At 36.2% G+C, this 60,948-nt stretch overlaps 4 protein-coding genes across 9 annotated transcripts; all 4 read left to right on the forward strand.

Moving 5' to 3' along the window:
• Nucleotides 1-11,869: 11,869 nt before the first annotated feature.
• Nucleotides 11,870-23,450, forward strand: LOC142173266 (putative threonine aspartase). Of its 4 annotated transcripts, none has more exons than XM_075238290.1 (8): nt 11,980-12,023; nt 12,108-12,257; nt 12,347-12,536; nt 20,131-20,297; nt 21,428-21,591; nt 21,732-21,855; nt 21,962-22,066; nt 23,047-23,450. In XM_075238290.1, exons 2-8 carry the CDS (start codon nt 12,255-12,257, stop codon nt 23,134-23,136), a joined length of 843 nt encoding a protein of 280 aa, XP_075094391.1. In that variant the 5' UTR covers nt 11,980-12,023; nt 12,108-12,254; the 3' UTR covers nt 23,137-23,450. The 4 variants fall into 4 exon arrangements, with proteins under 4 accessions (XP_075094393.1, XP_075094391.1, XP_075094392.1 ...); XM_075238291.1 differs by having other exon boundaries at nt 22,035-22,066; XM_075238292.1 differs by lacking the exon at nt 20,131-20,297 and having other exon boundaries at nt 11,870-12,023; nt 12,347-12,377.
• A 13,015-nt stretch (nt 23,451-36,465) lies between these two features.
• LOC107773479 (phosphomannomutase-like) lies at nt 36,466-40,809 on the forward strand. The gene is made up of 12 exons (XM_075238294.1): nt 36,466-36,641; nt 36,814-36,899; nt 37,330-37,374; nt 37,477-37,543; nt 38,799-38,875; nt 39,456-39,491; nt 39,665-39,720; nt 39,788-39,887; nt 40,038-40,133; nt 40,228-40,317; nt 40,425-40,476; nt 40,595-40,809. Exons 2-12 carry the CDS (start codon nt 36,831-36,833, stop codon nt 40,663-40,665), a joined length of 759 nt encoding a protein of 252 aa, XP_075094395.1. The 5' UTR covers nt 36,466-36,641; nt 36,814-36,830; the 3' UTR covers nt 40,666-40,809.
• Nucleotides 40,810-43,179: 2,370 nt separating this feature from the next.
• On the forward strand, nt 43,180-51,423 carry LOC107772814 (putative threonine aspartase). Of its 3 annotated transcripts, none has more exons than XM_075238297.1 (11): nt 43,180-43,389; nt 43,479-43,529; nt 45,017-45,137; nt 45,307-45,391; nt 46,058-46,139; nt 46,811-46,955; nt 48,104-48,270; nt 49,401-49,564; nt 49,705-49,828; nt 50,008-50,039; nt 51,020-51,423. In XM_075238297.1, exons 1-11 carry the CDS (start codon nt 43,192-43,194, stop codon nt 51,063-51,065), a joined length of 1,215 nt encoding a protein of 404 aa, XP_075094398.1. In that variant the 5' UTR covers nt 43,180-43,191; the 3' UTR covers nt 51,066-51,423. The 3 variants fall into 3 exon arrangements, with proteins under 3 accessions (XP_075094398.1, XP_075094396.1, XP_075094397.1); XM_075238295.1 differs by having other exon boundaries at nt 43,183-43,389; nt 49,935-50,039; XM_075238296.1 differs by having other exon boundaries at nt 43,184-43,389; nt 46,829-46,955; nt 49,935-50,039.
• Nucleotides 51,424-53,291: 1,868 nt separating this feature from the next.
• LOC142173814 (NAC domain-containing protein 53-like) lies at nt 53,292-56,668 on the forward strand. Its single transcript, XM_075239568.1, has one exon. It carries the CDS (start codon nt 55,448-55,450, stop codon nt 56,444-56,446), a length of 999 nt encoding a protein of 332 aa, XP_075095669.1. The 5' UTR covers nt 53,292-55,447; the 3' UTR covers nt 56,447-56,668.
• Nucleotides 56,669-60,948: the final 4,280 nt, after the last annotated feature.

Raw genomic sequence — 60,948 nt, forward strand, 5'->3', positions numbered from 1 at the left:
GTGACTCCAGTTCTGGGATGGTATTTAGATATCACGATTATTATGGAATACTCACTTTATTTCAAACATTATTTCCGTATTTGTTTTTTTGTTATTAATTAATTTAAAATTTTGTTTTAAATGGCTAATTATATTCTAACGTTGGCTTGCCTAGCAAGTGAAATGTTAGGCGCCATCACGGTCCCGAAGGTGGGAAATTTTGGGCCGTGATAGTTGGTATCAGAGCACTAGGTTACGTAGGTCTCACGAGTCACGAGCAAGTTTAGTAAAGTCTGAAGGATCGGTACGGAGACGTATGTACTTATCTCTCAGAGGTTATGAAGTTTAGGAACAATATCCCTTCTTTCTTATTCTATCGTGCGGTTTTATTCTATCATCGATGATTGAACCATTCTATTCTTATTCGCTCGCAGATGGCGAAGACACGTAATACATCTACCGACTGACAGAGACCAGAGCCCCCGGTGGAAACTATGGTCAGGGGTAGAGGTTGAGGCCGAGGTCGTGCTAGAGGTCGAGGCCGAGGCGGAGGTAGAGCTCAGTCTAGAGCTCGAGCAGCAACACCTATTGTAGAACCTCAGGTGGATCTTCAGGAGGAGGTTCCAGTTCACACTATACCAGTTAGACCAGTTCAGATCCCGAAAGGATTTCTTAGCTACTCCAGTACTTTAGGACGCTCTAGTCCGTTTGGTGAGCCTAATGGAGGGTGTGGCCCAGAATGGTACGTTTTCAGTTGCACCAGCCGTTTCACATATTGGGGAAGGAGCACAAACTCCTACTACTCCAGCTCCGGAATAGATGGCTCCCCACAATCAGGCTCCAGCAGCCCCGCCAGTTGGGGTAGTTCAGCCAGTTGTTGCGGCACAGAACGGTGATAGTCCTGCCATGTCTTTTGAGGCCTTATTGAGACTGGATAATTTTACCAAGCCCTTTCCAGTTCACTTCAGTGGTACACCTTCTGAGGACCCCTAGGATTATCTTGACTGCTGCCATGAGGTGTTGCGGAACATGGGTGTAGTTGAGACCAATTGGGTCGATTTTGCTGTATTTCAAATGACGGGTTCCGCCAAGAGGTGGTGGAGAGATTATACATTGAACAGACCAGTTGGATTGCCTGCACTTACCTGGGAGCAGTTCTCGCAGCTATTTTTGGAGAAGTTCCTTCCTATCACACTGAGAGAAGATTACCGCAGGCAATTTGAGCATCTGCAGCAGGGCAGTATGACTGTTACTCATTATGAGTCTCGTTTTGTGAATCTAACCCGTCATGCTCTTCTTTTACTTCCTACCGAGGGAGAGAGAGTGAGGAGGTTTATTGAGGGACTTGCTCACCCTATCAGGCTTCAGATGGCCAAGGAAACCGGAAGTGAGATTTCCTTTCAGGCGGCTGCTAATGTCGCGAGGAGGATCGAGATGGTTCTTGCACATGAGAGAGGGCAGAGGTATGATAATAGGCCTCGTCAGTTCGGTGGTTTTAGTGGTGCTTCTTCTGGAGGCAGGGTAATTTTGGTTGAGGTCATCCTCCCAAACCGTTTTATTCAGAACTTCAGGCATATCCCGGTGCTTCAGGGAGTCACGGTCGGTCCTATTATGCCTTACTCTGGGCACCCAGCATTTAGTGCACATTCAGCTCCTATTAGTGCACCATCACTCCAGAGTCACTACAGCAGTTATCCGGCCCGTTCGGTTCAGCTTCAGCTTCAGCAGCCACGACATCAGGATGGGTGTTATGAGTGTGGGAACATTGGTCACATCAAGAGGTATTGTCCTAGGTTGTCGAGTAACAGATCTCGGCAGGATTCTCGTGCCATCATACCGGCACCGGTTTCTTCACCGCCTGCTCAGCCAGCTAGAGATAGGGGTGAGGCAGCTAGAGGTGGAGGTCAGGCCATTAGAGGTGGAGGTCAGGCCGTTAGAGGTGGAGGCCAGGTAGTTAGAGGTCGTCCCAGAGACGCAGTTCAGAGTGGTGGGGGCCAGCCCCGATTTTATGCTTTTCCAGCTAGGCCTGAGGCCGAGTCATCCGATGCCGTGATCACAGGTATTATTCCAGTTTGCCATAGAGATGCTTCAGTTCTATTTAATCCATGATCTACTTATTCCTATGTGTCCTCCTATTTTGCTTCGTATTTGGTTGTGCCTCGTGATTCTCTGATTGCTTCTGTGTGTGTATCTACACCGGCAGGAGACTCTGTTGTAGTAGACCATGTCTATCGTTCATGTGTGATTACTATTGGTAGTCTTGAGACTAGTATGGATCTTCTACTTCTTGATATGGTAGATTTTGATGTCATCTTGGGTTTGGATTGTCTATCACCTTACCATGATATATTGGATTGTCATGCCAAGATGGTAACCCTAGCCATGCCGGGGTTACCTCGGTTAGAGTGGAAAGGAACTCTTGGTCATTCTGCCAGTAGTGTTATTTCTTATATGAAAGCTCGGCGTATGGTCGAGAAAGGGTGTCTAGCCTATTTGGCTTATATTCGCGATCCCAGTGCGGATGTTCCTTTTATAGACTCAGTACCAGTTGTTCGTGAATTTCCAGAAGTATTTCCTGTAGATTTGTCGGGGATACCACCCGACAGAGAATTGATTTCTGTATTGATTTAGCTCTGAGCACTCAGCCATTTCTATCCCACCATACCGTATGGCCCCGCTAGAGTTGAAAGAATTAAAGGAGCAGTTACATGACTTGCTTGATTAGGAATTCATTAGACCCAGTGTCTCGCCCTGGGGTGCACCAGTACTATTTGTAAAGAAAAAATATGGTCTAATGCGAATGTGTATAGATTATCGGCAGTTGAACAAGGCCACTATCAAAAAAAAATATTTGTTGCCAAGAGTTGATGACTTATTTGATCAGCTTCAGGGTGCCAAGGTATTTTCGAAGATCGATTTGAGGTCTGGTTACCATTAGTTGAAGATTAGGGCATCTGATGTCCCTAAGACAGCTTTTCGGACTCGATATAGGCATTATGAATTCCTAGTGATGTCATTTGGGTTGACAAATGCCCCGGCAGCATTTATGGATTTGATGAATCAGGTGTTCAAGCCCTATTTGGATTCTTTTGTGGTTGTATTCATTGATGATATCTTGATTTACTACAGCAGTCGAGAGGATCATGAGCAGCATCTTCGGAGTGTGCTTCAGACTTTGAAGAATAATCAGTTATATGCTAAATTTTCAAAATGTGAATTTTGGTTAGACTCAGTTGCCTTTTTAGGGCATGTTGTATCGACAGAAGGCATAAAGGTGGATCCTAAGAAGATTGAGGTTGTTCAGAATTGGCCTAGACCTACTTCAGTTACAGAGATCCGTAGTTTCTTGGGTTTGGCAGGTTATTATCATTGGTTAGTGGAAGGGTTTTCATCTATAGCAAGCCCATTAACCAGACTGACCCAGAAAGGTGTTCCATTCGGATGGTCATACGAGTGTGAGTTGAGCTTTCAAAAGCTCAAGATTGCTTTGACTACGGTACCGGTGTTGGTATTACCCACAGGTTCAGGATCTTATACAGTGTATTGTGATGCTTCTCGCATTGGGCTTGGTGCACTATTGATGCAAGATGGTAGGGTGATTGCATATGCGTCACGGCAGTTGAAAGTTCACGAGAAGAATTATCCTGTTCATGATTTAGAATTGACAGCCATTGCCCACGCACTGAAGATTTGGAGGCATTACCTCTACGGTGTCTCGTGTGAGGTATTTACTGATCATCATAGCCTTCAATATCTGTTCAAATAAAAAGATCTTAACTTGAGGCAGAGAAGATGGTTGGAGTTGTTGAAAGATTATGATATCACCATTTTGTATCACCCCGGAAAGGCCAATGTGGTAGCCGATGCTTTGAGTAGAAAGTCTGTGAGTATGGGCAGCCTTGCTTATATTCCGGTTGGTGAGAGACCGTTAGCTGTAGATGTCCAAACTTTGGCTAATAAGTTCGTGAGGTTAGATATTTTGGAACCCAGTTTAGCTTGCACAGTCACTCGGTCTTTTTTATATGAGTGCATCAGAAGGCGGCATTATGATGATGAAAATTTACTTATCCTCAAGGACACGGTGTGGCACGGTGATGCCAGACAGGTTGTTGTGGGGGAAGATGGAGTTTTGCGAATGCAGAGTAGTATTTGTGTGCCTAATGTGGATGGGCTTCGTGAATTAATTCTGGAAGAAGCCCACAGTTCCAGGTATTCTATTCATCCAAGTGCCGCCAAAATGTATCAAGATTTGCAGCAATATTATTGGTGGAGGATAATGAAGAAGGAAATAGTTGCATATGTAGCTCGGTGTCTGAATTGTCAGCAAGTTAAGTACGAGCATCAGAGACCTGGTGGTTTGCTTCAGAAGTTAGAAATTCCTGAGTGGAAGTGGGAGATAATCAGTATGGATTTTGTTGTTGGGCTCCCACGGACTCAGAGAAAATTTAACGCAATTTGGGTCATTGTGGACAGGTTGACCAAGTCAGCACATTGTATTCCGATGGCAGTTACCTATTCTTCAGAGCGGTTAGCTGAAATTTACATTCGTGAGATTGTCCGCCTTCACGGTGTGCCCATGTCTATTATTTCAGATCGAGGTACACAGTTTACCTCACACTTGTGGAGGGCTGTACAGCGTGAGTTAGGCACGCAGGTTGAGTTGAGTACATCATTTCATCCACAGACAGACGGACAGTTAGAGCGCACTATTCAGATATTAGAAGATATGCTATGCGCTTGTGTTATAGACTTTAGAGGTTCTTGGGATCAATTCTTACCACTTGCAGAGTTTGCTTATAATAATAGCTACCAGTCGAGCATTCATATGGCTCCATATGAGGCATTATACAGGAGGCGATGCCGATCGCCAGTTGGCTGGTTTGAACCGGGAGAGGCTCGGTTGTTGGGTACCGATTTGGTACAGGATGCCTTGGATAAGGTCAAAGTTATTCAAGATCGACTTCGCATAGCTCAGTCTAGGCAAAAGAGTTATGCCGACCGTAAAGTTTGTGATATTTCATTCATGGTTGGAGAAAGAATATTGCTCCGGGTTTCACCTATGAAAGGTGTAATAAGGTTGAGAAAGAAGGGCAAGTTGAGCCTTAGGTATATTGGACCCTTTGAAATTCTTGAAAGGGTGGGTGGAGTAGCCTACATGCTTGCATTACCACCTAGTTTATCAGCGGTTCATCCGGTGTTCCATGTGTCTATGCTCCAAAAATATCATGGTGATCCATCCCATGTGTTAGATTTCAGTTCAGTCCAATTGGACAAAGATTTGACTTATGAAGAGGAGCCAGTAGCTATTCTAGCTCGGCAAGTCCGACAGTTGAGGTCTAACAGTTACCCTTCAATTCGGGTGCAATGGAGAGGTCAGCCGACAGAAGCATCTACCTGGGAGTCTGAGTCGGACATGCGGAGTAAATATCCACACCTTTTCACCAGCTCAAGTGCTTTTTCTAACTCCGTTCGAGGACGAACGTTTGTTTTAGAGGTGGAGAATGTGATGACCCAAAAGGTTATCTTTAAATTTAATAATTATTTCTGTGATCTAAGACCTCGAAAAGCACTATTAATATTCATCGACTTGCGTGCACAGTCCGAATAATTTTCCGAAAAATTTTTATATGAAAAATTGATTAAAATGTAAAATAGAGCTTAAAACTCAACTAAGTTGACTTTGGTCAACATTTTGAGCAAACAAACTCAGATCAGTGTTTTGACAATCCGTTAGGTCCGTATCGTGATTTGGGACTTAGGCGTATGCCCGGAATTTAATTTGGAGGTCCCTAACTTGAAATATCGCCAATTGGCGAAAACAAGAAGCCTAAAGGCTTAAAGATTTTAAAGTTTGACCACAAATTGACTTTTATTGATATCGGGGTTGGATTCGAGTTTTGAAAATTTTCATAGGTTTGTTGTGTCATTTATGACTTGTCTGTCGAATTTGGTAAGAAACGGAGTTGATTTGACGTGATTCGGACGCTCGGTTGTGAAAATAGAAGTTTTAAAATTTTCTTAAAACTTTCATTTGATTTGGTGTCTGATTCGTAATTCTAGGTGTTAAATTGATATTTTGATCGTACGAGCGAGTTCGTATGAGGTTTTTGGACTTGTGTGCATGTTTGGTTTGGAGCCCCGAGGGCTCGAGTGAGTTTCAGATAGCATACGAACCATTTGAACTTTGAGAAAAATCTGGTTTTTAGCTTCTGCTGTCATCTGGTGCATTGTGCTTCGCGATCGCGAAGAGAAAAGTTGGACTGGCACATTTTGTGCTTCGTGTTCGCGACCGAGGGCACGAGTTTGCGAAGGGTCGAAGTGCAAAGCTTCGCGTTCGCGAAGAGGAAATGAGGCAGAAGCTGGGGCACTCAAATTTGTTCTTCGCGTTCGCATGAAATGGCTCGCGATCACGTAGGCCTACAGGGTTATGCTTCAAGATCGCAAAGAATTATCTGCGATTGAGAAGAGTTAAATGGACCAGGAAAAAATTGTTCTACGTGATCGCAAACATATTCCCGCGATCGCTGTGATGACCCAGAATGTCATCTTTAAATTTAATAATTAATTATGTATTCTAATACCTCGAAAAGTACTATTTATCATTCCTCGACTTACGTGCGTAATTCGTAAAATTTTATGAAAAGTTTTTATGTGAAAAATGGATTAAAATATGGATTAGAGCTTTAAAACTCAATTGAGTTGACTTTGGTCAACATTTTGAGCAAACGGACTCAGATCAGTATTTTGATAGTTTCGGTAGGTCCATATCGTGATTTGGGATTTGGGCGTATGCCCGGAATCAAATTCTGAGGTCTGTAGCCCGAGATATGGAATTTTGATGAAAAATTAAAATGTTTAAGTTCAAATTGTGACCGGATGTCTAACTATGTGAAAATGACCCCATAATAGAATTTTGATGATTCCAACAGCTCTGTATGGTGATTTTGGACTTAGAAGCGTGTTCAGAATTTTATTTGGTAGTCCGTAGTTAAATTAGGCTTGAAATGGCTAAAAATAAGAATTTAAGTTTGGAAGTTTGACCGAGGAGTTGACTTTTTGATACCGGAGTCGAAATCCAGTTCCGAAAATTTTCATAGCTCCGTTATGTCATTTATGACTGGTGTGTAAAATTTGAGGTCAATCGGAGTTGATTTGATAGGTTTCGACATCAAATGTAGGAGTTGGAAATTTTAAGTTTCATTAAGCTTGAATGGGAGCATAATTCGTGGTTTTAGCGTCGTTTTATGTGATTTGAGGTTTCAAATAAGTTCGTATGATATTTTAGGACTTGTTGGTATATTTAGTTGAGGTCCCGAGGGTCTCGGGTGAGTTTGAGATGGTTAACGGATCAAAAGTTGGACTTAAAACAGTTGCTGCAATTTTTCCTTTATGCTGGAAATTCTGGCCCAAAATCGAGGCCCAAGATCGAGGCCAAAAATCGAGCTCCCAAAAATCGAGCTCCCAAGATCGAGGCCGAGGATCGAGGCCGAGGATCGAAACCGAGGATCGAAGCCGAGGATCGAGGGCTGCCTGGGCAGAATTATAAAAGAGGGCATTCGTCCCATTCGCCATTTTTAACAAATTGGAGCTTGAGCATAGGTGATTTTTGATAGATTTTCAAGGAAAAGACATTAGGGTAAGTGATTCTAACTTGGATTTGGTCTATAACATAAATATATCATTGTTCTCATCATTTAATTAGTGTTTTGAGATTGAAATTTGGGAAATTTTTAGAAATCTCATAGAAACGAATTTTTGAGATTTCGGTATCGATTCGGAGTCGGATTTGAGTGAAACTGGTATGGCCGGACTCGTAATTTAATGGGTTATCGAATTTCGTAACTTTCGTCGGATTCCGATACGTGGGCCCTACAGACGAATTTTTAATTAATTTCGGGATTTTTATTAAAAATGTAGTATTTTCTTATAGAATTGATTTCTATAATTTTTAGTGATTGTATCGAATTATTTTGACTAGATTCGAGTCAGACATAGTTGAATAATCCTGAAAAAGGCTTTCTAGTGGATTAAATTGGAGCAAGACGAGGTAAGTATCTTGTCTAATCTTGTGAGGGAGAAATTTACCCCATAGGTGATTAAATTAAATAATTGTTACTAATTACGGGGGCTACGTACGCATGAGGTGACGAGAGTCCGTGCGTAGCTACTATTAATGCTAAAGTTCTGGTAGTTTAGGACTTAAATCATGAATTACTTGTGTAAATTATATTCTTTATTAATTAAAATATTTGATGTATATACTATGAATTGTTATGAAAGGTAAAAAAATATAAAATTTTCATATGCTTAATTTTTGTTTAGATTAATTAATTGTTGAAATAAATTGTTATCCTCTCGAATAAATTTTACAATAAATACTCTTATTCCAGAGGTACATAAGAAAATGTCCTCCTTTCTTGTGGATCGGGCCGAACGCCTCGACATGATAGATACATCTATGGATCGTGCCGCACGTCTCTCGGCAGTGTACACGACACTCTGGATCGGGCCGTACGATCTCGGCAGAAATCGTGCTTAATAATAATAATAATTACACGATACTTTGACAAATTCATTGAAATTGAATTGCAGCTTGTAAAGCTATTTGATAAATTGGAAATTCATTGAAATTGAATTGCAGCTTGTAAAGCTATTTGATAAATTGGAATTTTTATTGAAATTGAAGGATTTAATATATATATATATATATATATATATTGAGAATTGTTGCATTTTGAAGGAATTTAATTATTTCTGCTGGTTAAATAAATTATTGTTATATTCTGTGAATCATGCTGATTTAAATATTCTAGTTTTATTTTAATTATTATTATTGACCCATAGTGAGTGTCAAAGTCGACCATCTCGTCTCTACCACTTCGAGATTAGGCTTGATACTTACTGGGTACACGTTGTTTACGTACTCATACTACACTTGCTGTACTTTTTGTGCAGGATCTGAGACAGGTACTAGTGGAGGACCTATCATCACATATCCACGTCATCGCGAGGCATAGTGGTGAGCTGCCTTTCTGAGCTGTTCTACAGCTACCAGTGTCTCTTCTTATATTTACATTCTGTCTATTTCATTTCAGATAGTATTTAGAGTTTTGTATAATCTACTAGATGCTCATGCACTTGTGACACCGGGTCTTGGCACACACATTTATAGAATTTGGTATTTTATTATTTTCTTGGATTAAAAATTTAATCAATATACGTTTGATTTATCAGTTGGCTTGCCTAGCTGTAGTGTTGGGCGCCATCACGACCTATAGGTGAAATTGGGTCGTGACAATCGCGATGAGTAAAATCTGGGCAAACAGAACTTAAGTTCGCGAAATGGGATTTCGACCTATTTTCCACCATTTTTGATTTTGAGCTCAGGTAAGACGATTTTTGGACGATTTTTACGGAAAAGCATTAGGATAAGTGTTCCTTATCCTATATTGATTATATTTCATTATTTCATACTCATTTACATCATGAATTCGTGAATTTGTGGAAGAAAAATAAGATTTTTATAAAATCTTCCAAAAATGTAAAATAAAGATTTGAAAGTCAATCTGATGTCGAAATTCGATAATTTTTGTATGGTTGAACTCGTATTGGAACGGGTGTTCGGATTTCATGAGTTTTTCCGGGATTCGAGATGTGGGTCCCACTGTTGATTTTTAAAATGAATTTCGGATTTTTATCCGAAAAATTTATAAATTCATATGGAATTAATTCCTATGATTTGTATTGAGTATATTGAATTGTTTATGACTAGATTTGAGGATTTCAGACACGAATTCGTGAGGCAAAGCTTTATTGGATTCTTGAAATTTGGTTGCAAAGCGAGGTAAGTGTCGTGGTTAACCTTGACTTGAGGGAATAGAACCCCTGAATTATTTGCTATATGAATTTCATGTGCAACGATGTATAGGCAAGGTGACGAGTGCCTATACTTTGTCAATTTAATTATTTGCTTAATTATTTAAACATCTTAAATTGTTTAATACATAAATTAATTGTTATAATAATTGTTTCTCTCATATTTCTTGTCAAATATTAATTTTTGAATTTCTGCAATTATTGTTACATGTTTATTTTATTTATGTGTCTTAATTACTACTTGACCTTTAACATATTAAATATTAAACTGCCTCTTTTCTCCCTGATTTTCACAATTAATTGATAATTATCATTGTTGGTTTCATAAATAAATTATAATTATTGTATGCCTTGATACTTAATAGTTTCTTATTGAACGTGGTATTTATTGGAGTATTTCTATTACATTTAATAGTTTATATATATATATATATATATATATATATATATATATATATATATATATATCGGGTTGCACGCCGCAACAGATTTATTTAAAGTTTATATGGGGGAACGGGTTGCACGCCGCAACAGACTTATTTAAAAGTCTATATTCGGGGATCGGGTTGCACGCCGCAACACACTTGTATAAAGTTTATATTGCGGGAACGGTTTGCACGCCGCAATGGAAACAAGTTGAGGGATTGTGATTGCTGAGTTGATTTCAATCATTAATATTATTTACTGGTCTTACTAATATTTTCGTTATTATTATTGTTGTTATTACTACTATTGCGTACAGGTAATGTAAGTGACCCGTCTTAGCCTCGTCACTACTTCGCCGGGGGTTAGGCTCGGCACTTACCAGTACATAGAGTCGGTTGTACTGATACTACACTCTGTACTTCTTGTGCAGATTTCAGAGTTGGTTACAGAGGCGTACTGCAGATTTGCCCGGATACAACTACCAGTGGAGACTTGAGGTATAACTGTACAGCGTCCGCAGTTCTGAAGTCCCCTTCTATATTATCTCAGGTGTGTATTATATTTCAAACAGCTTGAATTTTATTCAGACCTTTATTTGTATTATTCTAGAAGCTCGTGCACCTATAACTCCAGTTCTGGGATAGTATTTAGATATCACGATTATTATGGAATACTCACTTTATTTCAAACTTTATTTCCACATTTATTTTCTTGTTATTAATTAATTTAAATTTTTGTTAAAAATGGCTAATTATATTTTAACGTTGGAAATGTTAGACGTCATCACGATCCCTAAGGTGAAAAATTTTGGGCCGTGACAAAAAAACCACCAAAAAAATCAATTATTGTGGACCGGATAGAGTATTATTTATGCTTATAACTAGAGAAGTGTCGAAAGTTGTTTTTGTTTGTTTTTTTGGTGGTGTTCTTTTACTACTATGCTTAATGGTGTAGGAAAGCATGACTCATGTGTTTATTATGAAAACATATAGATTTGTTCATTATATATGTTTTACTATATAGATATTTTTAGCTGTTCAATGAAGCAGTTCTTTTGAATATATATTTCTTTTAATTTAATCTCTTATTACATATTGTACCTATCAAAAAAAAACTTCATAACTTCATACAACATCATCATTATGTTTTCAACTGTCAAAGTTTTTCGAGTAAGTTTACCATTCATTATTGAGCTTGTATTGTTTTTCTTTACAATTTGTTATGCGCACTCATTTTAATGTAATTTTGTGCCACTTTAAAAAGTTTCTACTTAACTTGGTTAGTATACACTAAGAACTAGTATATATATATATATATATATATAAAGAACATTATGGTTAGAAACGCCGACTTATGGGCTTAGCAGAAGAATAAGGAAGGGAGGGTCTGGGTGGGTGGGGTTATTGTTTTTCTTTTTTTTTTTCCTCTTAAAAATAGTTTTTGTTTTTGTTTTTTTCCTTATAATTCATTTTATTAATTATTATTTTGGACCCAAATACCAAATGTCATCAGTTAATTCGTCAATTTGCCACATCATTGACGAGTGTATTACACTCTCTCTAGTTTTTTGCTGGTTATCAAAAAAGTGTCTAATTGGTTCAAATTTTGAGTAGATAAGGTGTCTAAAACGAAAACCCGGATAAGTTTAGGGGGTTGTGCATGATTTTAATTGGTTTGGCTTTCTTCAAACCACAACTAAAGCTATTCTAAATGACAGAAGAAATCAGAGGCCGAGCCACAAAGTACTGAATTTCTTCTTTTAGCATTTGCAAATACAATTATTTTATTTGTTTTTACTCTGTACCTATAATTAATTTATGGTGCAGGTATGCAGTAGTTACAGGGGCAAACAAAGGGATTGGATTCGCAATATGCAGGCAGCTTGCTTCCCAGGGAGTAGTTGTGGTTTTGACTGCTAGAAATGAGAAGAGAGGGGTTGAAGCTCTAGAGAAGCTCAAAGGGTTACACAATCAATGGTGATCTCTTTGATAACTTTTTAGTCATTTTATGTTACATATACATATATTCAAAGAAATAGTAACAAATTGGAGTAATAATTATGCAGGAAGAGGGTGGTATTAAGAAATCAATTGCAGGTATTGAGCGTATTGTTACAGATTATGAGTTGACAAATCAATGCCTAGAGACAAACTTCTATGGTGCAAAAAGAATGATTGAAGCATTTATTCCCCTCCTTCAGCTCTCTAATTCCCCAAGAATTGTTAGTGTCGCTTCTTTCTTGGGGAAGTTAAAAGGTAATGAAATCATAACTGTATATATCATAATATGTGTACCCTCTAAATTATGTTGAGGTTAACTTCTATATACCGATAGTAGAACGGGCAAATGAGTTGTTTGGTTTGTATTTGGGCACTGACTCATTAAATGAGTCATTGTCCAATTCTGCCTAAAGTTCACTTTGGTTAAGATGGACCGGTCACGATGGTTGTAACCCAACTCGCCCATATTGATGCAAATCTTTGCAATAACCTCAACTTTTAAATAAACATTATAAAATATTCTCACATATATAACAACAACAACAACAACCCAATATAATTCCACTAGTGGGGTCTGGGGAGAGTAATGTGTACGCAGACCTTACCCCTACCCTGGGGTAGAGAGGTTGTTTCCGATAGACCCTCGGCTCCCTCCCTCCAAGAACTCCCCAACCTTGCTCTTGGGGTGATTCGAACTCACAACCTCTTGGTTGGAAGTGGAGGGTACTTACCACTAGAGCAATCCACTCTTGTCCTCACATATATAACAATATTTTTTATTTATTTTTTTCGTAAATATCATTCTGCAATGGTTTATGATGATGAATTTTTTTTTCTTTTTTTCCTGTTGATTCTTGTCTTATGTTTTGAAATAAATGTCAACTCATGCCTAATAGTAAAAGTAATAAATCGTGGGCTAATTTGGGCTACTGAAAATAAATGGGCTTAGTTGGGTTGTGCCCAAACTTAGCCCATCATTAAAGTAGCTCATGCTCAACCCACTAAAACCTGACGGGTTGGACGGGTCAAATGGGTTTGGGTTACTTTTGCCGCCTCTACTCCAAACCGTTTTCTGCTATTCTACAGCTATTGTGTAACGAATGGGCTATAGGAATGCTAAGTGATGCTAAAAGCCTGACAGAAGAAAGGGTGGATGAAGTGTTGAATGAATTTCTTAAAGATTTTAGAGAGAAATCAATAGAAGCCAAAGGATGGCCAACTTACTTCTCAGCTTATAAAGTCTCGAAAGCATCCCTAATTGCTTACACAAGGGTTTTAGCTACGAAATATCCGAATTTTCGGATAAATTGTGTATGTCCTGGCTTTTGCAAAACAGATATGAACTGCAATACTGGGAGCTTAACTGCTGAAGAAGGTGCTGAAAGCTTGGTGAAGCTTGCCTTGTTGCCAAATGATGGACCCTCTGGTCTCTTCTTTTATAGAAAGGAAGTCACCTCTTTTTGAGCATTGCCTAATCCAACTATTGGTTTGGCGGGTTCGACGAAACTCAATATTTTGGCGTCTGACTCTTATACATGTACCGAAAACATGTATAGATAAAGTTAGACATAAGTTGCAATGTTTGAATTAAAAATAATGTCCATATTTTTGTATGTACCACTACTTTTTAAATTAAAGGATGCATTCCGCCTTCCTTATTTATTATTTTGTCAATTTTTTTGCATATGGCTCTTCAGTCTTTAATCGTATGTCTTAATATACTCTACTTGTACCCCCGCATACGATCTGAACTCATAATTTTTGGTGAATTTTAATAAATATAGATTTGAACTAAAAAGTTTTAATGTACTCGTCAAGTTCTAAACTCTGATTAACCTGGGATACGCCATCAGTTTTGAGTTTTTATTTTTTTGTATTTGGGGATTTCCATCAAATGAGTTTTGGGATGGTCCCAGTGTTCTCGTTCTCACAACGTGGGCTATAGATTCAACTAGAGATAATGCATACTTTGTTCTTTCCATAAAAGTTAAGAGCTGAGAGACTACTTTTAAGATATCTTTCATGACATGGAGTTAATTTGTTGAAATTGTCAAAAGTCCCATATCGGTGGATGACAATTTTGAATGGGAATTTCACTCTATAAAAGGAGGCTTAATGTTTAGGATTTAAACACACCTTTCATTTGCTTTTTTATCTTTTTAAGACATTTGTATCTTCTCTCTTTAGTATTATTTCACTTGTAATTTTAGAGTGGAATAAAATATTGATTGTGTCCAAGGAAGTAGGCATAATTGGCCGAACCTCGTAAATTCTGGTGTTCTTTTATTGTTGTCTTATTGTCTTGTTTATTATTTAGTGGTTGTCATAATTTTTGGTATAGTAGTTGTGACTCATTCACACTATATACATTTGGCTTCCGCAACAATTGGTATCAGAGCCAAGGTACTGTTTAAGTATGCTCTGTGGTTGCAGCATAGTCTGATCTTCCACATCAGAAAAGATCTATCTTGGTAACTGAGTCAAGGTTCTGTCTGAGTATGCTCTGTGGTTGCAGCTTAGTCTGATCTTCCACACCAGAAAGGAAATAATCTTGATTTGTGTCGTCAGCTACTAAATAATATTTGTGTCAAAATGGAAGACAATAAACTAGAAGAATCTACATCAAGTGTCAATAATACGCCATCGTTGGCATCTTCGCTTATGACAAGAATTGTGTCGAATGCGAAATTTACGGTAGAAATTTTTAACGGGTCAGGACATTTTGGGATGTGGCAAGGCGAGGTTCTAGATGTTCTTTTTTAACAAGGGCTAGATCTTGTCATTGAAGAAAAGAAGCCAGATGTTATTGGAGAAGAAGATTGGAAAATTATCAATCGTGTTGCTTGCGGTACCATTCGATCCTACCTTGCTAGAGAGCAGAAATATCCATACACAAAGGAAGCTTCTGCAAGTAAATTATGGAAAGCACTGGAGGATAAATTTTTGAAGAAAAACAGTCAAAATAAATTGTACATGAAGAAGAGACTTTTTCGCTTCACCTATGTTCTTGGTACGACAATGAATGAACATATCACCAGTTTCAATAAGTTGGTCACAGATTTGCAAAATATGGATGCAACTTTTGATGATGGTGACTTGGCCTTGATGTTGTTGGGGTCACTTCCTAATGAGTACGAGCACCTTGAAACTACTCTACTCCATGGAAATGACAAAATTTCTCTCAGAAAAGTCTGCTCGGCTTTGTACAGCTATGAATAAAGAAAGGGAGAAAAACAGAAGGGCGGAGAAGGAGAAGCACTAATTGTGAGGGGTCGTTTTCAAAATCAAACGAGGACTAAGAAGGGAAGATCCAAGTCGAGATCTAGACCCAGCAAAGATGAATGTGCCTTTTGTCGAGAAAAGGGGCACTGGAAGAAAGATTGTCCGAAGTTGAAGAATAAGGCCAGACATAACAATGGAAAGGCCATTATGGATTCAAATGTAGCTGATTGTGATGATTCAGACTTCTCATTAGTTATAACAGAGTTATCAACATCATCAGACATATGGTTGATGGACTCAGCTTGTATCTATCATATGTGTCCCAAAGAGGACTGGTTCGTGAATTTTCAAGGAGAATATGGAGTCATCCACACAACGGATAACAGCCCTTTTACCTCATATTGCATTGGTTCAATAAGATTAAGAAGCCATGATGGAATGATCAGAACATTAACAGATGTTCGATATGTACCGGGTTTGAAGAAGAATCTCATCTTTGTGGGAGCCCTAGAATCAAAAAGGTTCAAAATCATTGCAGAAAATGGAGTGATGAGAATATGCTCCGGTGCACTAGTGGTAATGAAGGCCAATCGGAAGAACAATAACATGTACCGCTATCGTGGTAGTACAGTTATTGGGATAGCAACAGTGACATCCAGTGATGACAAAGAGGCAGAAGCAACCAGGCTATGGCACATGCGCTTGGGACATGCTGGAGGGAAATCCTTGAAAGCTCTATCTAATCAAAGATTTTTAAAAGGCGTAAAGACTTGCAACTTGGAGTTTTGCGAGCATTGTGTCAAAGGGAAACAGACAAGGGTTAAATTTGGTACAGCGATCCATAATACTAAAGGCATTTTGGATTATGTACACTCTGATGTTTGGGGTTCTTCTAAAACACCTTCATTGGGTGGGAAGCACTATTTTGTAACCTTTGTTGATGATTTTTCCCGAAGAGTGTGGGTGTATACAATGAAGAGGAAAGATGAAGTGTTGGGAATTTTTCTCAAATGGAAGACGATGGTGGAGAATCAAACAGGCAGGAGGATCAAGTGTATTCGCACAGACAATGGAGGTGAATACAAAAATGATCATTTCAATAAGGTCTGTGAAAATGATGGCATCGTCCGACACTTCACTGTCAGACATACACCACAACAGAATGGAGTGGCAGAACGTATGAACCGGACTTTACTGGAGAAGGTACGGTGTATGTTGTCCAATGCTGGCTTGGGCAAAGAATTTTGGGCTGAGGCAATTACATATTCATGCCACCTAATTAATCGTCTACCATCTGCTGCTATTGATGGCAAGACACCATTTGAAAAATGGTATGGAAAACCTGCTGTAGATTATGACTTTTTGCACGTGTTTGGCTCAATTGCATACTATTATGTGAAAGAGTCAAAATTGGATCCGAGAGCAAAGAAAGCTATATTTATGGGGATTACTTCTGGAGTCAAAGGATACCGCTTATGGTGTCCAGAGACAAGGAATATTATATTCAGCAGAGATATTACCTTTGATGAATCTGCCATAACAGATAAGGTGATAGTTGAAGATGTCAAACAAACTGGTGGTGCATCAAAGGGAGTTTGAGGGAAAATTTATTTTTCCTACACAAGAAGCAGAGGAGGAAACTCATGAAGATTACCCTCTGGAAGAAGAGCCAGTAGAGAGGGAGATTCCAACTTAGGAATCTCGACAACAACTTGAATCAATAGCAACCAGCAGGCCAAAAAGGACAATAACGAAACCTGTTCGTCTCATAGAGACGGTTGCTTGCGCAACCTCAATTGTAGCTGATGGTATTCCTACCACTTATAAAGACGCAATCCAAAGTTCAGAAGAAGATAAGTGGAGGATTGCCATGAATGAAGAAATGCAGTCCCTTCATCAGAATCATACATGGAAATTGGCCAATCTCCCGAAGGGAAAGAAAACAATTGGGTGCAAATGGGTATTTGCAAAGAAAGAAGAATTTCCTAACCAAGAAGATGTTCGCTACAAAGCAAGATTGATGGCCAAAGGATATGCTCAGAAGGAGGGAATTGATTACAATGAAGTATTTTTTCCAGTTTTAAAACATTCCTCCATTAGAATTATGTTGGCTTTGGTAGCACAGTTGGATTTGGAACTAGTTCAGATGGATGTAAAAACTGCATTTTTACATGGAAACTTGGAGGAGAAAATCTACATGAATCAGCCAGAAGGATTCAAAGTTGCTGGAAAAGAAAATATGGTATGCAAACTTAAAAAATCGTTGTACGGATTGAAACAATCTTCTAGACAATGGTACAAGTGATTTGACAAGTTTATATTGCGGCAAGGGTACAAGAGAAGCAAATACGATCATTGTGTGTATTTGCGCAAACTTAATGATGGTTCCTTTGTATATCTTCTCATATATATTGATGATATGTTGATAACTTCCAAGAATTCGGAAGAAATTGATAAGTTGAAGATTCAACTGAAGGAGGAGTTCGAGATGAAGGATCTGGGTGAGGCAAAGAAAATTCTTGTCATGGAGATAATAAGAGATAGACGTTCAAAGAAACTCTGTTTATCTCAGAAAGAATATTTGAAGAGAGTACTACAGCGTTTTGGCATAGATAAGAAGACTAAGCCAATTAGTACGCCACTTGCTCCCCATTTTAAGCTAAGTACTACTATGTCGCCAAAGAATGAAACTGAACAGGAGTATATGTCAAGGGTACCATACGCAAATGCTGTTGGTAGCTTGATGTATGCAATGGTTTGTACGAGATCTGACATATCACAAGCCGTTGGAGTTATTAGCAGATATATGCATAATCCAGGAAAGGAGCATTGGCAAGCTGTGAAATGGATTCTACGGTATATTCATAGTACTGTAGATGTTGGGTTAGTTTTTGAGCAGGAAGGCAATCGGTCTGTAGTTGGATATTGTGACTCAGATTTTGCGGGTGATCTGGACAAACGAAGGTCAACTACTGGTTATGTGTTTACTTTTGCAAAGGCACCAGTTAGTTAGAAGTCTACTTTACAGTCAACAGTTGCTTTGTCTACAACAGAGGCAGAGTACATGGCTATTACAAAGGCTGTAAAGGAGGTAATTTGGCTTCAGGGGTTGCTAAAGGAGCGTGGTATTGAACAAAAAAATATTACAATTTTTTGTGATAGTCAAAGTGCTATTCAATTAGCGAAGAACCAAGTTTATCATGCAAGGACGAAGCACATTGATGTTCGGTATCATTTCCTACGAGAAATCATAGAAGAATGTGGAGTCACGATGAAGAAAATTCATACTACGGAGAACCCTGCTGATATGCTGACAAAAGTGGTGACTGCGATCAAGTTTCAACATTGTTTGGATTTGATCAACATTATTACACTAAAGATTGAAGATGAAGACACAACCAAAATTTGTTATTGAGAGAAAATTGAAGATGTGGAATTTTGCCAAGGTGAAGATTTGTTGAAATTGTCAAAAGTCCCACATCAGTGGAATTTTGAATGGAAATTTCACCCTATAAAAGGAGGCCTAATGTTTAGGATTTAAACACACATCTCATTTGCATTTTTATCTTCTTAAGGCATTTGTATCTTTTCTCTTTAGTATTATTTCACTTATAATTTTGGAGTGGAATAAAATATTGATTGTGTCCGAGGAAGTAGGCATAATTGGCTGAACCTCGTAAATTCTGGTGTTCTTTTATTGTTGTCTTATTGTCTTGTTTATTATTTAGTGGTTGTCATAATTTTTGGTATAATAGTTGTGACTCATTCACACTATATACATTTGGTTTCCGCAACATAATTCATAAGAAAGTACCCACAGATGACATAATTTCTAGATTTGGAATTACAGGGCCACCTAGGTGTTGTTGCTGCAAAGTCTTAAAGTACTATTTTTGTTTTTTTTTTTAACTTTATAATACAATTAATTTGTTCTATAAGTAAGTCCACAATGTAAATTAAAAAATTATAATATTTAAAGTAAAAAAGAAGAAGACAAAAGTTGATAATTTAGAGGGTAAAATGAGTATTTGGCAATCAAAAGTTTGAAAAATCTAGTTGAGTGATCTTTTGATTGCTATCGGCATAATTAAATGACTTTTCTGTTACAAACGAAAGAAAAATGACTTTAGTAGATAATTTCAAGTAGTTGGGTGACCATTTGAGTAATACACTCTATAATATCACATTCCAAAAAAAAAAAAAAAAATAATGGACGAGCCACAAAATAGATAAAGGAAATAAGAAAAGCTAGTACATTTAAGTAATTATATATGCTAGTTATAAAGAAAAAGACGGGAAAATATCATAAAGTAAGGAAAGTATATATGAGATCACGATCCTTCTCCACATATCCCATCCAATCAACAACTTCCACGTAAAACCCTAAAAGAAATAAGGAAATAAATCATGCATTGAAAAATACGCTATATATTCAATTCCACGCCCCAGATAGCTATAAATATAGAGTACCTCAAAACTCAACCATCAATTCATAGCTAGTAACTGTATCCGTTGTTGATCGATCATCAGTAACAACGTACGTACTAGGGTTTTCGCCAGTCTACTATTTCTTTCTTACTCATATATTCGTCAGATAACAATATATCGGAGGGTAGTGTGTACGCAGATACTCCAGAAGTGGATAACCAATCAAGAGGAAATGGAGCGAGAAATCCGATCTCAATGCTTGGTGCATTAGACGAAGACTTTATTTCTGACACAGTTGGAGTTATCTGTGTCGATACAGAAGGACATATAGCTTGTGGGTCCTCAAGTGGTGGTATAGCTTTGAAGGTGATATTCTGAAAATGCTCGAACATTTTCAATTATACATGTGAGCAATTCACGCTCTTGTCCCAAACCATCTTTTGATCAGGTGGTCAACTCTCTGTCTGTGTGGCTTGGTGGAGGGGGTGTAGGATCTTATGATTGATCTTGTCATCTTGCTGTATCGGTAGTAGTTTCTTCATCTGGGGACAGTGTTCAGAATTTGTTTTACTTTTTGTGAAAGGGAGAAGTGTGAATACTGTCACTATGCAGTTGAAAGGTTGTAATTGAATACAATGATATTTCTGGAATAGAATGGTTAGGTTAAAAATTGTATTGGCCCGTGTAATAGATAAATTTGCTCACGAAGTATTTGTCTCAACAAGATAAATATTTTCAACATCCGGGGCAACTTCTTTCTTTCTCCTTGTCCATCTCATTCCGCCTCTCCGTAGCTTTTATATGAGCTGCTGGGAACTCTTTTATAATTTAAAACGGACAACTAGTACTTGCACTGTTTAGCAAGGGCCAAACATTCATATAGGACTTGAGTAGTGTGTGCAGGAACAGCCGTTTGTTCCTCAAGATCCTTTGCTGTTTATCTATGTTTTCTCCTCTTCAAGGGGTGTATCTCTATAGCAACAGATGGTGATGGCGCGCACCAGCCATGGGATTTAGTTGGATAGTTGAAAAGCATTGTGTAGCTCAGTGTTTTGGTGGTTTTGAATATGTTCCTTATGATTTAAATCGAACAATTCATTCCCGTCATGCTTTACCTTTTTTATGCTTGGAAATGATTGTCATCCTACTACTTTCCCCTCCTCTATAATTCCTAAGTTCCTTTTTTTTCTTAACTTTTTACTTTGTTTCTGATTAACTGATTTGGAAGGCTTATTAGGGAAGTATTTTTTTAAGCAACCACCATGCTTGCAAAAGTGTCTTAACATTGTAGTATATTTTCGAACAGCTAACAGGAATATCTCCGTCTTCTTTGACCGTTGGATCTTATTTTCTTCAGTTTTTATTACCAAAGTTTTCATTTAATTCAAGTTTTTTTGTATGTCCAAGGCCAGTAGCCCATTTTGTTCCTACTCTGAAATTCTGTGGCAGATAAATTCATTGGATTACTGTTCTTACTTCCCTGGAGCTTATAACAGGTTGGTGGACGTGTGGGTCTAGCGGCAATGTATGGTTCTGGTTGTTGGGCGTCTTCAAAGGGACCTTTCGGCGCTCCTTTTATAGTTGGATGTTGTGTCAGTGGTTCTGGAGAGCACCTAATGAGAGGATTTGCTGCTCGGGAATGCTGTGTTTCGTCAGCACTGTGTGTTTGACACTGCTACTTCTGTTTTTCTCTATCTATTTCCCCTACTGAGAGCGATCCAGCAATAAGTTTGAGTTATGTTTTTTCCAGAAACCATTAAAGAATTATTAACCTGAAATCCGATCTGATTTATTGCGCAGGTCTCAAGCTGGGCCATCTTCTGCCTGTAAAAAAGTTTTACACTCTGTTGTTCAGGAGAATAGTCAGTGTGGCACTGAAAGTAGTGCTGGCTTCCTGCTAGTTCAAGCAGAATCTCCTAGAATGGTAACACCATTCTCAAGATTTTGTTATCTTTTTTTTTTTTCTGTTCTACCCTTGTTAAATCTAGGAACCTATCATTCCAATACCCTTAGCTATTAATTTTCCATAGATTGCGGGTGGTTTGGCTAAGATGGATGCTGTTGAGATTGCAGCTGTTTATTCATCGTCTTCTTTTGGAATAGGTTATTTTGGCAGCTCAATGGAGAGGCCCAAGGTATATTTTCATATTTTGTGTATTATATTTGGTGGTACTTATTTACTATTGAAACTAATGGTCAAGAATCAGTAGTTGAACATTTTGTGTTCTCTCTTCTTGTTCCTCTTCTTATTTTTCTTTGTTCAACTATAGAGAAATAAGTTAATTATGGTTTTAGAAGAGTGTGATTACCCTAAATATAGTTTGGCGTTCTTCTTCTTCTTTGTTCATCTCTAAAAGTTAGACGCATGTGTAAAAGACCAACTAAGAAATTTGTACCCAAGTTTAGGACAGAAAACTGTAGTACACAACAACAACATACCCAGTATTATCCCACACCGTGGGGTCTGGGGAGGGTAGTGTGTACGCAGACCTTACCCCTACCTTATGAGGATAGAAGAGAGGCTGTTTCCAATAGACTCTCGGCAACATAATTAAAAATATTTGAACAGCATATTTCTACTTTTATAAGTCAAGATTTGTAATTGATTCAAGGTAAACTACTTTCTAAAGAGAAGAAAACAAATATGTTCATTATCCACCGAGTTTCGAAGGCTGCGGTTGGTCCAAAGGATCGGCCCCAGACGGATTTCTCGGTCTATCAAAAAAAAAAAAAAAAAAAAATATGTTACCATTTCAAAAAGAAAAAAGAGAAGAAAACAAATAGAAGTTGATATGGAACATACCCTGTCTAGTTTCAACACTTCCTGGAGTCATGGTAGCTTTTGCTTTGTCAAAGTGCAGTAGTATCAAGTTTAGCAGCTAACATTTGAGCCTGATCAACAGGACAGATAGACTTATGCGTTCTAAAGAATTGGTACAATTTGTTTACTAAAGGGGCCATATTCCATGCTTATGACTAACTAAAATTCATCTGATGAAGAGAACCTTTCATTTATATGTATCTCATGTACTTCCAAGCATCACTCAGCGAACTTAGAGGAATCTTCGATGGTACATTGGTGTCCTTTTCATTTTGATTAAACCATGTTGTACAGGTTTCAGTGCTTAGGAGTACAAAGAAGCATGGTAAAACAGCAATAGGTGAGTTTGCAGCACGAGTCAGTCTTGCAGCCAAGAAAATGTAGGGTTGCAGCCGGAAAACAGTAAATGGCGACCTTCCTCTTCAATGGCATCATCATGTGGACATGCTATCGTATAATCTGAATCGCGAGGAGGACTAAAGTGCATTTTCCTTAATGTTGGGGAATTTATTTCATCTGGAGTTTTTTTGCATAAAATGTCGGGGAATTTGATTTGTATACTCTCAAAACCACATTTTAGACAGATAACCAAAGATGTAATTTACTTAAATTGCACTAGCTAGCTCCCTGAAATCCATTTATATGGATCTAATACACTTCTAAGCATCATTGAAGTTCGAGGAATCTTTGATTGTAAAGGTGTCCTTTTCATTTTGATTAAAACATGTTGTAAAGGTTTCAGTGCTCAGGAGTACAAAGCAGCATGGTAAAAGGGATAATAATATAATCGTATCATCACCAAAAAAGAATAACTTATTTTTGATATTAATATTACAAAACCATATTTTGCGAACTGACGTCGCCGTATTATTTAGACTTGTGAACTGTTGTTCTTTTCCTAGGAATTACTAGGGGTGTACAAAGAAAATCGATAAACTGCATCAAACCAATAATTCGAGTCAAACCGGAAAAAAAATCCGATGTGATTTGGTTTGGTATTGAAAAATAAAACTCGACCATAATTGGTTTGGTTTGGTTTTAATTAAAAAAAGTCAAATCGAAACCAAACCAACCCGATAACACATTTATATAATTTTTAAAAATATTTTATACATATAAATATTTATTATAATGTAATTTATAAATATTTCTTAAACTTTTTCATAATTTTATCTTTTAACGTATTATTTCAAGTTTAGACTTAACATTCTTGAATGGTAAATAAATTTTATAGCCCATAAATATAGTAACTCAAACAAAGTTCAAATCAATACTAATGCTAACAAAAGAAATTCAATTAAATACTAGGAATGACGATAGTGTTGGATAATTATTTTAGTTTTACATTGGTTTATAATGAAAATGCATAACTTAGTTTATCTTTTTCTTTAGTGCTTAGTGATGTAATTAATATTAGTACTTATTAGGTATACTTATTTTAGCATGACCTATATAGTATTTTATATTATGTTAATTTTTATTATGGCTTATTAATTAGCAATATTTATTTTATGTAATTTTATTATTTTATCTTTGTTGTTGAATATTTTTGTATAATGCTATGACTTATCTCATATTATTGTGTTAGTTTTTTGGAAAATATATTATATAGTTGTATTTTAGTAAGGACTTAAGAAATATTTGGAGCACAACTTACATATTTTATGCTATGAAGACTTTACCGGAAAAAAAATTCGAAAACCCGAAAAATCCGAGAAAAATCGAGATTGAAAAACCCGACTTTGTTGGTTTGGTTTGGTTTATAAATTTAAAAATCCGACACCATTGGTTTGGTTTGATAATTGAAAAATTCGAATCAAACCGACCTATGTCCACCCCTAGGAATTTCTCATACGTAACATAGCTAATTCACCTCCTTTCCGAATAACTATAATCACCTCCAATCCCAATTATTTCTATATCATATATTATAAATACAAACTTCTTTCTAGTCACTTTGTATTTATTCCCCAATAGTCACTCTGTACATAAGGTGGTCGCTAAGTTTGTTGGTCTTTCTTTTAGGCTCAGAATCAAAACCAAGTCTTTATTAATTTATAAGTAAAAATTGCATGGGGCGCACTATTTGGTTGCCCCTTTTAAACTTATACTCGTTTTATTTTTCCGTTTGCATCCGTACACATTTTTTTTTGTTAAAAGCGTTTTAAAAAGACGATTTTGCCCTTCTTTAATAAAAGACTATTGACAAAACTGTAGACTGCAAGGCAAAACTTCAGCATGTTTTGGTATGAAATTTTAGCAAATGAACTAAATAACTTCAACATGCATTAGAAAAACACTAATTAGAAAATTACATACTGCAAGACAAAAACTTAAGCATGTTTAGTTTGAAGTTTTAGCAAATGAACTAAAAACTTCAGCTTGTTTAGACTGAAATTTCGGATAAAACTCATGATAAAACTGTAGACTGCATGACAAAATTTCAGCATATTTTGGTATGAAGTTTTAGCAAATGAACTAAATAACTTCAGTATGCATTAGCAAAAACTCATTAGAAAATTATATACTGCAAGACAAAAATTTAAGCATGTTTAGTCTGAAATTTTAGCAAATGAACTAAATAACTTAAGCATGTTTATTCTAAAGTTTTAGCAAAATGAATTAAAAAACTTAAGCATGTTTAGTCTGAAGTTTTAGCAAATGAACTAAATAACTTCAGCATGCATTAGCAAAAACTCATTAGAAAATTACATATCGCAAGACAAAAAATTAAGTACGTTTAGTCTGAAGTTTTAACAAATGAACTAAATAAGTTAAGCATGTTTAGTCTGAAGTTTTAGCAAATGAACTAAAAAAATTAAGCATGTTTAGTCTGAAGTTTTAGTAAATGAACTAAATAACTTAAGCATGTTTAGTCTGAAGTTTTAGCAAATGAACTAAAAAACTTAAGCATGTTTAGTCTGAAGTTTTAGCAAATGAACTAAATAACTTCAGCATGTTTAGACTGAAGTTTCGGATAAAACTCATGACAAAACTGTAGACTGCAGGATAAATAATTTCAGCATGCATTAGCATGAAATTTTAGCTTCAATGTGAAACAACTTCATGCTATATTAGTATGATGTTTTAGCTTCAACATGAAATAATTTTATGCTACATTAGCATGGAGTTTTAGCTTTAAGGTGAGAGGAGAGGAGGAGATCTCACGTGATTAATGCGTGATGCAGGTTTTATATCTTTTGTCAGAGGTTTAATTGCCATATCACTACTAGAAATTCAGCAAAAACCGACCAAGGTCGACCGACCAACTTTGGTCGGTCAAAAAACCGACCAAAAAACTGACCAAAGTTGGTCGGTTTTTCAAAATATTTTATTTTTTAATTTTTTTTACGAAACCGACCAACTTTGGTCGGTTTTCTTTGACGCAAAAATGCGGGAAACTATTTTTGAGTCCCGCGAAATTTATTTTTCAACAAACCGATCAACTTTGGTCGGTAATTTTACTTTTTAATAAAACCAACCAACTTTGGTCGGTTATTTTCATGCGAAAATACAATTAAAGAGTATAAATGAAATAAAAGACAGTCTTAAAACAAAATGCACCAATGATCTAGTGGTAGAATAGTATCTTGCCATAGTACAGACCCTGATTCGATTCTCAGATGTTGAATCTTTTGATTACATAATTAAAATACCGACCAACTTTGGTCGGAAAAAACCAACCAACTTTGGTCTTTTTTTTTTTTGCAATTCACTTATAGAAACATAAGTAAGCACTTTTCAAAATTTCGCACATAGCGGAAGTTTAGTATATGGTACTACCTTGTTTTGTTTAAATCCATGCTCCTCCTTCCAATTCACAGAGTGATAATGTCTTAAATGTGCTATTAAGATTCTTTCAGAAAGTTGATTCGTATTTGGTGGTTCATTTGGCAATATTTAAAGCAAGAAAGAACGAAATATGAATATTCTTATTCAGTTTAAGCGTCCTAGCTAATGACCTGATGAATTTTAGACATAGAAGTTTCTCTTTACTTCCTTAGTATTTTTCTTTTTTGTAAAATAAAATAGAAATGAACAAGATTTCTTTTAGGAAACGTTTCTGAACTCGTAGTCCAATGAAGAGGAAAATTATATAGATGGGATTAAAATCTAATTCTCCATATATAGAAAAAGCAAAATAATTTTCATTTATTAAAAAATTTAATATATAAGCTTAAAGAGCGAAGCTTGCTTACGCCTCAAGAAAGTATTCCCTCGTTGCTTAACCTATACCTTGAAAATACTACCTTTTCGAAGTGACCCTACTAATAAACATTCCAATAAACTTACATACTAACAGAAAAAAGTTAGGAAACTAATGGACGAATCAGAAAATAAATAAGAAAACTACATTTTAAATTCCTAATTAAGCATGCTAAAAGAAAAGAAAAAACTGAAAATATGCCCTAAAGAATGGGGTTAATTTCACACGTCACCACTAAAATTTACAAGTTGTAATAAAGTCATGAAACTATTTTTTGAACTTTATTGTTTGTATTAGTAATATAAGTTACAAATTACATAATTAATTTTTTGTATCATTAAAGTAAACAATTGAACTATGCGTTAATTTCTTAAAAATTAGTCACCTTTTCATTTACGAAAACTAAAACTTGAAAAAAGTTCTTTCTTTGGTACGTGAATCTCAAGCAATAAAATATGAAAATGAAAAACCCTAACAACCTTTCATGAAGAGGAAAATATAGGAAATGAATTAAGGAAACAAAAGAAATGGAAGAAAGCAAGCCATTTATTAGTAGGAATGGGATTTCCATCAGCTTGATCTATAAATACCTACTAAAACCCTATTAGCAAATTAGAAACAACTCATCAGTATCACCATTTTAGGGTTTAACAACTATAGTTATTCATCACATAACAACTAAAGTTTTCAGCTATTTTGCTTCCGTTCTCTCTCAGTTTCTTTCTTTTTCTGTTTCATATCATATCCATCGTCCGATCCGTCAATATTTGATCAGCAGCACAATGGCAGAAAACTCTTCTTCTCATCGTTCGATGGGTCATCGCTTTCATCCGACGGGCAGGGAAGTGCTCAAGTATCTAGTAGGGTTTGTGAGAGACGAGCCACTTCCCTTTCAGAATGAACTCATGCAAGTGGCGGATCTCTACGCCGACAAGGAGCCATGGCAGATTTTCGAAGCTTATGATAGGGGAAACAACAACAACAACAACACTCGTTACTTCATAACTCCGCAAAAGAAAGAGAAACCTACGTGGAAAAGAGTTTCAAGAACTGTTGGGAAGGGCACTTGGAAGCTTCAAAACAAAGGTCGAGATGTGTTTGATGATAAAGGGAGACTCATGGGCTACGTGAAAAGTTTGAAGTACATCCCCGCTAATAAATCGTCAAACAACGTGAATGGCGAGTGGTTGATGACTGAGTACTCTTTGTTTGATCGTTATCTCGTTGCTAGGGAGACTAAGAACAAAGGTTTCGTAATTTGTAAGATCAAGAAGAAAGGCAATACAGCCCGAGCTAAAATACCCGATATTTTAGGACTAGTTCCATACAAGGTACCATATGACCATGATAGTATGATGTATAAAGTGTATTAAAAATGAGTAGTATTTTAAGTAATTTTAGATAATTCTTAATTATGTTGGTAATTGGTTGATTATTGATTAATGGAAGATTAATTAATTAATTAAAGAATTACTGATTAATAAATTAAGACTTGGATAAGTCCTAAAAGAGGCCCCAACGTTGCAGCCGATCTTTCCCAATTTAATGATTCTTAAGTCACACTTCAAGGTGTCAAAATATTGTGAACTAATGGCTTAGTCACCTTGCCAAAGTGGGGTCCACCCCTATAACAAAAATGCCTCCAAATATCACTTAAGTATATGGATTAAGAGATTCAGTAACGGATGGGATTTGGATATTCAACAATTTCATATGAATCTTAGTAACGTGACATTTTCTGATTCAACAAGAATTCAATCAAGAATTCAAGAATTCAAGTTCATAGCAACATGACATTTTTTTGGCAATTCTAAAGAAGTATGGTATAATCTTTCTCAAGAATATCATACGGATTTATCCCTACTCCGATCTTGCCGTCATGAATTTTGTCACAATTATCGCGTGCTAGAAGGGTTGTCCAGAGAACCGGCTCAGGTATGTTAAGGCTAAGCCCTTCCTTCATTCTGGCATGATCTCGTAATTACATATGTTTGATAACGAGGCATAAAGAGAAGTTCATACTCCCGAATTTTTATACATTATCCTAGTCTCATAAATTACAGTATTCTCCTTATCAGGACTTCATATTCAATTGAGTATTGTCTTCTTCCAGTCAAGAGAGCATAGAGCCTATATATACAGTATTACAGTATTTGCAATACCATTGAGCTATAATCGCTGGGCAGGCCCCTATTGGGCAACCTTTAATCAGATGGTAAGTTATTTACCGAGCCTACTATGGCCGAGCGCCTATGAGCGAGCCTATTTGGTCGAGATACAGAGCCTAGTATGGCCGAGCTCCTATGAGCGAGCCTACTACGGAAGAGCACTTATATATATATACCGATCCTTATAAGGCCAGACAACTATTTTACTTACTATATTGAGAGATTTGAGTCAGTATCAGTAGGTGAGCATATCTTCAGATTATCTTTGACTCCCAGTTACTTTTAGTTATTATATTATTACTTCAGTATATTGCCTTACATGCTCGGTACAGTATTTTGTACTGACATCCCTTTTCTGGGGGCGCTATATTTCATGCGTACACGTTCAGATAGATAGACAGGTAGACCTCTTCATTAGGTATTGCCCGAGTTCAGCTTGATCTGTAAGCTCTATGCCTTTCGGAGTTGTCGGGTCTAGGGATTTATGTACATCTTGTGTATATATGTATATATGCTATGAGTAGGTCGAGACCCTGTTCCGATCATAGTATATCCATCAGTAGAGGCTTGTAGACGTATCATGTTAGTTAGTGCAGTATGTTGGGCTTGTAAGCCTTTTATGTATATTTCGTTGGTTTGCCAGCTGTAGTAGTTATGACGGCTTTGTCAGCCCAGCTTTATATTGATGTTTAGTCAGCATTCGCAATTGTCTTGCAAGGTGGCCCATGGCCAAAGTATGACATTATATGTTCAAGGTCTCTTTGTTGTATGTTTGTATGCAAGGATAGGTGAGGCACCGAGAGCCGGTCTCGCCCCCAGGTACGGGGCATGACACCGTCCTTAATGTTCACATATTATATTATACATAGACCGTTCATAGTTTTCCACACACAATACACCTATACGTTTCCTAGACCATTCATAGGATTTCATACACAATACACCTATGTGTTTCATAGACCTTTCATAGGATTTATTTACACAATAAACATGTGCATTTCATAGACCGTTCATATGATTCACATATACCATACACTATGTCACCCCTAGAACTCGGGGAGTGCGACCAGCGCTCAACCAAGTGAACCCGGCCAAGCAAGCCTGTTAGATTTCCTTCTACCCAAACTCATCCATGAATAAAGAGGAGATGTACTCCATTAATCAAATACTGAAAAGATTTCATTAACAACTCCCATTTCATTTCCATTAGCAGCTTCATTTATAATTTCAAAAATATTACAAATTTATAGATATAATAAAAAAAATGTTTTCCAAGTACCAACATTTCTAGTTCAATTCCACACATCAAAAACCACCCACAACATGTCTACGAAGCCTCTAAGTACAACAGAAGAGTAATATGGAAATGCCGGCAACAAGGCCCCGGCTACACCTTAAAACACAATGTACAACTCAAATGACATCAGGCCCAGAATAGAGTAGGGCTCACCAAACTTTACTGAATAGAGAGTTACTGCTAACGAGGAACAAAGTTGCCCGCTAATGAACGACCTGCATCCATTAAAGATGCAGCGCCCCTGGAAAAAGGGACGCTAGTACATATGGAATAGTATTAGTATGTAAAGCTAACTGTCCTCTTTCAAATTAGAATGTCAATGTAAGAAAGAGAAAACCATGGAAACAACAATCAACAACCAATAATATTCAAATGCCAAGTTAAAACATAATAATTCCCAAAATATGTAGATAACATTGTGAAGTGATAATCAAAATATGATGATAATATTATTTTTGGTTGGGAGATCTTTAGCACCGATATACCGCTGTTCACAATACCAGTGTTCACAATACCAATGCTCACAATATTATTGTTGACAATACCAATATTCACAGTACCAATACCACAGTACTTTTAGCACGGAGTCCGATCACGACCCGATCGGCTAGGCCATCTCATTAGAGACATCAACCACAATCACTCTCAATACCAATACCACCGTACTTTTAGCACGGAAACCAATCATGACCCGATCGGCTAGGCCATCTCATTAGAGACTTCAACCACAATCAGAATTTCAATTACAAATTCTAGCACAATCACCACCATGTGTTCGTCATGGTGTCCGATCACGACCCGATCGTCTAGGCCATCTCACCACAATGTCGTGTGGATCGACATCATCCTTTTCTATCAATCATCTCATCCCAATTAAGGGGAATCGCTACATCTCTTAACCATAGAATTAGTTCATCTGGTGACAAGAAAAATGGAAACAATATTGAGGAGGTAGTTAATGATGAGAAGATGAGAGAAATTGAAGAATTTATCAAGTCCGTGCTGCAAGAAGATGTTCAAGTTGAAGACAATGGAATAAGATCGAGTGGTACTATAGCAAAGGATGATCAAGAGAATAATATTATCCAATACGTAGAGGGAGATCAAGTTAGAGACCTTATACTTAGTTTGTTGGGCTCCCCAGAGGATATTGTTAATGGCGTGGATGATGAGAATGTTCAATATTGCATAGATCAGGGAGATGAAGGCCAAGTCCATTTACTTGAAGAATATATTGATTCCGTTATGCAATCAGAAGATGTTCAAGCTGAAGACAATGGAATAATAATGTCGAATGATATTATAGCAAAGGATGATCAAGAGAATATGGAATACCAAGTCGAAGACCATCAACATGCTACTTTGTGGGCTTCCCCGGAAGATGTCGATCTCGATACTATCAATTTCTGTTAGTTAAAGGATATATTTGCTAGATAATATATGTAGTTTAATCCCAAGCTAGCTCTTAGATAAAGTTACAAACCTGTACTACAATACTATGATTTATCAATAAATAAAATTATTATTTATTTAAAATACTGACCGATTTCGGTCGGTATTTGAAAATTAAAAAAAAATTAATTAGTACCGACCGATTTCGGTCGGTAATTAAAGTTTGACAGTCAGTCAACACTTTAAATAAACTGACCGACTTTGGTCGGTACACGTTAGCGACCATTATTTTTCCGAATAATTAAAAGCGGTTGGAAATTAGTCGATTTTTATCAATTTTCGACCGATTTCGGTCAGTTTTGGTAGACGAATTCACACAGTTTCATTGTTTGTTATAAGAAGCATTACAAAACATAGTCGATTTTTTTTTCCACATTTTATAGATGCAATATTGAACGATTCCATGATGTGTGTGCCTAGCTATATATAAGAAAGCACTTTCATGTGAATGTGAAATCCATGAGCAGTTCAATCAGAGTCGGAATCAATATTTCGTTTATGGATTCAGAATTTTAGTGCGCTTAAGTTACTAGGTTCTAAATTAATAATCTGTGCATATTAATAAATTTTTTAAAACAAATACAATATTTGAACCAAAAAATTGAGTTCGGTCGAACACATATTCCGCATGCTAGCTCCACCCTGAGTTCAATTATGTACTTAATAAATGGCAATGTGAGGTTTGTATTCTAAGGTAAAATTATTGTCACAATATCAACCCTTTTGAATTATTTACTAATCCACATTTATTGTAAATAATCTCTTTTAATTACCTACTAAATAATATGATAAACAAAAATATGCATGGAGTTATGTATAATATCAAAGTAAACAAGAATTTTATTAGCCAATGTTTGTATTTTGCATTGTGATGACCCAAAAGGTCATCTTATGTTTTAGAACTCGAATCTATGATCTTAAGCCTTAAAAATCTCATTTTACCCTCCTCGATTTGCGTGCGCAGTCCGGGCAGGTTTCTAGAAAGCTTTTATGTTGAAAATTAATGAAAATAAGAATTTTTGCCTTAAAAATTAATTTTAGTTGACTTCGGTCAATATTTTTGGTAAACGGGCCCGTATCCATATTTTGATGGTCACAGTAGGTCCGTATCGAATTATGGGACCTGGGCGTATGTCCGAAATTGAATTCGGAGGTCCCTAGCTTGAGTTATGAATTTTTGATGAAACTTAAAAACCTGAAAATTATTTGTTTTTAAAATTAATTTATATTTGTCAATGTTAGTATCGGGTCCGTATTTTGATTCCGGAGCCCGGTACAGGTTAATTATGATATTTAAGACTTGTCTGTGAAATATGGTGAGAAACGGAGTTGATTTGACGTGATTCGGACGTCCAGTTGAGAAAATAGAAATTTAATAGTGTTCTTAAGAATTTCATTTGATTTGGTACTAAATTCGTAGTTCTAGGTATTATTTTGGCTATTTGATCGCGCGAGCAAGTTCGTATGATGCTTTTTGACTTGCGTGCATGTTTGGTTTGGAGCCCCGAGGGCTCGGGTGAGTTTTGGATAGGTTACAGAGTGATTTGGACTTAGAAAAAAATAGCTAGTGTGCTTCAGCTGTGTTGTAGGCCTCAGACCTCGCAAATGCGAGGTCATGGTTGGCATTTGCGATCATTGTTGAGGTCGCATTTGCAAACTTCTCATCGCAAATGCGAAGAGAAGCTGGGCCAGCCTGTGTTCGCAATTGCGAACTTTTCTTCGCATTTGCGAAGGGAGTCTGGGAGGGGTATAGATCGCAAATGCGATATTTTGTCCACATTTGCGAGGTCAGTGATCGCAATTGCGATACTTTTCTCGCATTTGCGAAGGGTAGTGGGATTGTGAAAGCTTCGCAATTGCAATAGTCCCTTCGCAATCGCGAGCTTCGCATTTGCGAAGCTCAGGTCGCAAATGCGACGTCTGCAGCTGAACAAAATAATTTTTGGACGGGAATTTTCATTCACTTCCTAAATTTTCAAGACCTAAAACACAAGAGGCGATTTTCCAAAGACCATCTCTTCCCCAAATCTTAGGTAAGTGATTCTAAACTGGTTTCTTTCAATCTTTCACTACATTTTACAAGATTTCAACCAAAAATCTAAGGTTTTCATGGTAGAATTAGGGGTTTTGGGTAGAGAGTAGGGATTTCGGAAATTTGGGGATTTAGACCTCAATTTGAGGTCGGATTCCAAAACCAATTATATATTCGGGCTCGGGGGTGAATGGGTAAATGGAATTTGGTCCGAACCTCGGTTTTGACCAAGCGAGCCCGGGGTCGATTTTCGACTTTTTGGAGAAAAATTTAGAAAATCTAAATTTATGCAATGTAATTGATTCCTTTAGCAAAATTTGATATTATTGAGTCATTTTTGAATAGATACGAGTGGTTTGGAGGTGAATTTCAAAGGAAAAGCTGTGATTGAGAATTAAGTGGCCTTCAGAGCAAAGTAAGTGTTGTGTCTAACTCTGACTTGAGGGAATTAGGAACCTTAGATTATTTGCTAAGTGAAATTCATGTGAGCGGCGTATATGTGAGGTGACGAGTACTTATGCGCCGCCAATTTTCTTGTTTTTCATGTTTCTCTATTTTTCTTATATTGTCTTATTCCTATGCCAAATTGCTAAGTGTTATACTGGTGCTGTTCAAATTATCGTTCTTATCATGTTTACGGAATTTTCTGGTAATAATTGAGTTTTTATTTCAAAGTTGAGATTGATATTATGGAACTAAATGTTGAAGTAAGGTTTGTACTTATTATTCTATCTCCATGTTGTTATTCATGCATTGCATTATGGTAAGGGAGAGTGTTAATGCACGAAGGGTGATGCCGTGCCATATTGTGAGTGCTAATGCACGAAGGGTGATGTCGTGCCATATTGTGAGTGTTAATGCACGAAGGGTGATGCCGTGCCATGATATGAGAGTAAAAGCACGAAGGGTGATGCCGTGCCGTTTCTATTAATTTTATGGTGAGATTGAGAGTAAAAGCACAAAGGGAAATGCCGTGCATTTTTCTTTACTGTATTCATTATTCCTATTGATTCATGGTATATTGACTGCTCCGGTGATCATTCTGTTGTAGTTCTTTATCTGTATTCCCCTTAGTATGTCTCCCCTCCCGACATTTTATATTTAGTTCTTCATTCTTGTTATTTACGTATACACTGTTAAATTGTATATGTTGATTGTAGGTGTCTTGCCTTAGACTCGTCACTACTTCGTCGAGGTTAGGCTCGACACTTACCAGTACATGGGGTCGGTTGTACTGATGCTGCACTCTGCACTTTATGTGCAGATTTTGATACCGGCTCAGGTTGATCGAGATTTGCTATTGACCCATTGTCCGGAGACTCAAGGTAGATCTGTCGGCGTTCACATACCTTAAAGTCTCTGTCTATCTTTTTATGTCCTACTGTTTTCTTTCATTTAGACAGTTATATTTTTTTCAGACTATTACTTGTAGTAAATTCTAGAATGCTCGTGAATTGTGACTCCAGATCCGGGTGGTAGTAATTAATACAATTTTATGATATGCCGCACTTAATATATTTCATCTTAGTTAATTAATGTTAATTACTGAATGGTAATAAGAAATTAGTTAATGATTCTCTAACGTTGGCTTGTCTAGCAAAGTAAAATGTTATGCGCCTTCACGGTCCCGTCGGTGGAAAATTTCGGGTGGTGACATGCACTCTACATTTTTTATTTATTACAATTTATAAATAAATTATTTATTTAAATAAAATTATTATTTATTAAAAATCCCGACCGAAATCGATCGGTAATTGAAGTTTGACAGTTAGTCAACACTTTGAATAAACCGACCTACTTCGGTCGGTACACGTTAGCGACCATTATTTTTCCGATTAATTACAAGCGGTCGAAAATTGGTCGATTTTTATCAATTTTCGACCGATTTCGGTCGGTTTTGGTGGACGAATTTACACAGTTTCTTTGTTTGTTATAAGAAGCATTACAAAACATAGTCGATTTTTTTTTCACATTTTATAGATACAATATTGAACGATTCCATGATGTGCGTGCCTAGCTATATATAAGAAAGCAATTCCATGTGAATGTGAAATCCATGAGCAGATCAATCAGAGTCGGAATCAAGATTTAAAGTTTATGGATTCAGAATTTTAGTGCGCTTAAGTTACTAGGTTCTAAATTAATAATTTGTACATATTAATAAATTTTTTAAAACAAATACAATATTTGAACCAAGAGTTCGGTCGAACACGTATTTCGCATGCTAGCTCCACCCTTAGTTCAATTATGTACTTAATAAATGGCAATGTGAGGTTTGTATTCTAGGGTAAAATTATTGTCACAATATCGACCCTTTTGAATTATTTACTAATCCACATTTATTGTAAATAATCTCTTTTAATTACCTACTAAATAAGATGACAAACAAAAATATGCATGGAGTTATGTATAATATCAAAGTAAACAAGAATTTTATTAGCCAATGTTTGTATTTTGCACACTACATTTTTTATTTACCCATTATCCTTATATTTTGTTATTTACCCTTAAACCTTAATCTATTCATTTATTTGCAAATAGCACAACAACCAGTGACTATTCAGCTCACCTATAAACTACTTTCTGCTTCCGCTCAACTTCCCAAGTTGTCAGTCACCGTTGCCGCCTAAGCGCTATAAAATCCTCGCCGGAGCCACTCCGTTTTCTTACCGGATTTCAATTTTCCGGTGAGGATAGAGAGAGCGAAAGAGATCGAGTGCTGAATTTTCTAAGGTAAGCCAAAAAGATTGATTCATTATACATTGCGATTTTGCATTTGCCAACTGTGATATACATATCTCTTACCGCATGGTTTGTATTGTTTCATTCATCTTTAGATCTTTTCGTTTTCCTTGTGTTTTTTTATTTGGAAAATGAAGTAGAAAAGTGAGATCTTTGGATGCAGTGAGAGTTGTAGACTAAATGGCTGTAAGGAAGGCTGGCTTAATTGCTTTGTTTGATGTGGATGGAACTCTTACAGCACCTCGCAAGGTATCATTGGCTCTTTGTAGTTTTCTCTTAAATTGTTCATTTGCAAGTAAAACTGTATGAGATGATACTGAATAGAGTAAGATGGATATGGAGGATCCATATAACTGATTCCATCCTATAGAGTAGAATGGATGTGGAGGATTCATATAACTGACCCCAAGTAATAGTGTAGTAGTAGTAGTAGTTGTTGTTGTTTTGTAACTTAAACTATGTTCTAATGTTTGCTTATCGTGATTGGAGATGAGATTTCTTGCTTGCATGTACAAATATTGTCTAGAATTCATTAGTGTTTCAGATGTCCCCCTCTCATGATGTTTCAGATGTGCTCCTTCTTTTTCTTTCTTTTTAAACCAATTTACTTCCTAGTCAAGTTTATCATCCCTTTAAAGATTTTGAATTTTCTTCTTTCGAATTTCCCTCACACTTTCAGGTAGTTACTCCAGAAATGTTGGAGTTCATGCGGGAACTCAGAAAGGTAGATGATCTTTGTAATATATTCCTTATTTTCCTCCTTGTGGAGAAGTCTTATTCTTTGTAGTTGTTATTTTAAAAAAATCCTTCAAGTTTGTCTTTACAGGTTGTCACTGTTGGAGTTGTTGGAGGTTCAGACCTTGTCAAGATATCAGAACAGCTTGGAAAGACAGGTTAGTTTAGCCAGATTTCAGTGAGAGATTTATAGTTAATGATTCACGGTTGATGACCTGAAAATTTGTGGATAGGATTGTAGTTGATGTGCTGCATCAGTTCAACTAGAGCTCATGTGTGTAGCTCTGAACCTAAAGTTCCTCCTAGCATTAGTGCAAGAGTAGAACCATGGTTGCATCAGCCTAAAGGCTAATGGAAGAACATTGAACGAATTTAGATTTGGAGATTTTGTTTTACTAGGTACCCTTTTTGTTATGGCTCCATCTAAGCTGATGAAATTGTTTTATCCTCCTAAATTTGGTTCCGTCCTTTGAGGTCCTTGTGTGTTCACATGAGAACTGTCCCATGGAAGTGTAGATATGTCATATGTAGTAAGTTGCTACCCCTTCATCCCCCAAATGACCAGAAAAGAAAGGAGAAACAGTCATGATGTGATCACCTCATCCTCTGGTTGTATAGTATCTTTCTTTCTCCAGAGGAAAATTTGAGCCTAAATACAAGGAAAGCAATCCATCTTTGACACACTTGGAACTGTTGGCACTCTGTGTATCTTACATGATTCAAACAGTCAAAATAAAACAAATGGCTAGCCACTGAAAAGAATGTGCCTGTCTCTTTGAGGGTGTCTTTGAGGACTCTCATGAAGGTCACCTGAAAGTTTAATATACATGGACCTTCAAATTGGAAAAAAAAAAAAGAAGAGAATAAAGAAAGAAATACACTCTTTGTGAAACCTTAGTTGTTGACGTTAAGCATTTTAGGTGTGCCATTAATCATAAAGCCCCTGCGCTCTCCAGCTTCTTTCCTTCCCCATTGCCCAAGTCTCTTTTGCTTACTCGTTCCATCCTAAAAGACTTCTCCCTCCCATTTATGTCATCCCAACATGCTGTCCATTTTCATTTAGATGTCATCTGTTCCTGTCAATACTTTATGCAGTTTTTAGTTTTATACTTCTTAAAATGCATTCCACTTTCAACCTAGTAAAAATCTCAAATATTTAGAAAGAGTATCCATTAAACTCATTTTTGTACCCACTTCTATGGTAAATATGCATATATTCGACGCTGTACCCTTAAGCTATTTGTCCAATTAATCTAGGAAAATGACAACAGGAAAATGGGTGTTTATTGTGCCTTTTAACTTCTTCTCATGATTATCTTGGATAACAAATATTGGAAAATACGGCTCTTGGATTGATGTGGTAGTTACCTACTTCTTCTGTGTATTGACTTCTCTTATACATTTTGTATGCAGTTACAAAAGATTATGATTATTGTTTCTCTGAAAATGGCCTTGTAGCACATAAGGATGGGAAGCTTATTGGAACACAGGTAATGGGAAAGATTTGGATTTAATCTTATAATTTTGCTTTCGATTGTGGTTTTGGTTAAAGTCGAAAGATATCTTTGGATACTATGACTTCTTTTTCTCTACGCCTGCACCATAGAAGCTTTAATGAGGAAGGGGACACTGATACCTATGCAGGTTATGTATATCATGTCATGTTTTGCCTTTGTTCGATACTTAAACTGAGATTTCATTTGCTCTTGGGAGTATTTGGCCTCAAATTTTAACCAAATCCTTTTGTGTCCAAACATAAGCTTGTTATTGAAACTTTTTAACATGAGAATAAAATGTAGTTGCAATTTGTCACTCAAGCCCAGTTTGCAACTTTTCACCCAAGTTATAGTTTAGTCCTGAACTGTTAGTTCCAGTTTGTATGTTTCTTCATAGAAATGAAAACTTTGTCTACCAACTGCCATTTACGTAGATAATAATATCAAGAGTTGAGGAATGACTTCAAGATATGTCCCTATGTTCCCATTTTGGAACACATTGCTATATTCTTTCTTTTAATTGCTCATTTGTGAAGCGATTTCTTCTTAAAGTGATGTGAACCCCTTTATGCAGAGCTTGAAGTCATTTCTTGGCGATGAGAAGCTCAAAGTAAGTGATTGCTTCTTCCGCTTAATGATTTCTCCATAAGAACCAAGTATTAAAGAGGTCAATGTACGTTATTGTGTAAAGTCGGGAGGGAATTTTACAGTCTTACCTGCCTAAACTAATGATAGCATATGTGGAAGACCAAGATGTGTTGATGAACTGAAAATGATGTGCAGGAATTTATTAACTTTACACTCCACTACATTGCTGACTTGGATATTCCAATAAAGAGGTGAGCATAATGAAAGATTTAGTGAGCTTGTTTCTGGCAAAAATCTTAGTCGCTGTCTCTTTTGCAGAGGAACATTCATCGAGTTTCGAAGTGGCATGCTAAATGTATCACCCATTGGGAGGAATTGTAGTCAGGAAGAAAGGGATGAGTTTGAAAAGTATGACAAGGTATAAACACTTATTCTAGTTTATCACAGAAAAAGAAAAAGTATAATCGCTTCCTGCGGTACTGCAAATCGTGATTGCAGCTATTTTACTAAGATGTGCTTCTTCCTTTTTGATTGTTCTTAAAGTAATGGCTTAACAAAATATATCCAGGTTCAAAAGATACGTGAAACAATGGTAACAGTGCTCCGCCAAAAATTTGCACACCTTAATCTCACCTTTTCTATTGGAGGCCAAATCAGTTTTGATGTGAGCAGCTCAAGTCTTTGCTTGCGCTAAGTAGTCTTTTAGTTCATAACAGTAGCTTCTCAAGGGATAACTTGGAAAATTTTGCTTGTGTTAGGTTTTCCCTCAAGGCTGGGATAAGACATATTGCTTGAGATACCTCGATGAATTTAACGAAATTCACTTCTTCGGGGACAAGACATACAAGGTACTATGTCCTTATATACTTGAAGCTCTTTTCTTTAGTAGTTACATGGTCCTAGAATCTCTGGATAGTTTGGTTGAGAGTGAGTGTCTTTCTTTATAACTGAACAGGGAGGAAATGACTACGAAATTTTTGAATCCGAAAGAACTGTTGGTCACACAGGTCAGCATAATTCTTCAATTCATTCTTGTCATATTTGGATTATTCCTAAGAACCACATTACAAATTTATTGCGGTTCTTCTTTAAATATATTTTTTACTTTTCTGTTGCTTACTTCAGTTACTAGCCCGGAGGATACCGTAGAGCAGTGTTCTATTCTTTTCCTTGGCAAGGATAACGGAAGTTCTTGAGCATGCCGCAATTTTCCTCTATGCGGTGGTATGCCAGTATTTGGAAGATGCTTGTAATTGAGTTTACTCATCAAAATCTGCATTATCTAAATGTACATTTCATTCTTAAAGTTATTATCATTTGCAAATATATTTTTAATATAATTATGGAGAGTAAGCATTTGGTACAAGTACAGGGAGTATTTTAGCCAATATTTAGACTTTATTGCATTTCTAAGAATGCAAATTCGAAATTAACATACACATGCTATCTCGTTCGTCACGAAATTAACAGGGAGTATGATAGCTTCTGCAGTTTACAGAAAAATAAAATTCTAAGCTAGTAAACATCAAATGTTAGATCACAATTAACGATGAAAAGAGTGCAACAATAGTGTTATATTTCAAACACAAGTCTGTAAAATCTTTACGAGTGCAAAATATTGTACCCTCTAGAACAGCAAGGCTATCACATGTTTCTCACCTAACTAGAGTAAGAAATAATCTCGATGGAGATCGAGATCCTCTTTCCCTATTTTATATTTTTTCTCCAATTTCAACACTAGTCTAAAACAGAGTGTTTCAAATTTTCTTTTCCAAATTAAATTCACGTGCGGACATAGTTTCTTTTGGCAATGCAGTTTTCTGAAATTTCCCCTAAAATGTGCACTTTTGGTTCAATAATTCTAGTGGTATATTGTTTTTAAGAGAATACCATAAATATGTAAGCATTTGTAGAATGCGACTTAGATAAATCATAACAGAAAGAATAGAGGCTAGTCATTATTATACATGCCATAGATTCCATATGCCGAATTCGATTTATAGGAAGTATTGATAAGTGTGATTTATAAGTCTTATTTGATTCATAAGTCAAATTTGACAAAATGCAGTTCATGAGTCGCAAATGCAATCTATAAATTATAGGCCAAATAGGTGTACGACCTCTTAAACTTGGCTCCAGTTTCCATTTTGATACTTTAACTTAGCGTTTTTCCTATTGAACACTTTAATATTATATAAAGTGATATATTGAACACTTTACTCATAACCAGTAAAAACAATAAGGTGCATGTAATTCACACATGAATGACTTAGCAAAATGACAAATAAGAGGGAGACACGTGGCATTTGGGTCCAAATAGTCAAAAAGAAGTTTTGAAAACAAAAAAAGATTTATTTTAAACACCCCCTCCCACCGTCACCTTCTTCCCAACCACCCCCTTTCTTTTTTCATTCTATGGAATCCCACCAGCCCCTTTCATAGAAACCCACCTCTGCCTTCCCCAATCTCCTTGGCTCTTCAACCACCAGAAGACTACCGTTTTCATCTGCCAAAAGGAAAAAAACACATATACCGTTTTTGGATTTTCAGATTTGGGGAAGGGAGAAATTTATGTCAATTTTTTTCTTTCTTTTTTGGGTTGAAAATCCCTTCTTTTAGCTAACTGGAGAAGAAAAAATCCAAGTTGAGAAAAAAAGGGAAGAAACAAAAAAGAATCCGACGATTCTAGCAACCACCGGCCATTGCTCATTTTCTTTCCTCCTTCATCTCTATTATTCTGTTTCGTTGTTATTTTAACTGATAAAAGAGCAGAACTGAAAGAAGTAACCGGACATTTAATATTTCGGGGGCTACCATTAAAATCGGCGACATTTATCACCATTTCTGGTCTTCCATCGTTGTGATATCGGAGATTCATTCGTGTTCTGTCTATTACTGATTTCGTGGTTGATGTGTAAATGTTAAAACCTTGATAACATATTACTGTTGCTTGTAGCCTCTTTAGACCTGGCCGGAATTCTGACTTTTCCGGCGATCTCCATTAATTCCGGCAATAAAATTTATTGTCGTTCTTCTTCTGCTTTCGTTATTCGTCGGGGATCAGGTGGTTATGGGTGGCCTTTAGAAAAAAAAGTCAATTTTGATTTAAAAAAAAAAAAAAACATTCTCAAACCCATTAAATTCACGCGCGTAAGAGGGGGGTAAAATACAACTCTCTTGCCATGTCAGTTTTTGTGTTTAATAGGCATACATTGATTTGGGTTGAAGTGTTCAATAGGTAATGGGCTTAGTTAAGATGTCAAAATAGAAACTGGAGCCAAGTTTAAGGGGTTGTACACCTATTTGGCCTAAATTATATTTACTGAATGCAATTTATGTTTCGCACACCTTATTTTTTTTTTCCTTTATCGATTCTTGGTAGTATACTTATTCGTTTCATATAAATTTTTTTTTTAAAATTTTGTTCTTCATTTATAGTTCTTCGATAGAGAATGACTTTAGAAAAAGAATAAGAGAAATTTCTCCTACACATAATAGTGAGCAATGTAGCATATCACATATTTACTAAAAGCTTAAAAAAATCAACTAATAAGCACTTTTAATTACACACATATACATTAGTAAATTTCTATATTTATCAAAGAAATTGACAAATATTAATTATGTGTAACTAAAAAGGGGCAACCGGCAAGAGATCATAAATAGCAGAAAAGAAATTGCATTAGAAAAAGACTTATAAATAGCGGTTTTTTGTGCGACTTATGGTTAGTTCTTTTTCCCTTTCTTCTTCTGTATATAGCGGAAGTAGAGGGGAAATGGCTGCCGAAGTTGCTGACGAGACTTCAACATTCTTCGTGGCCGTACACGTCGGCGCCGGATATCACGCGCCGTCGAATGAGAAAGCTCTTCGTTCCGCCATGAAACGGGCCTGCCTCGCCGCTGATTCTGTTCTCCGAAAGGTTCCTCTTCTTCCCCCACCCCAAGAACAACAAACCTTCGCCAGAAAATTAGTATTTCATGAAAATTCAATTGGTTTTTTGCTATTCAGGGTCCAGGTGGATGTATAGACGCTGTATCGGCCGCGATTCAAGTCTTAGAGGTACGCATGTCTTTTAAATGCTTAATGAATGGATTTAAGTTATATACGTGATTTTTTTGTTACACTAGCAATGAATTTTATTCTGTGATAGCAGGTAAGTTACCAGTCTAACAGATTAACAGTTGTGCTTATTAAGAGAACTACCTGTAATTACGGAATAAATGACCTAATTGTATAAATATTTTTTGCTCTATCAATGCATTGAATTTAAATTCTGAATGGAATGGTTTGGCATAGAGCGGAATAGATATAGAAGATTCTTATAGTAGAATGCAACTGGTTTGGGTTTAAGATGTAGGTAGATTGACTTCATAAAAAAAATATGTAGGTAGATTGATGAAATTTGAGTATATATTTTTTGATAACCCAAATGTTATCTTCTTGAAAACTTGGTGGGGGCAATTCCTCCATAAATTTTGAAATCTTCGAAAAAGGTTTGGTGTTTTAGGGTAGAAGGATAAGTTATCATTCAAAAGATGATCAGTAGAATGCAAAAAGTTAGTATCCTTACGTGAGATGACTCCACTGTGTTCAAATTATGTCGAATTTTTTTGTAAAGTCGTGGAGTTTTGATTTTTCAGAAAAAGAAAAAAAAAAATTCGTTCAAAAGATGATCAGCAGAATGCAAAAAGGTAGTGTTTTTGCGTGCCATATACCTGAGTTAAAGTGTCTGGACGTTGATTATAAAGTCAGCGTAACTCACTTGTCATTTGAGATTTCCTGGAGCAGTGTTGTAAAGAGCGTGAAGCGAGAAAAAGCGACAAGCTCCTTTTCGCTTAAAGCGAGAAGCGAGAAGCGAAGCGCTCGCTTTTTTGAAGTGAAGCGTAATTTTTAAAAAAAATATTAAAATAAATATTGAAAGAAAAAAAAGGCAGTAAGAACTAAGAAGAACTGAAACAAAAAAGAAGGCAGTAAGTAAGAAAAAAATTGGGCAGCATTTCGCTGCAATTTAAGACTGAAACAGTGAAAATAGAAGAAGAAGAAGAAGAAGAAGAAGAAGAAGAAGAAGAAGAAGGAAGAAGAAAAAAAATTGGCAGCATTTCGCTGCTATTTTGAGGCTGAAACAGTGAAAGAAAAAAAAGAAGAAGAAGGAGGAGGAGGAGGAGAAATCACATACCCGGGCTTGAACTTAATGAAATTGAACTTGAAAAGTGCTGAAAATGGAACCCTAGTCGCTGTTTTTCTCTGCTGCTAGATGATGTTTTGAAAAAAGACAGTTTTTTTTTATTTAATTAACGTTGGCAGCCACTTAATATAGTGAAGCGCTCGCTACTGTCGCTTCTCGCTTTTTTGGCAGAAGCTCACGCTTCATATCACCTGTTATGCTTCACAGCACAGAAGCGACCATGTGCCCGCCTCGCTTCGCTTTGGAATGTTTTAGCCTTTCAAGGATTGGTATAATTTTGACGTTTAATGGAGGGAACAAAAGAATACTTGTAACTTCAATGTTTACTGAAAACATGATGCCGTTGTTATATTCTTTGCAGGATGATCCTAACACAAACGCTGGTCGAGGTTCAAATTTGACTGAAGATGGTCATGTTGAGTGTGATGCCAGCATCATGGATGGTGATTCTGGCACATTTGGTGCTGTAGGTGCAGTGCCAGGTATTCTTAGAGCAGATGCATGCACTTTTTGCTCGAACAAATCATCCATTCACTACTTCTTTTTGGGGTTTACTTGTTATTTTCTCCTTTCGTATTCATACCCCTAGTTAATTGTTGCTTCTGTTTTGGTTTACTCTTGCTTTATCTTCTGTGAAGTTAATGTTACCAGGTGTGAGAAATTCCATCCAGATTGCAGCTTTGTTGGTCAAGGAACAGATGTCTGGTTCGCCACTTCTGGGACGAATATCTCCAATGTATGATTACTGGTGATATATAGATATGTTTTTTTTCTCTAACAGTAATTTAAAAGAAGATCAATTAACTTTCTCCGTCTATCACATCCTATGTGACGAGATTTGTCTAGAAACGAAGTTTAACGAACAAAGAAGAACATATACACAAGCTAAATATATGCAAAGTACCAAAATTGTTCTTAAAGCCAACAAGTAAATGTGAGGAGGTGAGAGTTTCACATGTCCTTTATTATTTCTATCCTAATAAAAATGTGAATTTTTTATCAAGTGGGTTTCAACAGGTCATGTCATTAAGAGTTAAAAGACTAAAAGGAAAAATGCGCCACATAAAATGGGACCGGAGAGAGTATCTTTTTCTATTGCGCACAGTTCCGTCCCAGAAAGATTGGCACCTCTTTGAATATGTACATTCTCATTTTACCCTTTAGTGAGATGCTCTTGGAAGTGACATAATTTGTTGTGGGCTCTTGGAAAAGTGTGACATGATTTCTTAAACTCTGTGTCCAGTCAAATGGTGCCAAACAAATTGAGTGAAGCTTTTATTTTTTGATTGATCTTTTTGCATTTTACTTTAACTGTTTTTTCGTCCTACTGTCATTTTCTGATGTAGCTTTTCTCCCTCCCCACCTCATCCTCCACCCCTCAAAAATTACCTTTCTTATTCAGGTTTTTGGTTGGTGAAGGTGCTCGTACATGGGCAATGTCCAGAGGCATTGTTTCTCCATCAACTGTGTCAGAGGCTGAAGAGGTAGTATTTGCTTGTTTCATGATAGGTTTTTATTTGCACTGAAACCATTCATAAACACTATTTCTAAGCTTGTAGTTAATTGAATTCGTGCTACTTCCCGCTAATTTGGAAAATGACATGGACATTTTTGTCTGATATGAAACCTGGAGAACGCTGAAATTGAATCAAAATCGTGAAAATGCTGGCAGTTTGTTTCGGATTTCATTTCGGGTAGTTTGCAGAACTTTTGCTGCTTCTGTGTAGCTTCTTGTGTGTGTCTTTTGAGTGTTGACCTTTTGCTTGCATCTACTAGCGCCATATATTGTGCCTCATTCCCATGTCAACACCTAATAATTTGTCTCTTCTTCCTTCCCAACTTTTGTTTGTTCGCATAATTTGCTGAGCCTTCCCCTTCTTCCTGGTTAAGTTTCCATAGTTGCAACAACCACCCTTTTTTCCCCTAGGCCTAGAGATAGATGTATTGCGAGGCAAAAACTGGTATAGACATATTGTTTGCTGATGTTTCTCTGAACTAAGGGCATCAATGATGGTTATTTAACAGCATTGGAGGTCTATATTTAGTTAGAAGGGTGGTCTCTGTCCATTTTAAACTATCTGGATAGGTCCTTGTGTACACTCTTCTGTTCAGAAAAGTTAAATTTGCTCTAAATATGGAATGTGGAATAATGTAGCTTGTTTTGTGGAGACAGTGGCTTGTGACTGAGAGGGCCAGAACCCAATGGGAAAGGTACAAAGGGATGCTTGATGACGCCAAGGATGTTAATGACGTTTCTGCCGCTAAGATGGCACACCCTAAGGATTCTGGTACAGTATCAGGTATTTCACCACTGTCCATGCCCTTTTCAATTTATAAGCTGTTAAATACATAATTATGCAACAATTTAAGCTTTTAGATAATGTGGTCACACATTTTCAAAATGAGGCTACAATATTCTCTGATTTCTTTACAATCATTGGTTATCATACTGCAAGGAAGACTAATAATTGATACCATTAGTACCCCCCACCCCCACCCCCCCAAAAAAAGGGGAAGGAAATCTTAATAATTTTTATGTTTAGAATCTTTGCATGCATAATGTTGCATATTCTAGTTTAAGAAGCCTTACATCAATATACACTTTATAGGCTGTGACAGAGGTTGTCCATTGCATCATTTACATTTTTCTTGTGCTTTAGGGTGCTAGACAACTACACAACATTTGAACTTTATCCTTAAAATATGATGTAGCTTAGAAAAGATTGTACTATCTTTATTTTTATCTATTAGTTAGAAATAAAGTTGTATCTAGTATAGGAGCCGGAATATTTTTTGTAAGCTCAAATGCCAAATCATGTACTTCTTGCATCTTCTTGGTGCCATCTATTGAAATCACTTACTTTATCAAAAAAAATAAAAATTAAAGTTTTATCTATCAAATAATAATCATATCTTTTAGCTAGAGATAGGGTTCTAACTTGTTTAGAACTCCCTATTTTATAAATAGGATGATAGGTTCTAAGGTAATTTATTAGAAACTTGCATAATTAAAATTTAGTATTAAAATCCCTCTCCTTTTTCCGTCTGTCTCTTTCTGTAATTCCCTTCTCTCTCTCTCTCTCTCTCTCTCTCTCTCTCAATCTTCTCTTCTTATATTTGTATTCTTTTTCTTGTTTCTCTCTTTGATCTCCTTTCCTTGTCCCTTCCTCATTTATTCACCTTCCCTTTTCCCCTCCACCCTTCTTGGTAATACATCATCGTATAAGTTCATATTTTCAAAAAAAGAAATTGTCAAATGGAATGAGTTCTATCCCTCTGGGGTAGGGGTAAGGTCTGCGTACACTCTACCCTCCCCAGCCCCCACTAGTGGGATTCTACTGAGTTGTTGTTGTTGTTGTCAAATGGAATGAGTTGTCCAGAAGACATCTCTTTTTGATTGAGCATTTATATCTAATCAATGACTGTTAATTTTCTTGAAAACTTTCAGATACTCCAGAAGTGGATAACCAATCAAGAGGAAATGGAGCGAGAAATCCGATCTCAATGCTTGGTGCATTAGACGAAGACTTTATTTCTGACACAGTTGGAGTTATCTGTGTCGATACAGAAGGACATATAGCTTGTGGGTCCTCAAGTGGTGGTATAGCTTTGAAGGTGATATTCTGAAAATGCTCGAACATTTTCAATTATACATGTGAGCAATTCACGCTCTTGTCCCAAACCATCTTTTGATCAGGTGGTCAACTCTCTGTCTGTGTGGCTTGGTGGAGGGGGTGTAGGATCTTATGATTGATCTTGTCATCTTGCTGTATCGGTAGTAGTTTCTTCATCTGGGGACAGTGTTCAGAATTTGTTTTACTTTTTGTGAAAGGGAGAAGTGTGAATACTGTCACTATGCAGTTGAAAGGTTGTAATTGAATACAATGATATTTCTGGAATAGAATGGTTAGGTTAAAAATTGTATTGGCCCGTGTAATAGATAAATTTGCTCACGAAGTATTTGTCTCAACAAGATAAATATTTTCAACATCCGGGGCAACTTCTTTCTTTCTCCTTGTCCATCTCATTCCGCCTCTCCGTAGCTTTTATATGAGCTGCTGGGAACTCTTTTATAATTTAAAACGGACAACTAGTACTTGCACTGTTTAGCAAGGGCCAAACATTCATATAGGACTTGAGTAGTGTGTGCAGGAACAGCCGTTTGTTCCTCAAGATCCTTTGCTGTTTATCTATGTTTTCTCCTCTTCAAGGGGTGTATCTCTATAGCAACAGATGGTGATGGCGCGCACCAGCCATGGGATTTAGTTGGATAGTTGAAAAGCATTGTGTAGCTCAGTGTTTTGGTGGTTTTGAATATGTTCCTTATGATTTAAATCGAACAATTCATTCCCGTCATGCTTTACCTTTTTTATGCTTGGAAATGATTGTCATCCTACTACTTTCCCCTCCTCTATAATTCCTAAGTTCCTTTTTTTTCTTAACTTTTTACTTTGTTTCTGATTAACTGATTTGGAAGGCTTATTAGGGAAGTATTTTTTTAAGCAACCACCATGCTTGCAAAAGTGTCTTAACATTGTAGTATATTTTCGAACAGCTAACAGGAATATCTCCGTCTTCTTTGACCGTTGGATCTTATTTTCTTCAGTTTTTATTACCAAAGTTTTCATTTAATTCAAGTTTTTTTGTATGTCCAAGGCCAGTAGCCCATTTTGTTCCTACTCTGAAATTCTGTGGCAGATAAATTCATTGGATTACTGTTCTTACTTCCCTGGAGCTTATAACAGGTTGGTGGACGTGTGGGTCTAGCGGCAATGTATGGTTCTGGTTGTTGGGCGTCTTCAAAGGGACCTTTCGGCGCTCCTTTTATAGTTGGATGTTGTGTCAGTGGTTCTGGAGAGCACCTAATGAGAGGATTTGCTGCTCGGGAATGCTGTGTTTCGTCAGCACTGTGTGTTTGACACTGCTACTTCTGTTTTTCTCTATCTATTTCCCCTACTGAGAGCGATCCAGCAATAAGTTTGAGTTATGTTTTTTCCAGAAACCATTAAAGAATTATTAACCTGAAATCCGATCTGATTTATTGCGCAGGTCTCAAGCTGGGCCATCTTCTGCCTGTAAAAAAGTTTTACACTCTGTTGTTCAGGAGAATAGTCAGTGTGGCACTGAAAGTAGTGCTGGCTTCCTGCTAGTTCAAGCAGAATCTCCTAGAATGGTAACACCATTCTCAAGATTTTGTTATCTTTTTTTTTTTTCTGTTCTACCCTTGTTAAATCTAGGAACCTATCATTCCAATACCCTTAGCTATTAATTTTCCATAGATTGCGGGTGGTTTGGCTAAGATGGATGCTGTTGAGATTGCAGCTGTTTATTCATCGTCTTCTTTTGGAATAGGTTATTTTGGCAGCTCAATGGAGAGGCCCAAGGTATATTTTCATATTTTGTGTATTATATTTGGTGGTACTTATTTACTATTGAAACTAATGGTCAAGAATCAGTAGTTGAACATTTTGTGTTCTCTCTTCTTGTTCCTCTTCTTATTTTTCTTTGTTCAACTATAGAGAAATAAGTTAATTATGGTTTTAGAAGAGTGTGATTACCCTAAATATAGTTTGGCGTTCTTCTTCTTCTTTGTTCATCTCTAAAAGTTAGACGCATGTGTAAAAGACCAACTAAGAAATTTGTACCCAAGTTTAGGACAGAAAACTGTAGTACACAACAACAACATACCCAGTATTATCCCACACCGTGGGGTCTGGGGAGGGTAGTGTGTACGCAGACCTTACCCCTACCTTATGAGGATAGAAGAGAGGCTGTTTCCAATAGACTCTCGGCAACATAATTAAAAATATTTGAACAGCATATTTCTACTTTTATAAGTCAAGATTTGTAATTGATTCAAGGTAAACTACTTTCTAAAGAGAAGAAAACAAATATGTTCATTATCCACCGAGTTTCGAAGGCTGCGGTTGGTCCAAAGGATCGGCCCCAGACGGATTTCTCGGTCTATCAAAAAAAAAAAAAAAAAAAAATATGTTACCATTTCAAAAAGAAAAAAGAGAAGAAAACAAATAGAAGTTGATATGGAACATACCCTGTCTAGTTTCAACACTTCCTGGAGTCATGGTAGCTTTTGCTTTGTCAAAGTGCAGTAGTATCAAGTTTAGCAGCTAACATTTGAGCCTGATCAACAGGACAGATAGACTTATGCGTTCTAAAGAATTGGTACAATTTGTTTACTAAAGGGGCCATATTCCATGCTTATGACTAACTAAAATTCATCTGATGAAGAGAACCTTTCATTTATATGTATCTCATGTACTTCCAAGCATCACTCAGCGAACTTAGAGGAATCTTCGATGGTACATTGGTGTCCTTTTCATTTTGATTAAACCATGTTGTACAGGTTTCAGTGCTTAGGAGTACAAAGAAGCATGGTAAAACAGCAATAGGTGAGTTTGCAGCACGAGTCAGTCTTGCAGCCAAGAAAATGTAGGGTTGCAGCCGGAAAACAGTAAATGGCGACCTTCCTCTTCAATGGCATCATCATGTGGACATGCTATCGTATAATCTGAATCGCGAGGAGGACTAAAGTGCATTTTCCTTAATGTTGGGGAATTTATTTCATCTGGAGTTTTTTTGCATAAAATGTCGGGGAATTTGATTTGTATACTCTCAAAACCACATTTTAGACAGATAACCAAAGATGTAATTTACTTAAATTGCACTAGCTAGCTCCCTGAAATCCATTTATATGGATCTAATACACTTCTAAGCATCATTGAAGTTCGAGGAATCTTTGATTGTAAAGGTGTCCTTTTCATTTTGATTAAAACATGTTGTAAAGGTTTCAGTGCTCAGGAGTACAAAGCAGCATGGTAAAAGGGATAATAATATAATCGTATCATCACCAAAAAAGAATAACTTATTTTTGATATTAATATTACAAAACCATATTTTGCGAACTGACGTCGCCGTATTATTTAGACTTGTGAACTGTTGTTCTTTTCCTAGGAATTACTAGGGGTGTACAAAGAAAATCGATAAACTGCATCAAACCAATAATTCGAGTCAAATCGGAAAAAAAATCCGATGTGATTTGGTTTGGTATTGAAAAATAAAACTCGACCATAATTGGTTTGGTTTGGTTTTAATTAAAAAAAGTCAAATCGAAACCAAACCAACCCGATAACACATTTATATAATTTTTAAAAATATTTTATACATATAAATATTTATTATAATGTAATTTATAAATATTTTTTAAACTTTTTCATAGTTTTATCTTTTAACGTATTATTTCAAGTTTAGACTTAACATTCTTGAATGGTAAATAAATTTTATAGCCCATAAATATAGTAACTCAAACAAAGTTCAAATCAATACTAATGCTAACAAAAGAAATTCAATTAAATACTAGGAATGACGATAGTGTTGGATAATTATTTTAGTTTTACATTGGTTTATAATGAAAATGCATAACTTAGTTTATCTTTTTCTTTAGTGCTTAGTGATGTAATTAATATTAGTACTTATTAGGTATACTTATTTTAGCATGACCTATATAGTATTTTAGATTATGTTAATTTTTATTATGGCTTATTAATTAGCAATATTTATTTTATGTAATTTTATTATTTTATCTTTGTTGTTGAATATTTTTGTATAATGCTATGACTTATCTCATATTATTGTGTTAGTTTTTTGAAAAACATATTATATAGTTGTATTTCAGTAAGGACTTAAGAAATATTTGGAGCACAACTTACATATTTTATGCTATGAAGACTTTACCGGAAAAAAATTCGAAAACCCGAAAAATCCGAGAAAAATCGAGATTGAAAAACCCGACTTTGTTGGTTTGGTTTGGTTTATAAATTTAAAAACCCGACACCATTGGTTTGGTTTGATAATTGAAAAATTCGAATCAAACCGACCTATGTCCACCCCTAGGAATTTCTCATACGTAACATAGCTAATTCACCTCCTTTCCGAATAACTATAATCACCTCCAATCCCAATTATTTCTATATCATATATTATAAATACAAACTTCTTTCTAGTCACTTTGTATTTATTCCCCAATAGTCACTCTGTACATAAGGTGGTCGCTAAGTTTGTTGGTCTTTCTTTTAGGCTCAGAATCAAAACCAAGTCTCTATTAATTTATAAGTAAAAATTGCATGGGGCGCACTATTTGGTTGCCCCTTTTAAACTTATACTCGTTTTATTTTTCCGTTTGCATCCGTACACATTTTTTTTGTTAAAAGCGTTTTAAAAAGACGATTTTGCCCTTCTTTAATAAAAGACTATTGACAAAACTGTAGACTGCAAGGCAAAACTTCAGCATGTTTTGGTATGAAATTTTAGCAAATGAACTAAATAACTTCAACATGCATTAGAAAAACACTAATTAGAAAATTACATACTGCAAGACAAAAATTTAAGCATGTTTAGTTTGAAGTTTTAGCAAATGAACTAAAAAACTTCAGCTTGTTTAGACTGAAATTTCGGATAAAACTCATGATAAAACTGTAGACTGCATGACAAAATTTCAGCATATTTTGGTATGAAGTTTTAGCAAATGAACTAAATAACTTCAGTATGGATTAGCAAAAACTCATTAGAAAATTATATACTGCAAGACAAAAATTTAAGCATGTTTAGTCTGAAGTTTTAGCAAATGAACTAAATAACTTAAGCATGTTTATTCTAAAGTTTTAGCAAAATGAATTAAAAAACTTAAGCATGTTTAGTCTGAAGTTTTAGCAAATGAACTAAATAACTTCAGCATGCATTAGCAAAAACTCATTAGAAAATTACATATCGCAAGACAAAAAATTAAGTACGTTTAGTCTGAAGTTTTAACAAATGAACTAAATAACTTAAGCATGTTTAGTCTGAAATTTTAGCAAATGAACTAAAAAAATTAAGCATGTTTAGTCTGAAATTTTAGTAAATGAACTAAATAACTTAAGCATGTTTAGTCTGAAGTTTTAGCAAATGAACTAAAAAACTTAAGCATGTTTAGTCTGAAATTTTAGCAAATGAACTAAATAACTTCAGCATGTTTAGACTGAAGTTTCGGATAAAACTTATGGCAAAACTGTAGATTGCAGGATAAATAATTTCAGCATGCATTAGCATGAAATTTTAGCTTCAATGTGAAACAACTTCATGCTATATTAGTATGATGTTTTAGCTTCAACATGAAATAATTTTATGCTACATTAGCATGGAGTTTTAGCTTTAAGGTGAGAGGAGAGGAGGAGATCTCACGTGATTAATGCGTGATGCAGGTTTTATATCTTTTGTCAGAGGTTTAATTGCCATATCACTACTAGAAATTCAGCAAAAACCGACCAAGGTCGACCGACCAACTTTGGTCGGTCAAAAAACCGACCAAAAAACTGACCAAAGTTGGTCGGTTTTTCAAAATATTTTATTTTTTAATTTTTTTTACGAAACCGACCAACTTTGGTCGGTTTTCTTTGGCGCAAAAATGCGGGAAACTATTTTTGAGTCCCGCGAAATTTATTTTTCAACAAACCGACCAACTTTGGTCGGTTTTTCAATTAAAATAAATACAAATTAATATTAAAAAAACCGACCAACTTTGGTTGGTAATTTTACTTTTTAATAAAACCAACCAACTTTGGTCGGTTATTTTCATGCGAAAATACAATTAAAGAGTATAAATGAAATAAAAGACAGTCTTAAAACAAAATGCACCAATGATCTAGTGGTAGAATAGTATCTTGCCATAGTACAGACCTTGATTCGATTCTCAGATGTTGAATCTTTTGATTACATAATTAAAATACCGACCAACTTTGGTCGGAAAAAACCGACCAACTTTGGTCGTTTTTTTTTTTGCAATTCACTTATAGAAACATAAGTAAGCACTTTTCAAAATTTCGCACATAGCGGGAGTTTAGTATATGGTACTATCTTGTTTTGTTTAAATCCATGCTCCTCCTTCCAATTCACAGAGTGATAATGTCTTAAATGTGCTATTAAGATTCTTTCAGAAAGTTGATTCGTATTTGGTGGTTCATTTGGCAATATTTAAAGCAAGAAAGAACGAAATATGAATATTCTTATTCAGTTTAAGCGTCCTAGCTAATGACCTGATGAATTTTAGACATAGAATTTTCTCTTTACTTCCTTAGTATTTTTCTTTTTTGTAAAATAAAATAGAAATGAACAAGATTTCTTTTAGGAAACGTTTCTGAACTCGTAGTCCAATGAAGAGGAAAATTATATAGATGGGATTAAAATCTAATTCTCCATATATAGAAAAAGCAAAATAAATTTCATTTATTAAAAAATTTAATATATAAGCTTAAAGAGCGAAGCTTGCTTACGCCTCAAGAAAGTATTCCCTCGTTGCTTAACCTATACCTTGAAAATACTACCTTTTCGAAGTGACCCTACTAATAAACATTCCAATAAACTTACATACTAACAGAAAAAAGTTAGGAAACTAATGGACGAATCAGAAAATAAATAAGAAAAGCTACATTTTAAATTCCTAATTAAGCATGCTAAAAGAAAAGAAAAAACTGAAAATATGCCCTAAAGAATGGGGTTAATTTCACACGTCACCACTAAAATTTACAAGTTGTAATAAAGTCATGAAACTATTTTTTGAACTTTATTGTTTGTATTAGTAATATAAGTATCACCATTTTAGGGTTTAACAACTATAGTTATTCATCACATAACAACTAAAGTTTTCAGCTATTTTGCTTCCGTTCTCTCTCAGTTTCTTTCTTTTTCTGTTTCATATCATATCCATCGTCCGATCCGTCAATATTTGATCAGCAGCACAATGGCAGAAAACTCTTCTTCTCATCGTTCGATGGGTCATCGCTTTCATCCGACGGGCAGGGAAGTGCTCAAGTATCTAGTAGGGTTTGTGAGAGACGAGCCACTTCCCTTTCAGAATGAACTCATGCAAGTGGCGGATCTCTACGCCGACAAGGAGCCATGGCAGATTTTCGAAGCTTATGATAGGGGAAACAACAACAACAACAACACTCGTTACTTCATAACTCCGCAAAAGAAAGAGAAACCTACGTGGAAAAGAGTTTCAAGAACTGTTGGGAAGGGCACTTGGAAGCTTCAAAACAAAGGTCGAGATGTGTTTGATGATAAAGGGAGACTCATGGGCTACGTGAAAAGTTTGAAGTACATCCCCGCTAATAAATCGTCAAACAACGTGAATGGCGAGTGGTTGATGACTGAGTACTCTTTGTTTGATCGTTATCTCGTTGCTAGGGAGACTAAGAACAAAGGTTTCGTAATTTGTAAGATCAAGAAGAAAGGCAAACCTGGTGACAAGAAAAATGGAAACAATATTGAGGAGGTAGTTAATGATGAGAAGATGAGAGAAATTGAAGAATTTATCAAGTCCGTGCTGCAAGAAGATGTTCAAGTTGAAGACAATGGAATAAGATCGAGTGGTACTATAGCAAAGGATGATCAAAAGAATAATATTATCCAATACGTAGAGGGAGATCAAGTTAGAGACCATGTACTTGGTTTGTTGGGCTCCCCAGAGGATATTGTTAATGGCGTGGATGATGAGAATGTTCAATATTGCGTAGATCAGGGAGATGAAGGCCAAGTCCATTTACTTGAAGAATATATTGATTCCGTTATGCAATCAGAAGATGTTCAAGCTGAAGACAATGGAATAATAATGTCGAATGATATTATAGCAAAGGATGATCAAGAGAATATGGAATACCAAGTCGAAGACCATCAACATGCTACTTTGTGGGCTTCCCCGGAAGATGTCGATCTCGATACTATCAATTTCTGTTAGTTAAAGGATATATTTGCTAGATAATATATGTAGTTTAATCCCAAGCTAGCTCTTAGATAAAGTTACAAACCTGTACTACAATACTATGATTTATCAATATATTTTGAATTTTTCTTATGTTTATGTAATACTTTTTACTAGCTAGGGATATATGGTCGAACATATTAAAGATGGCCGTTGATAGTTTATGTAGTACTCCTAAAAATTAATACTACTGAAAGTTCTGCCAAAATTTTGGGCGTTCCTGTTTTTCGCTTATTATATTTTTGCGTCGATTCCCTGTTGAAGCTGCCTAGTTGGAGTGTTTAGTTTTCGAGATTATGTGGTAGCTCATTTTTGGAAGTAGTACTAGCTAGTATTAATTGTAATTAAGTATGCCCTAGCTCTTAATTAATTAGTTGGTGTTACTGTTACTACTTGTTAATGCTCTGCCTTACATTAAAGTCAGATTTTTTCCCAAGTTTTTCTGAATAGTGGTAACCAATACTCCTACTAGTGTGGAATAACAAACAACAGCAAGATTCAGGGAGTTAGCTGCAGAAAGAGTGTTTCTTTTCTCATAGTCAAGAATCATGATATATGTGTATAAGTGGAAAATCCACCACCAAACATTGTGGATAGATGTCATCCTAACCAGATGTCTTGAGTGTTTTGAGTATGAGAAACTTTTGGTAGGTTGAGCTCATGGGCCGAGTTAGAATGGGGAAAGGGCACACCCTCTTCGTGAAAATTACATTATGAATATATGTAAGGTTAAATTTGATGTAAATAGTTTTTATGTTTTTCGCATTTATCAATGTACTACTCTTTGAAGATACAAATACAAGATTCGGATATCAGATTTTGCTACAGAGAAATGTATAGAATTTCTTTTGGAAAGTTATTAATGTAAACATTTTAATTCAGAACTATTTGATGGTCATGTACCTGCAGGGGATGCTTATATATATATATATATATATATATATATATATATATATATATATATATATATATATATATATAGAGAGAGAGAGAGAGAGAGAGAGAGAGAGAGAGAGAGAGAGAGAGAGAGAGAGATCGAAGAGAATTTGGATGGGGATGATGAGTCAGAATGCATTTTGGGTCTGTACAAGCAGTACTAATTAGTACTAGTAATTTACAATAGGTTGCTGTTTTATGAAGGTGAGTTGGAAGTATATAGCAAAGCTTCTCTGATATGAAACTACATACTACTCAATAATCAAATTTAATTCAACCACATATGCATCTGAGGAAGCGGATCTTTGGTTGGAACTTCCTCTGTTGGATATGATGATGTTGAACCAGATGATGAAAATGATTATTTGGCAGGTCCAATTGAATACGAAGAAGTTAGAAGAAGAAACAGAAGATGTGTTAAGATTTGAACTCAATTGGACTCTTCAGTGAGCAATAATAAAAGATAACAAGTTGGTTTCGGTAGAATTAACACAAAATAGAAATGAAAACAAATTAAGATGAATCGTTACTATATTCTCGTGTCTCAATATTGTAGTTAAGTTGAATATATATAGGAAATCAATGAAAATAGAATAGAGGATTGTCTCATTACTTCACCTGTTAGAAGTTTTCATTGAATCTTAGGGGCTTCGTTAAATTGATACACTTTTTACTTAATTGTGTTTTCAAATCCAATACCAATAATAACAACATGCATATGAATCCTCAATATCAATTTCACAATATTTGAATCCATTTCATTTTGATATTCAATAATTTGGAATATGATCCCAACCCTAAAGATTGTTTACATAATTCTACATTTCTACTGATAAAAAAGTTTCTAGATGCGCAAAAAAGACTCCTTTAGAAAATGGACTAACTGGGAGTTTCATCTTTTTCAGACATAGATGTACTAACTACGAAAACCTAGTTTTCAAGTCTCATCAAATATATGAGCACAAACCATGCACTTCTCTTTTGCAATTTATTAAATTTTCTTTTGACTAGTAGTAGTATATATAAGTGAGTTGTGAGAGGACTGACATTGGGCATTCGGAGACTATGCTGTTTATCCATTGTACAATTTGCTTGGTTTTGTGGGACACGTCAATAACATTAAAAATATGGGTCGCCTTTTCAATAAATTCCATTCGCATTTCATAACAAATGACTAAATTTCACGAGCGTCCATCTCTAGCTTTGTTTTTATTACACAAAAGTCACAATTCTTTATTTTGTTACTTAAAAGTTATTTTATTTTGCTCTACTTATCACAAAAATAACTTTTGCGGATTTTTATAAAAAAAAATACGCCTGAAATGTGAGAGAAAATAACAAAAATAATTCTTATAATTGGGGGTAAGTTTAATTAAAACGGGCCTTAAATATACTCCTTAGCAGTTTTTATCCCATACGGCTGTCATAAGCGAGTACTTTTGATTTTCGTTGAGCATAGTGTATACGGTCGAAATAGATTTCGGCCTTCGTACGTCTGATCGAGTTCGAAAGATAATCGATCGAAGTGAGACGTCGAGATGGGTTTCGAAGATGTTACAAATAAGCTTTGAACCCGAGGGGCCGACCAATGTCGAGTTCGATATCATTATTAAGCTCGAATCCAAATCGAACTATGATGCAAAGTAAAGCTATCAAGCTTATGATCCAGAGACCGACCAACATTGACCCCGAATCAATTTAAGGGTCCCAGTCAGAATCGAGCTTTAGCCAAGATCGAGAGCTCGAGTCAAGATCGAGCTCACAGACAAAAGCCGTTGCAATCCCACTAGAGGAGAGAATCTTGGCAGGAATTGTGAAAAAGCTAATTTATCATGGATCTCCCACTGAGTATTTTTAATTATATTTAAAGTAAGATCCCTCTACTATAAAGGGAGGGTTATCATTTCTGTAAGGGCAGTTTTTTGGAGCTCACATTGTAGTTCAAGCACCATATCCTCTTATATTTAAGAGTCACTCTTTTAAGCCTCATAAACTGATTCATCTTGCTTAGTCCTAAAAATCATCTTCTTTACAACTTTGTTTATTTTGCATTCTTTGCGGTCCATATTTGATATTTTCTTTTATCCTTACGATTTGTATTAAGCTATATCACATATCCTTATAACTACGAATAAATTCAACTATATTCATTTTTCGGGTAAACAGTTTGGCGCTCACCGTGGGGCTAAGGATAACAGTGCTTATTTGATACGAATCTGAAAAAATACGCCATTGTGTTTTGCGCTTGTTTCCAAAAATATCTTGAATTTCGGATTAGCTACGACTAATCATTAATCAAATGGCTTCACCAATCGACAACGGGGCCAGTCTTCAAGACGAAAACAACAACTTGACACCCATTACTGAAAGACCACTTGTAAACGCCGTTGGAGTTTGAATCGGAGTGCCAATAGATATCAATTCGCATGTAGCCATTGAAGCGAACCTACATGCTAAACCCGAGAATAGCATCCATGTTGGCACTCGGTCTGCAGCTCGAGATACCCATAACGTCGAGGAAAACGGTGTTAACTTGCGTATGATTTTCGAAATGTTGCAAGCCCAACAGGTAGCAATAGCTCAGTTGCAGAGCCAAACCCAGCTACAAAGCAGGCCAGAGCCCAATCCACCTCGAGAAATTACCCACAGAACGGAGTCAGCCATAGTGAAGTCAAATGAGCAAGAATCGGGGACTACTCCCGAAATTGCTAAATTGCTCGAGGAACTCACAAAGCGAGTCGAAGCCAACGATAAAAAAGTAAAAACTTATAACTCTAGGGTCGATCAGATCCTGGGTGCTCCACCAATGATAAAAGGGTTGGATTCGAAAAAATTTGTGCAAAAACTTTTTCCCTCGAGCGCAGCCCCGAAACCAATCCCCAGAATATTCTGTATGCCCAAAATTCCCAAATATAACGGAACGACCGATCCCAACGAGCACGTCACTTCTTACACATGTGCCATCAAGGGCAATGATTTAGAAGACAATGAAATCGAATCTGTGTTGTTAAAAAAAATTCGGAGAGACCCTCTCGAAGGGGGCAATGATTTGGTATCACAACCTACCACCAAATTCCATCGACTCATTCGCCGTGTTAGCAGATTCTTTTGTGAAAGCACATGCTGGCGCCATAAAAGTCAAAACAAGGAAATCGGACCTCTTCAAGGTAAGACTAAAGGATAACGAGATGTTGAGGGAGTTCGTATCTCGTTTTCAAATGGAACGAATGGACTTGCCACCAGTCACAGATGATTGGGTTGTTCAGGCTTTCACTCAAGGTTTGAACGAATGAAGTTCGACGGCTTAACAACAATTAAAGCATAACCTGATCGAATACCTAGCCATCACGTGGGCCGACATGCACAATCGGTACCAATAAAAAATTAGGGTCGAAGATGATCAATTGGGGTCTGAACCCGCTGTTCGAAGGGATACTAATCGAGAACGAGGTCCGATCGGGGATCGATACCAATCGTACAACGGAAGCCACAGAGTCAGTGAATTGAGACATAACCTCAGGCAAAATAACAAAAGAAGTGAT

This window comes from Nicotiana tabacum, chromosome 19 (assembly GCF_000715075.1).
Source record: "Nicotiana tabacum cultivar K326 chromosome 19, ASM71507v2, whole genome shotgun sequence".
NCBI classification, from domain to species: domain Eukaryota; kingdom Viridiplantae; phylum Streptophyta; class Magnoliopsida; order Solanales; family Solanaceae; genus Nicotiana; species Nicotiana tabacum.

Excerpts from the sequence above, each read along its gene's own strand:
- LOC142173266 (XM_075238290.1), top strand. Across the intron at positions 21,592-21,731 it reads TGCTGTGTTTCGTCAGCACT|GTCTCAAGCTGGGCCATCTT; the intron begins GTGTGTTTGACA and ends TTTATTGCGCAG. Across the intron at positions 22,067-23,046 it reads GCTCAATGGAGAGGCCCAAG|GTTTCAGTGCTTAGGAGTAC; the intron begins GTATATTTTCAT and ends CATGTTGTACAG.
- LOC107772814 (XM_075238295.1), top strand. The coding sequence starts at position 43,192 with ATGGTTAGTTCTTTTTCCCTTTCTTCTTCTGTATATAGCGGAAGTAGA. Across the intron at positions 43,390-43,478 it reads CTGATTCTGTTCTCCGAAAG|GGTCCAGGTGGATGTATAGA; the intron begins GTTCCTCTTCTT and ends TTTGCTATTCAG. Across the intron at positions 46,956-48,103 it reads GGATTCTGGTACAGTATCAG|ATACTCCAGAAGTGGATAAC; the intron begins GTATTTCACCAC and ends GAAAACTTTCAG.
- LOC142173814 (XM_075239568.1), top strand. The coding sequence starts at position 55,448 with ATGGCAGAAAACTCTTCTTCTCATCGTTCGATGGGTCATCGCTTTCAT.
- LOC107773479 (XM_075238294.1), top strand. The coding sequence starts at position 36,831 with ATGGCTGTAAGGAAGGCTGGCTTAATTGCTTTGTTTGATGTGGATGGA. Across the intron at positions 37,375-37,476 it reads TCATGCGGGAACTCAGAAAG|GTTGTCACTGTTGGAGTTGT; the intron begins GTAGATGATCTT and ends TTGTCTTTACAG. Across the intron at positions 39,888-40,037 it reads AGTTTGAAAAGTATGACAAG|GTTCAAAAGATACGTGAAAC; the intron begins GTATAAACACTT and ends AAATATATCCAG.